The sequence below is a fragment of the Hibiscus syriacus genome, unplaced genomic scaffold (genome assembly GCF_006381635.1).
Source record: "Hibiscus syriacus cultivar Baekdansim isolate YM2019G1 unplaced genomic scaffold, ASM638163v2 tig00110129_pilon, whole genome shotgun sequence".
Lineage (NCBI taxonomy): Eukaryota > Viridiplantae > Streptophyta > Magnoliopsida > Malvales > Malvaceae > Hibiscus > Hibiscus syriacus.
Window position 1 is genome coordinate 721,464 of NW_024062602.1, and position 72,089 is coordinate 793,552.

Sequence of the window (72,089 nt, forward strand, 5' to 3'; positions counted from 1 at the left end):
GATCTGGTATGAAATTTGAACCCTTAGATTTTAATGAAGTTAGCCTCTATAATCATCTCTACAACATGCACCCAAATTGGAACTTAAAACTTTTCCATCGCATTTTAAATATGCCTACCTAGGTAGTGATGTGACTTTACCAGTGATAATTTCTGCTAGTCTAACCTCCTAGCAGGAGAATAGTTTGTTAAATGTTTTGTCACAACGCAAAAAACCTCTCGGGTGGACCATGGCATACTTGAAAGGAATCAGCCCTACCATATGCATGAATAAGATCAACTTAGAAGACAATCATAGCACTTCAGTGGAATAACAAAGAAGGCTAAACCCAATCATTAAAAAGATAGTCATGAAGCAAATCATAAAATGACTGGATGCATGAGTGATTTATCTATCTAATATCCAATAGCTCATGGGTCAGTCCGGTGTAGTGCGTGCCAAAAAAGGGTGGTGTGATCGTGGTCAAAAACGAAAATGATGAGCTTTTAACTACTAGAATAGTCACGGGCTGGCACATATGTATGGACTATAGGAAGCTCAATAAAACCACAAAGAAAGACCACTTTCCCCTTCCTTTTACTGATCAAATGCTTGATAGGCTAGCAGGAAAAGCATTTTACTGTTTCCTTGATGGATATTCAGGATTCAATCAAATAACCATAGTACTATAGGATCAAAAGAATACTACTTTCACATGCCCATACGATACCTATGCATTTAGACGAATGTCGTTTGGGCTATGTAACGCTCCATTTACCTTTTAGAGATATATGATGGCCATTTTTTGGATATGGTGGAAGATTGCATGGAAATATTTATGGATAACTTCTCCATCTTAGGTGACGATTTCAACCGATGCCTTGACAACCTATCTGAAGTACTGAAACGATGTGAAGAAGCCAACCTAGTACTAAATTGGGAGAAATTCCATTTTATGGTAACCGAGGGAATAATGTTAGGTTATAAAATTTCTTGTGAAGGCATTGAAGTTGATAGATCCAAGGTGGAAGTAATTTCAAACCTACCTCCGCCCACCAAAGTGAGAGGCGTACGTAGTTTTCTAGGACATACAGTCTTCTACAGGCAGTTCATAAAATATTTTTCTCAAATCTTAAAACCTTTTTCTTTTTCTTCAACAAAATCAACCATTTATATTTAATGATTTAAAGAAAAAAAATTCAGCAGCACCAATCGTTGTTCCATCTGACCGGAATGAAATTTTCGAGCTCATGTACGATGCTAGTGATTACGCAATTGGGGCAGTGCTAGGGCAAAGAAAAACTAAACTCTTTCATGTTATCTACTATGCTAGCTATACTCTTAATGATGCACAAGTAAACTATACCACCAGTGAAAAAGAATTTCTTGTAATAGTATTTGCATTAGATAAGTTTAGGCCACAACTCATAGGAACTAAAGTCATTGTGCATACGGATCACCCTTCCATTAAATATTTGATCAATAAAAAAGATGCAAAGCCTAATCTAATCAGATGGATATTATTATTAGAAGAGTTCGATTTAGAGGTCAATGCTAGAAAGGGTACGGAAAACTAAGTAGCATATCATTTGTCTAGATTAGATATCAAAATATATTGTCATGACATGAAAGATATTAAGAGGATTTCTCTAATAAGAAAATTTTATTTTTCACGGCTGTGTCGTGGTATACTGACATAGTCAACTTTCTTGTTAGTGGTATTGTGCCTCCAAATTTAACCAGCCAAGGCCGAAAAAAGTTTAGATATGATGTGCGACATTATTACTGGGATGAATCATTCATATTCAAGCAATGTTGAGACCAAATAATCAGAAGATGTGTCCCAGAAGATAAGCACAAAGAAACTCTACTTCAATGTCACTCATCACCGTATGGAGGACATTTTGGTGGGATGAGGATAGCGGCGAAGGATTTTCAATCCAGTTTCTATTGGGCAAACTTGTTCAAAGATGCGCCTGAATTCTACAAGTCATGTGATAGATGGAAACGAACATGGAACATATCAAAGAGACATGAGATTCCATGGAAAAATATTTTGGAGGTTGAACTTTTCAACATATGGGTATAGATTTCATGGGACCCTTTCCCACATGTTTTGGTGATCTATACATTCTCTTGGTAGTAGATTATGTGTCCAAATGGGTGGAAGCCATCGTGACACCTAAAAATGATTCGAAAATCATTCTGAAGTTTTTGCACAATAACATATTCACACATTTTGGAACACCACGAGCTAGCATCAGTGATGAAGGTATACACTTTGACAACAAATTAATTTCCAAGGCACTAAAAAGATATGGAGTGAAACATTGGATAGCTATGGCATATCATCCCCAGACTAATGGACAAGTCGAAGTCTCTAATCGGGAAATCAAACAGGTCCTTGAGAAAGTGGTCAACCCAAGTCGAATAGACTGGTCGCCAAAGCTAGATAAAGCACTGTGGGCCTATCGTACAATATTTAAGACACCGCTAGGAATGTCCCCATTCAAACTCATCTACGGTAAGGAATGTCATTTTCCTGTGGAACTTGAACATAAAACTTATTGCGCCATCAAGAAATTGAACATGGATGCAGAACTTGCTGGAGAAAGAAGACTCTTGGAGCTGAACGAAATAGATTAATTCAGAGCTCACTCTTACGAGAATGCCCATCTACACAAAGAAAAAACAAAAAAAGATGGCATGACAGAAAAATTTTGCCTAAGCAATTTTATTCTGGACAACAAGTGTTGCTCTATAATTCACGACTCAAAGTATTTCCGGGCAAGCTAAAATCAAGATGGTTAAGACTGTTCATCGTACATCAAGTCCATAATAATGGAGTAATATAAATCAAGAACCGAGATGATGGATCCATTTTCAAGGTGAATAGGCAGAGAATAAAGGAATACAAAAGAGCACCAATCATGCACGACAAACTGGCATCAACAGCACACGATGCCCAAGATTTTGCCTTACTTACATGAACAATATTCGTTGCCTAGGCAACGAAAATATGAATTTTGTACATAAATAAATTAAGTTACTTTATGCACTAGTTATTTTTTTACTTTATTTTTGTTCTCTTTATTTTATTGTAGGCATGCAAGGAACACGTGGCAGCATGGGGTGAGAACTTACGCATGAAAGAAAGAGAAACCCTAGAGCAAAGAAGATTTTGGCGGCAATTGTGAAGAGGAAAAGTATTTTTCCCCACTTTATGTCAAATCAAATATTGAGATATTAATTCCATATCTTTTCCCCTCTCATTTTGACCAAATTGCCCCGAAGAAGCCACCAATTAACTTTCCAAAAAATCCAACTTATGCTCCATCTTCTTCATCGTGCACACTATATTCTCTCATTCAAAAAAATTACCTAACAAATTTCTCCCATCACTGCCACTAAAAACACTATACCAAAAAGTATCATAGCCAGATCAAAGAAAAATCCAGCCCCAACAATAAGTTTTGAGCGGTTCCAAACGGATGAAGCTGAGGCATGATTTAAAAACCTCCAATAACAACAAGTATATTTGAAAGATGGGTTAGTTTTTCCATTAGAAAATGAAGAACTATTCGGACCATAAGTGATGGATGTGATTCGAAAACACAAGTGGGAGAAATTTTCTAGATATCCTAAAGTCGTAGCACCAAAAATGGTTCAGGAATTTTACGCCCACCTTGAAGACCCATCCAACCACATCGTTTATTTGAGAGGGACACTCATTTGGTTTTCCCCGTCAGCACTCATTCGATATTTCAAGTTGAGAAAAGTGGATGATCAACATAAGAAGTTTGTGGCTGAGGTGGACTAATAAACTTACAGGGGAGTACTTGAAGACCATTGTTTTGGGTGGGTAAATTTAAAAGGAAACACACCAACAAGGAAACGGGTACACTATCGAGCCTTTAAACCGGTGGTGAAGCTATAAAATCACTTTCTCAAGGGAAAGCTATTGCCAACCTCCCACAATATGACCGTTCTAGTGAAAAGATTGATGTTGTTACATTTGATATTCTATGGGAGAGCGATTAATGTTGGAGAACTTATCTTTGAGAAAATATATGAATGCGCCAAAAGAAATCGAGGTAATCTTTTATTTCCTAACTTGATAATTTCTCTTTGCAGAAAAAAGAAGGTCCCCAAAGAACTATTTGAGGACTTCATGAAGTCCAATGAGGGAATAACTAAGAAGAAAGTGCCAGAGTTAATGAGCTTTGATGACAATGCTCCGTATGAATGTCTGGAGAGTGGAACGAATTATGTTGCCACAGTAAGAATGGCAGCAGTGCTCACTTACACGAGAGAAACTTGTGAGAAGATCAAGCATTTGGAAAACCATATGGAGATCTTCTTTGGCTATGTCAAGGGAAGGGATGCACAACTCAACGTCTTTTTCAAGAAGCTGCTCCCGATCACCAATGAAGACTTGTTGTCCTTCCCCGATGTTATCCTAAAACATACTACTGGCGGCAATGCATTCAATGCCTCGACACAGAATGTTCCCCCAGAGGTACCCACAGAAGTTCCTCTACTAGCCACTCATGTCTCGCCTATACCAGATGAAGGACACAACGACACATATGAATTCCTTAGTTCCTCATTCTTCTATACTTCCGAAATCACTCAGGAGATTCCACCTGAATTATTTACCGATGAAGACTTCACTCCATCCCCAATCAACCCAAGCAAGCACTAGAGAAATCCCCCGTTCGTCAAGCAACTCCAGTTCCTCAAATAACTCAAATCCAGACCCCAGTTCCCACACAACCCACTCCTGCTGAAGACCAACAAACACCAGCATGAGCCCTGAGCACCAAGCGACACATTAAGAGAACAACGGGTCATGTCTTTCAGCCATTTTTCTAATGATTTCTATAGCAGATACGAGATTAAATAGTCCCCTCCTCCAAATCGACGCAGAACGTGTGCGTCCAATCAAGCCAAACCACCACAGTAAGAACGTATTTTAATTTTTTTTCTTTTTATACTAGCATTTGCATATAGACACATGTAGTTTAGTCTTTCATGCATTATGGACAATGCATTCCTCAAGTTTTTGGGAGGTATTGTAGCATACTTTGTTAAAAAGAAATTGATGATATTTGGTTAAAAAGTTTGGTTGTAATGATATAAGCATGTAAAGCCTATTGTTTGGAATGGATTAGGGATGCCCAATGATGAATGCATAATTTAATTGCCTAGGCCAAAATTATCGTTAAGACTGTCGACAGAAGAGAACCAACCGTAGGCCTGATTCTTTGAAAAATTATAAACACGATTGTAGATTGTCTATGCTTATGGTAATCAGCAAAATTTTTAGGAAAGAATTCACTACTTTGCCGAGACATCAAAAATTTTTAAGGTTAAGTTCAAACTCCTTAGTATTTAAAACTTGAAGAATAAAAAGGACAATCCTCTATGAAATGGCATAAACAGAAAACTTCATAAAAAAACTAAGAGTTTCCAAGGTATATGAGTGAATGAAAGTAGTCATAGGATGACTATACCCGAATAGCTTGGGGGTGAAAGGTATGCTCCCTTTCACCTAGAGTGTGGGAGGGTCGGTGTGATGAGCTGACTCCCAAAAAAAATTGACGAATAACTAGGAGTGGAACCTGAGCCAAACAAATAATTTGACACCTTGACAAAACAGAAACACTTACTTGAAGTTTTCTAATTACTTTAATGCATAGAATGATTACAATCACGCGCACACGATATCAAGGAATCCTGACTAGGGAAGGTACTTGACTGTGTATGACAATCGAACATGTTGAGAGATGAAATTTAAAACCACAAGATTTTCTTAATATTGCTTTGCCATAAAAATCTTAACTTTTCTCTAGCTACTTTTCATTGCTTGAGGACAAGCAATAGATTAAGTTTGGGGTGTGATAATTCCATAAAAGTACTATATTTATAGTATTTTTACTTAAGTTATTACTCGTCTAAACAAAGTATGCACATCATATTAGATGCATTTAGTTTCATTTAGGTTATATTTGCTTATGGTGCATAAGTGTTGTTTAGGCAATATTTATTTTGTTTGACTGATGATGCCGAGAAGAAAGAGCTTGTGTGTATTGTGTATATGTAGAAAATTCACTAATGAAGAACATTTTGATCGCGACAAAGTATTTCACAAGGGCCAATGGAATAGAGAAGATAAAGACAGTGAGGAGCAGATTTATCTCTCCAAGGCAAGGTTTATCTTCCAAGTCTGTAGCGGGTATGACGAAACTGCCTATGTCACTTGCCAGCTGTATGACTACCCTCAAGTGCAAGCAAGCCCTCATGATTATGATAACAACCAGCCACCTTTCCTTTTTTTAGCCTGGACAAGACAATAACGGTTATTTAGGGAATCTTCACTTACGTGAAACTCTAGGAGATTTCCCTTTATAAATACCCAACCACAGCCTCCAAAAGGATGAGGCAATAAAGAAGAAAGAGACATTTAATTGAAGAATGGGCAAGCAATTGCAATGCTTCCCCACCGTTTTCCAACCGACCATCCTTGGTGTCCTCCATATTCAGGTTATAGCAGAGCGGGAGTCAGGCATCTAGAGAGGTTGACTGCCAGGGCAGGCGCGGTGTTGATAAGAGATGTCATGACAGAGCCCCCGGTTTTGGGAGTTATTATTCCTTTGTTCTTAATTTTTTTACGTTGTTTGGGGTTGTAATAAACCATGATACTTTGGTGGATTTTTTGATAACATCATGAACTGTCTTACTTGGTGTTAATCTTTATTTTGTCAAAACAATTATTTTCTGCTTTATGAATGATGAATTATGATTTTCCTCATGACTGTTTTGTTCATTGTTTAAATATTTAGCCCTGACACTGTAAGAGCTTTGAGAGATTGACTGGGGTCTTGGTGAAACACGTCTTGACAATGTAAGAGACTCGAGAGATTATCGGTTGTCTAGATATTAATTCTTAAATTCGAGAGAATTAAGATAGATATATGTGAAAAATGGAATGCATCCCATATGGTGATGTTCTAACTTGTTTACCTTGAAGATAAGAAGAGGGTTTTAGTCGACTAAAAGGGATAGACGCTAGAGTATGATAGACAATGATTATAGTTTATGCTGAGAGGTATTGCTACAACAACAGTCTTACAAACCAAGGGTTATAGTTAACGCTGAGTAATATTGTCATAACAACCGTCTAAGAATACTCAGTAATTCTATCAGGTAGTTTAAGCATGTCATAACAATTCATTCTGGACTTAGAATAATTGCTTTTCATAACAAAAGATTAGCATAAGTGATCTGTGAAAAGTTTGAATATGTGAGGTTGTTTTGAATATATTTGAATCAACGTTTGTCTTTACTTTATTTACTTCAATTCGATAGCTTTGCATATTTATTTTGTCTCGACCGAACTTTTCTGCAATTATATTTTACAATATTTTCTTGCTTTATTGCTAATTATTTTATAGTTTGACAAGACTGTAGGAATTAGCTTATGGCAACTAGATCTGGTTGTGGTGAAGCTAAAAAAGAATCGACCAATCCCTGAGGAGATGATAACTCACTTACCCTATATTACTTAATTCGATTGTGTATACTTGCACATACTTGCTTGCCTTAGCATATATATTTACAAGCGATCAGAGACCCACACTAATGACATGGGATTAATTCTTGCATCTAACCAGGGTTGATTGTCTATTTATGAGTATGAGAGTGTGTTTTTATGTTTGAGTCGCTATGTTCCAGAGTTTGTTACAACAGAGGAGCATCGCTGTAAGAGATTCAATGAGGACCTCCATATAAACATCCTTACTCGTCGAATAGTCGATCCACCCAAAATCTTTTATGAGCAAACGCTCCAAGCAATAGAGCCAGATTTTTGAGTGGCACTGTGGGATAGAGTTGTTGAGTTCTAGACATTGTTGGACCATCCCAAACTGGAGCCAACAAGGACAAAGCCTCTCAAGGGTTGTGGAGACCTTCATTCTCTATTTCCTAAAGATAAGGAAAGGACTTCATTTGTAAATATGAAATATAGGGTTATAGAAGACCCTTAATTTCAGCTTCTATGGCAAGCACCAAAGCATCTACTAGGCCCATAAAACCCTTAAATTGTAAGATTTACGGCATGAAACACTCAGAGAAGTTTCATTGAGCCTCTCAAGTATTCTATGAATATGACCTTATCAAAGACTGCCCTAAGGTAGGAAGTGTAGAACCACTGGCTATTCATAGATTGACTAAGACACAACAGAGGGGTCAAGGATCCTTCCAAAGAGGAGGTAGTTCAGATTATGGAAAACATATAAATGTATCGCTAGATCTGTAGCCGATCCTGAGGCTAGGGTAACCTCTCGTTAATACATCGTTTGAGCTCAAGAAGAGTGTGAGGCTACCAATGGTATCTCATGTATCTTTATAGTCTTTTGTATATTTGTTACATCATTAGTAAATCTGGGGTTAAACCAATAATATATTTTTTGTGATATTATCCGAGAGATAGATATCCAAGTAAAGAACATAGAATTCAAGGATCCAGTTTCAAGTCCAGTAAGATTAGTTGTGTTAGTTGATAAGGTCCACCGTAGGTGCCTATTAGAGATCCAAGGACAAACCTTTCCATTCGACTTGATGGAGCTACCATTTTGAGAGTTTGATGTGATTCTTGGGATCGATTGGTTATCCAGACATTATGTGAGTCTGAGGTGCAGAGCTAGACAACTCAAAATTCATAAGTCTAATGGAACCAAAATCATGATGGGAAGAAAGGAGCTCAATTGTACCTCGAGGATTATTTCAGCCTTGTAGGCCCATAAGTCGATAAGTAGGGGTTATTAACTCATATAGTGGACAATCGTGTTCTGAGTCTAGAGCTTAAGAATACTCATGTAGTGAGAGACTTTCTCGATGTGTTTTTAGAGGAGTTACTAGGTTTACCACCCTATAAAGAACTATAGTTTGGCATTGAGTTTATGTTAGGTTTAGTTATGGTGTCCAACACTCCCTACCGCATGGCACTAATAGAGTTGAACGAACCTAAGGCCGAAATTCAAGTATTACTAGAGAAAGGATTCATTCAATCAAGTATCTCACCGTTGAGAGCTCTAGTGTTGTTTGTAAAAACGAACGATGGATCAATGAGGTTGTGCATCGACTATCGTTAATTAAACAAGTTCATCATGAAGAATCGATATATGCTTATGAGGATTGACAACTTGTTTCACCAACTTAATAGAGCTAGATAATTCTCTAAGATCAACCTGAGGTCGGGTTACTACCGATTGATGGTTAAGAATACCGATATAGCAAATAAGGCATTTAGGACTTGGTATGGTCATTATAAGTTCCTAGTAATGCCTTTCGATCTTTTCGATGTCCAAGTCACGTTCATGGAATTGATGAATAAAATCTTCCATTAGTACCTAGAACTATTTATGGTGCTATTCATTGATGACATCTTAGTATACTTGCATTCAGAGAAAGAGCATGACTATCACCTCCGTATTATACTTATACCTTGAGGAATAGTCAATTATTCGTCAAGTTTATAAAGTGTGAGTTTTGGTTGTCAAAAGTATCATTTTTGGGCCATATAGTGTTAGCAGAGGGTATACAGGTTGATACTTTAAAGATTCGAGTTATGGTTAAGTGGGAGCCACCTCAAAATGTATTTGAGGTGCATAGTTTTCTAGGGCTTGTCGGATAGAACAGCCATTTTGTAAAAGGGTTTTCTATGGTTTCCACTTCGATGACTAAGTTACTGCAAAATGGAGTATCATTTGTATGGGATGATAAGCGTCAACAGAGTTTTAAGAGACTAAAGGAGACTTTGACTCAAGCACAGTGCTTACTCAACCAGAGTCGGATAAGGACTATATTGTATTTAGCAATGCTTTATTGACTGAGTTGGGTTGTGTATTGATGCAAGACCTGAAAACTCAAAATGCATGAGCACAAATACCCCACTCATGATTTGGAACTAGCTATTGTGATATTTTCTTTGAATATTTGTAGCAATAGCTCTTCAGAGAGGAGTGTGATATCTTCACCAACCACAACAATTTGAAGCATATTCTCAGAAAAAGGGAGTTTAATCTGAGGTAGTGAGGTTGGTCGGAGATGCTTAAAGATAATGAATGTGTCATCGATTACCATTTAGGTAAGGCGAATGTGGTGGCAGACACCTTAAGTTAAAGGCAGTGTCCAACCTTCGAGCCTTGCTTACATATGGTGGTTTTCTAGTCGAGTTGCAAGTTAAACTCTAGTTGGTTAAAGAGGTGAAGGAACTTCAGAAGATCAAAAATTGCTTGTTATCAAAGGTTGAACAAACTCATTGTGGTGAAGCATCTAGTTTTTAGTTGAAGAATAGCGATGCATTGTATTTTTGGAGACATTTGTGTGTTCTGTCGAGCAAGGGGTTGCGAGACAAGGCCATTGAGGAGGCTCATTGTAGTTTGTTTTTAATCTACCTTGGAGGGAACAAGATTATCAAGACCTTAGTTAGTTTTATTAGTGGTCGAGTATGAAAAGAGAAATATTTGAGTTTGTGTCCAGGTACTTAGCTTGTCAGTAAGTCAAAGCAAAACATCAAGTTCCATCGAGGCTACTTTATCCTATACTGATTTTGTAATAAAAGTGGGACAGAGTGACCATGGCTTTTGTGACTGGGTTACCGATGACGTAAAAGAAGAATGACGTATTGGAAAGCACTACATGATGCTTTGGTACTCGATTGCATTTTAGTATCTTCTTCCATTGTAGACTGGCGACCAATATGAGCATGTGATTTTGATCTTGGAAGATATTCATAAATGTTGCATATTTGACCTCGAGGGTGCTTAGAGGATCATCTTCCATTGGTAAAATTCTTATATAATAATAGCCATCAATCAAGCATTTAGATGGCCCATTATGAAGCCTTGTATGGAAGGAAATGTATGATGCCTATTATTGGACATATCTTAGTGAGAAAAAGTTTATTGGTCTCAAATTGATTAGAGAGACGGAAGAGAAAGTCTGACTAATTCAAAGTCATTTAAAGGAAGCTTTTAATCGGTAAATACCATTCACAAATTTAAACCGTAAAGACAAAGAGTTTCAGGTGGGCGATAAAGTTTTCCTCAAGTTATCACTTTCGAAGAAAGTTATTAGGTTTGGGCGTAAGGGGAAGCTAACTTCGTGCTTCATTAAAACTTATAAGATTCTTGAGAGAGCCAGACCCGTAGCTTATCGACTAGCCTTGCCACCAGAGTTGGAGTACATTCATAATTTATTCCATGTGTCGATGCTCAGGAGTATACAACGCATGAAAAATTGATAGGGATTTTGGATCGAGAGGTCAAGAAATTAAGAAACAAGTGAATTTCGTTAGTGAATGTCATGTGGAGTAACCATGGGACCAATGAAGCAACTTGGGAGATAGAGGAGGATATGCAACTTTAGTATCCACATCTTTTCTACTCACGTAAATTTTGAGAATAAAATTTCATATTAGGATGGGAGAGTTATAAAGCCCCGATTTTTGGGTTAGGGTTTTCAGGCTAACTCAAGAAAGAATTTGATACACACAATAAGCTTTTGAGAAACCCCTATCTAATTGTGAGCTGGATTGGGCTTGATTTGGGCTCAAACTATATTAAAAGGAGTAATTTGGAAATGAGGCTAAAAGAGGGAGGAATGTAAGTGTAATACACCCCAAAAGCTTTTTGAAAGTTGAATTCCATTATAAGGAATAATGCAAACGGATAACACATATTTTTCTTCACCATCTTCCTTCTCTTATTCTTATACTATTTTCTATTGATTTGTCCTTGTGTTAGACTCAAAGGTGATAACTTTCTTCCTCCTAAAACCTAGTTCAAAATGTATAAGGTAGGAAGGTAATCTTCACATCTAGAGCATCAATTCAAACCCACTTGCTCATGTTTTGTTTATGGTGACCAATATAAGGGTTTTAGAAGAGTTTTGTATCCTAGAGCTCTTATGTGTTCTGAATGCATCCCTAAGAGATTAGAATCATGTTTATACTTGTTATAATCCTTTAAATAAGTTATTAATTAATTTAATTACTTTTGGTTAGTGAAAGAAGTGGGTGAAAGCTCAAGGGTGAAAGGTAAAGAAAAAGAGGTGCTTTGGTGAGATTGAGGTTGTTCTTACAAACCCTAGGAGTAAGGTAACACACTTCTAACATTTTCTTACTTCTTGTATACCAACATGTGTAATTTTGATGCTTGTATGTGTATATGAACCATTTGTTTGCTTTTGGGGGGTTCAATGTATGAAAATGAGAAGTTGTTGTTATTCAGGTGTAAAATAGTGACATTTAATGTTCCTTAAGTAGTATATAAGCTTTAAACACTATTTGGGGGTTAGGGGATACTTTAAGAGTGTTTTGGGATCTTTTAGATGAGAAACAAAAAATTATGGGCATATGGTATTGGTACTATAAGAACAATATCGATATTGCTCGTCGTGAATGGGAAAAATTTGAAAGAATTTATGGTGAGAGTATGCATACCCCATCAATAAGTATTGATATTGGTCAGGTGGTATATGTACTAGAAACTATGTATCAATACCCAAAAGGTTGATCAGATTCCAATAGGCCATTTTGGTATCAATACTCATGGAAGTATCAGTACCTACAATAGAGTATCGATACCGAATTATTTTTCAAAAAATTGAAGGTGAATTTGGTATCAATGCTCGAAGAAGTATCGATAACCTAGGATATGAAGTATCAATACCTAAGGTGGAGTATCAGTACCCTTATGAATCTTTGAGCTATAAGGTTAACTTGAATTGGAATGATGTAAAATGAGTCTTGGGTTGAGGAATGACTTATGATAAGCTTACAAATGAAAACATTACTAATTGTGTGATAACATAAGATCTTTATATGTTGAGATTCTATAAGAGTTATGTCTTTCTTGATGCTAAGGAAAACATTGAGGACACTTGAGTTAATTATGTACGACGTTGTTATGGTTGAGTATGGGATTATATGGATATATCCAGTCTAGTGCCTGTGGCACTTTAAATTCTAGTTGGATATTGTGCCGATTCTCAATGACTTGAGCACATCTCAAGTACTCTAGAGGGGTAGAGTAGTCGGGCGAGGTATCGATGCTATATGACCCAGAACTAGTTCAAAGTATATTGAAACACTAATGTTATGTGACCAGATCTTCCCTAAGGTTCTTTAGTAAGCAAATATGAGTGTGAGTTCTATGATGCTTAGTGACTTTGAGCTACACTATGATGCTTACTTTTGTTTTTGTTAGAGCGTGTACAAATGTCCTTAACCATAATTGTAGTATACCTATATATTAGATACATGTAGTATAGCAAGGTTAATTGTGTGGCACTCAGCTTGTGAGCTCAGATTATGGACTGTGTTTCTGTGTGAAGGGTCTTAGGTGCTAGTTAAAGAGCTCATCTCAAGATTTAGGACTTCCAGGCCCAATCCTTTGGCAGAGTATCTCTCGAGTATTGTCAGGGATATGTACTGTCATAAACCCTTTTTATTTATTTAAGTTGTAAAGTCTATTTTACACTTTTTTTATTTTTAGAGACTATTGTTGGGAGCTCCCCCATATTTTAAAAATTTATATTTTGTAATCGTGTTTTTATCAATATTTATATTATGTTCAAGTGTTAAAATTTGTTAAATGTTTTCAAAAAATTATTAGCCACTTAGGTGGTTTTGTGAGATATTCTAATCATCTCGATTTTGGGTCGGATTGGATTAGCGTGTCACAAAAAACTCTCTTAACAATAAGCCTTTCATTTTTTGTGTCAAAGTTTAATTGCTAACAAATAGAAGGAGAATTACTTAAAATTCTCTAAGATGTAAAAAAAATGTATGACTCCAAGAGAACGGGGAATGCAAGGAAGAAGTATACAAACTCTTTTAATCCTACTAACATAAGGACAAGAATGTGTTAGATGAGGTAGAGGAACAAAAAGTTGTAAGACAAAGGAACCAAAAGCAATAAGAATAAAAATGATGGAAACCCTAACCCGTAAGAACCTAATACTAAACAACTTGAGTAAAATTTTTGAGGGGGTTTATGATCTATAACAATTATGAATTTTTTTAGTGTCCATCAATGGATGTATATTCAATATGGAAAATTTAAGTGTAAAATTCTCTATGTAGAGTTCTCTATAAATTTGTCAACGACAAATCCCAAATCTGCCAATGAAACACCATATCAACTTGAGCAACGGGTTTTAGGGGGTTTCTGATCTCAAAAAAATATGAAATATATTTTTTTAAATGTTGCTTCGTGTATTTTGTTTCAATCTATAAACTTTAGCACAAAATTATTCCTAGAAGATTCTATGGAAATTTCTCAACCAAAAGTGTCCAAATATGTAAATCAAACATGAACAATGATTTTGAGGGGTCCATTGAAGTCCGCTTAACCTAAATTTTGGAATAGAGATTGATAATTAGATTATAAATGCATGTGTACAAAATAAGCCTCAAATTCTCTCGTTTACGATTTGTGGATTTTTGTTTGGTTTTTATTTTATTGCTTATTTCTCTTTTCTCTGTTTGATTTTTTATTTTTGTTTTATTTTTTATAAAAATCATTAGAATAACATTAATTAATTGAAACTAAAATAAAATAATTGAAAAAAACCTAAAAATGATAAACTTATGCCAACTAGCTCCATTGAGGTAACTTGGCGGTGTATGCTTGCAAGAACAATCAACAGTGCATGATTCTCTCCAAGAATCATCCTAAATCTAATACCAATTAATAGAGAAGTTCCATCGGATAGATAAATGTTTCTCTTGTTAAAATTTAAACCTATAAAGTTTTAGACTTAATTACAGAACGAGAGGGAGGGAGTGTGATGTAGGCGGTGAAAAAGAGATAGAATATAGGAATTAGGGTTGATGAAAATTGAGACAAATAAAGATCAATACATTGAATATAGAAAGATGATGTAAATATAAAGAAAGATAAATAAAATAAGGAATATGAATATGAAAATAGAATTAAAAAAAGGATAAGCATGTTAAGAGGAAATGGAAATTAAAATTCCCCCAATAGGTATTAGTTGACGCAAACTTGAAGTAATGGAGATGATAGACGGCCGAAGGTTGACGATGATGATGGATATTATGGAAATAGATAAATAATTATACTATGAACCCTCATAGTCCCAATTAACTAGTCAAACTTAGTAATTGGCTCTAACCAGCTCTTCTAATCGTAATGAGGAGACAAATCAGAGTGTGAAGATCTATCACATAAAAGACTTGAAAATAATATAAAGAAAAGATGCATCAAAGGCACAAGTAATCAAAACTTGAAAAGATAAACTATCAATGTATTATATTAAAAAAAAAGAAGTGATATAATCCCATTTATACCCCTACTACTCATCTCCTTGACAATAACTTACCCTTGGTTGAAGTCCAAGGGAGTTTTCTCTTTCCTTATATTTATCTTTTCCATATATTACATTTAACATTATATTGATCTTCTAAGAACTTATGCATCAATTCATATCATATTGTTATTTCGGAATATCATATGATATGCATTTTGCACTTAGGTTATTGTTTATGTATGAGAACCTTCATAACATGCATGTTCATTAAGTATTTTGCGTGGTAGTAGCCCCACATTCCTATACTTAGCTTATACTATTCATTTGTTATGATTTACCTTCATTCCTAGTTTAATTCATGGTTATATTATGAGTTTATATCATTCCTTAGCTCATACAAATTCATACTTAGCTTATGAGTTGATTTTGATAGCTTTTGGATTAATTCCTAGCTCATCCTAACTCATTTACATAAACAGTAGCAAGTTGATGGATTGATTCTAACTCACACATTAATTATTTATTTGTTTTTATTCATTCATCGATGAACACATCAAAGTGGAGACAACCAACTGAACCTAGCTCAAGCATAAGGAGTTTATCTTGAAGATAGTTGAGGAAGCCTAATTGAGCTGGAGAGTAGCTGACATGTACCTGAGTAGCTAGAAGTGTCACTAGCTAGCTAGCTTGAGTTACCTTAGCTAACACTCACCTAGCTACCTAAGTGGACACCTTGGACATCAATAAAGAACCATGGCTAGACCTAACATCACCATTGGGTGAGGATACATCCTAAGCAAGGCATGGAAGAGCACACAGCGTAAAGAATCATGTGCATTCATTAAAAATGCATGTGCCTCCTTTTTGAATTCAAAACAAGGCTCCAATGATGAACAACCTCAAAACCATTGGGCCAAGCTTTCTCAACCATTCATTTAGGTGCCAATGATGAAAAGCCACAAGCCCATTTGGCCAAGGATCCATGCACCACTCATTTGAATGCTTCAAGGGTTGAATCAGCGTCACCATTCGACTAAGGGAAAAATAAGGAAAATCTAACCAACACCATAGCATTTGATCTTACTATAATTGTAATTATTTATCAAAGCATTATGTACATTCAAGAAAGTGTCTAGTTGAACCAATACATGTTTATTATGCCTAATCTCTTCACTTCCTAAAAAAATCTATTGCCTTAGCATTTGCAATGCATCATTTTTTGCATTTCGAATATAAGTGAGAGTTACTCCATTCCTTTAGTCCTTTGGGACTTTATCGACTTATCAAGTATTCCATACTTGTAGCGTCAAACCCCTTCCTTTCCATTGACACTTATCATTCCTAGATCTCATATCTAGTGGGTCCAAGTCCTATTCCATCACCCCCTTGTGAGAGCATATAAAGGTTGGTTGTATACATTCTAGTATAGGTTATTTTTAGTCCTTCTCAAGATATTATCTTACTTTCACTATCCCTTTCTTTCATATCCATACCCCATGACCTTAATCATCAAACCTACCATTCACTTACATCAAATTAAGCCCACCTTCATTACCATAAATGAACCTTCCAAGTCATTCTCTTTGTAAACATTCACTTACTTTGTAGGTTGTTTTCTTCCTTCATAGATCCAAAATCAAACTATGCTTTCACTACATCAAGATGTGATTACAATAGTATGAGGAGCATCCTTCATATAGGTTTAGAGGAGTCCTTGTTGTAACATGACTAAGTAATAAAATAATAATAATAAAAGATAAAATATATCCTAATCTAAATGGGATGAGCGACACAATATGAGCCATTGATGTAGTGTTTGATCCAATGGTAATGATGAAACAAGGAGTTTGAAAGCTTGATTAATTCCTTTAGCTTGTTGGATGAGATTAACGACCAAGATGTTTTAACATTTTGAACTACCCTCCAGATTATCAGCATAGCGATGTTTTATTTTACAGTACCTATACTCATGTTTAGCACTTAAAGTGCATATGATTTATGGGGTAGTTAAACTACATATTGCACTCACTTGTATATGATTCACATACCATGCATTCTCATTTATCATACACATGGGAATGGTTTTATATGAAAAGTGAAAAGTACATGTTTGATTTTATGATTGAAAGTAAATCTTTCATTGAATACTTTGATTGGCATAAAATGTTTTATATATGAGAAATGATGCTTAACATCTTATACGATGAAAGAGTGACTTTAATAAGTCAGTTTTATATGTTCATATATTTTTATATGATAATTATAGTACTTTGATTATTATGAAATTTTTATATATTGAAATGCCTTACTTAGTTTATATATACAACGTTCAGTTTATACTTAGTGTGTGATGATTTTCTCGTGTAGGAAAAAGGAGATCGAGTGGAATAAGGAGCTTAGTCTGGCATCACGTATCGAAAACTATTTATTAGTGTCATAATGGCATCTTACTATTATTTTGATTTTCTAGTTGGCATGTATATGTATAAAAGTGTTAGTTCTATTTTTATATGACTATATTTAATTGGGACTAAAATGCTCTATTATGTATATGAAGTTTAAATGCTTTATAATAGTTTACATGTGTTAATCTAGTAAGTAAAAATGGATATGAACAAGGATTTTAGTCTTATATTTTGATAAAATTATATTTTAATAGCATAAAAATGAATTTTTATTTGAACAATTTTTAGGCAATTCACTTAGAATATGATACAATATTGAACTGTCATGTTGTTGTCTGAAATCAATTTGAGTTAGATGTCAAAATATTATATATTGATTTTACATGATTAAATAAAATTTCAATTATTGATATTAAATTTAGTGATTTTTAAAAGAAATCAAATTTTATCGATTTTCGAACAATATATGTTTTAAATGCTTGATGTGACTCTCTGGCTCAAATTCGACTACGAATACGGAAATGAATGTTACGTTTATTCGTATCAAAGTTGCAAGTTTAGCATATTCTATACCTAAACCAAGTCTGTTTTGAATTAAAAAGTGCATAAATTCCACTAGGATATTATTGTTACTGATATTGTGTTTAATTAATTGATGTCACTCCTTACTAATAAAAGTTGATAAGTATTTGTATTATGTAGCTCCCCTTTCACATATCCGACCTCGTATATGAGTTAGAGATGTTACATCAAATATTTAAAACATGCATTGTTAAAAAATCAATAATATTTTTCTTTTAAATTTTCTATATTTAGCATTTATAACAAAACAAATAAATCGCGTAAAATCATAATATAATATTTAACACTTAAATCAAGTTTGATTTTAGGTAACAACATGACAGTTCAATATCATTTCATAGGAGTGATAATGCCTAAGTAAAATATAACTTTATCAAAATATAAAACCAAAATCCATGTTTTTGACCATATATTACTTACTATATTCTACATATAAAGTATTACAAACCATTTAAACTTCATAAACATATAAGAGCATTTTTCACCCATTTTAAATCTAATTATATTATAATACTACATAAACTTATCACGCGTATACATGGCAACTAGAAAATCAAAACAGTAGTAGTATTTCATTAATTTTACTGGTGTGTAGTCTTGATGCCATACTAAGCTCATTTTTCACTTGATCTTCTTTTCCTACGCATGAAAATCATCACATGCTAAATATACATTTAGTGAGGCATTATCAAATATAAAATTAAACATATCGATATTCAAAATATCACATAATTATTAATATATAAAATATTATATAATAATATATGAACATGTAAAATAGATTCTCAAACCTTTCTTTAAACTAAAATTTGAAAATCAACAGTTTAGAATCCATAGATCATAATGAACAATTTAAAGCCAATAGTTCAGATATAAGGTATTTTATGTCAAAACATAATATTATATGAAAACTTTACTTTCAACGAATCAGATAAACCTTATTTTTGAAATTTATTTAACTGATAGCCCAATGTACAAATGAGAATGTATGGTAAATGAGTCAGAGGAGTTTCTGCAATATGTAGTTGCAACTGCCAGAAATAACTTGCACTCGTACTGCCAAACAGAAGTATAAATACTATAGAACACATCCTCACTATCTTAAAATAAAAAATCAGACATGGTAGCTCACAATGTCAATACATCGTGAAACCTATAATGCACATATAGTGATATATAAATGTAAACTAATGTACCAAATAAAGAATCACTCCACATCATAGCATGCCAATTGTACTAACCAATCTCAATGCACATACAATGGGCTTAATAATAAAAATTTATATCTCATCAAAGTTCAAATATAATAATATCGATAGTCGTTTTAGAATATCATAAATTATTGCATTTAGGTAATTCATACGCAATATTTTTCATTAATCATTTTAGAAAATATTTCATAATGCGGTTCAAATTATTTTTCCTTCAAAATCATCAGAGTTTGACTTCTCGTAAGTCTCCCTCGTATTATATATATACGTAAGTAAGAATGCACTCACCTGAAATGACTCATTATCAACATCTACATTCGATATAAGCCTCAATTTTATACTTTTCCCCCTTGCTTTAAGCTAGTTTATATCTCAATTACGATCACAATCTATGCAAGCATCATTTATCAAACTCATACAATTCAAATCATATGTTAATATCATTCTAACATAAGCCCATATTAGGAATAAAACTCATAAAAACTATTTCGATACTAATTTGATACTAACTTCACTTCATAACGTAAATATTGATCTTTACTCTTTAAAATGACTATTCACACCCATCAATAGTCAACATAACATTTCAAATTTCACATTTCAACCACTAATATGAATTCTTATATAATTCATATCAACTTTTCAAATTTATTCAAAATGGTCCCTTGCCATTTAACTTCAATTCAAGCTTCCAAAAGCACAAATATACATTCCAATATTTAATTTAAGCATAGTATAACAACTTTTGCATAATAATAGCCCTTTAAATTCCCAAATTTCCATCACTTGCGATTTGGTCCCTATAATTGTAAAGCTTTCAAAGTGGTCAAACTTAACATTCTAACATCAAAATCATCATTATAATATTTAATTTTAGCATGGTACATATTAATTTTAAACATTTACACTTCAATCTTTCCATTTTCTAAAATTTGTGAAAAGTCCCTATAACATTACGAGGTTCCAAACTTGTCAAAACAACTTTCCGAAGCATGTAGAATCACTCATACATCATTTCTAACCCTTGTACTTTTTTTTATAATTTTTCCTTAATATTTTCTTTTGGCTGAACATAACAAAGTTCCTTAGACACTTTGATTTAAGCATGAATTCAAGCTCCTAACAACATTTCCATACAATCCCACTCAATTCCATATAAAAAACAATTCAAGTCCAAAATTTCTCCATGAACCCTAGTTATATCCAAATCTTCCATATACATTTCTAGTGGTTTTCAATCAAATTTCATGCTTGGAAATGACAACATTCATCACATCATAATCAACCTTTATGTATTTGAAATTCAATCTCTTGTTTATCCATCCTTTTCCTGAAATCCATATTCCAATCAAGAAAAACATGAACTACTTACACCAAATGATAGATAATTTGATGTAGATTAATTCTCTATTTCACAACTTAATCAAAAAATATAAACAATTTTATGGAAAATGAAAAATAAATAAATATTTTCTTACTATTTTAGGAAGCCTTAATCCAAACAGTTGAAGATGACGAGCTTTAATGAATTTTCATGATAAAATCTACTAACACATGTCTTATAAATAATTAAATGAATTAAAATTATCAATTTTCCATTACTAAATCATGATAATTATCATTGTGCAAGTACAATGAAATCATCCTTCTTACATCATCAAATTCAAACATAAACTAATATTTTATAAGTTTCCATCTTTGCCCTTGCATTTCTCCAAAAATTCCCATCTTACCACTTTAATCCAATGGTCCCAATATAACATGGAAAATAAATATTAAATCCAATGATCCAAGTTAAATTCTATTAAAATAAAATATGGTAATGACATTAATAACCTTATATTATCCTTTAATTTATCCTAAATTTCTAATTTGATCTGATTATCTGAAGTTTTCCCTGAACTTCATCATTGTATAGCTTCTAATTCAAATTCTAGATCAAAAATATGAGACCCACGACAACATCATTCTTGCGGGTAAATTATTCATTTACGATATACAATTTTTTTCTTGCGAAACTTACCACTTTGGTCCCTTAACTTTTCCCAAGTTTACACTTTACCACTAAACTTGCAAAATTTATATTTTAGTGACTAGTCCAAATTTTGGGATATTACATATTAGATGTTTGAAATAGAGGAATTTGATAAGAGAGATTGAATAAGATGATTCATAATGAACCACAAGTAATAGTAATGAGATATTCTATGAGCCTCATTTTTAATATGATATAGGTATTGCACTGGTACAATAGGAGTGTCAGTACAAGAATAAAGAGATGAGAATTTTTTTAGACCCAATCACAAGTGATATAGTAACGATTAACCTTTTAGGTTAGAGCGCGAGGGTGAGTCATACTTATAGGTATGGGTTGGTTACTCCTCATACAATGTTATAATGAACTATCATTTAATACAACTAATTCAGAAAGACTTAAATTGATGTGATCATGCCAAGGACCAAACTTCTTCAACACATGATCACTTCATGGACATTCTACCTTGTTGATTCTAAGGGAGTCTTACCTTATTTTATTATTTATTTACTCATTTATGCATTACATGTCACGTGAATATGTTTATCTTATTCTTAATTTTTGCTTGAATATTATATGCTGTCATTTATATGTATAATATATGATATTCATGCATGACTTATTAATTCACATCTTTATATAACTTATTCAATGCATATGCATTCATAGTTAGCTCATTTGCATTATTAACATAGGTGGAATAATGCATTTATAATTATCATAGCTCAATTCCTATCTAATTATTTGTTTTCATACTTTGTCTAGGTTCATTGGATGCTAAGAAGACTAAAGGCAATTGAAGAGTTGGTTGGACAGTTCACGTCTGTCAGATTGATCTACATTTTTGAACATGTTCCAAGCATCTTTGGGTGATGAAGTCTTCTTAACATTTAATCCCCTATCTCGTAGCTTTCCAATGCATTTTGAATCACATCAATCCGATATCGGGAGCTTGAGATATGTCCAGATTACTGAAGACAGTGCATGCTGGAAATTAATACGGGATTTGCAACCATTCATCTCCTTCAAAGGACTTATGCATGGGAGGAATTAATGAAGACATGCATGGACGAGAAAAGAATATTAAAATGAATCAGAACATTTCTGAGGAAGTTCAATGATTCCTTCAAAGGCTTTTAAATTCATCCATTCATGCATATTCATACAAGAAGCCAAATAGTCATGTTCACACAAGGGGAAGAATTTCAGCCAAGATACATTCATGAACATTCATCCATAGAAGACAAATCAACAAGTTCACACAAGGTGGGATGAATTCGGCCAAAGGATGTATTCCATTAAAAGATGAACATCCATTCATCAAAATTCATTCACCTAAGCCATGCTTTGTATCTACTTAAAGTATGAACACTCATCCATGAATGTTCAATCATTAAATCTTGTATGTGCATCCTAGAAATCTCTTAGGCCTATAAATAGCTTTCCATTTCATTTGTAAGTAACCAATTCTCTTTGTTTAATCAAATATTTGTGAGAGTTTCTCTCTTTAGTTCTTAAGTGAACTTTATCGACTTATCAAGCTTATGCTTGTGGCGTCACCCCTATCTATGTCACCCTGATACTTCTGGTTCCTATCTCTTTATAGATAGTGGGTCAAAGTCCTTGTTTACCATCCCTTAAAGAAGCAATATAAAGTCTGGGTCTTTGTTCTTTAACATTGGTTCTTCTTTGAGTCTTCTTTGAGATACTACTTTTCATATTCATCTCCATCACCTTCATTCTACTTCCATTACCATACTTCATCATTTCCTTTAAACATATCACCAACTTATATATATTTTCCGCTGCCATATTTATCTTTCCATTTCATTACTTCCATTTAACTATTTTTTTTAGCTTTCTTGTTTGTGCAGGATCCTTGTTGCTTTCCTAGATCGAAACAATCAAAGGTGCAACCTTGACTTCACCATCCATCCAAGTGAGGCTAGGTTGAACTGTATCATAAATGGTTATAAGATCATAGTGGTTAGTAAAAAAGTAAATCCATTGTATAATGTGATCTCAATGGTAGGTGCTAAAAAGTTATTACTAATTCAGAATGACTTGAATGGATATTCAAGTTTTAGAAATTAAGTTGGAAGATGTTCTAACGGTTTGAGAGTATTTAAATAAATTACCTTAATTATTTCCATATTGAGAGGTAGAACTAAAGATAAATGTATAACTGTGTATTGCGCCCATATCCACTGTCATATATAGAATTACTCTAATCTAGATAAGGGAAATAAAAGTACAATTGCAATAATTGTTAGATCGAGATTTTATAATATCGAGCGTGTCACCTTGGGGTGCATCTGTATTATTGTTAAAGAAGAAAGATGATTCAATGTGGTTATATATAGATTATTGTCAATTAAATGTAGTGATAGTGAAGAATAAGCATCCCCTTCCAAGGATCGATGAACTCTTTGATCAGTTAAAAGGTGCCTTGGTGTTTTATTATATTAATATTTGATTTTTATAACATTAGTTAAATATCAAGAAGAATATATTCCTAATATTGTTTAAATGAATTGCTATGGACATTTATAAGTTAGTGGTTATGCCATTCAGGTTAACAAACACTCATGCAACACTTATGGATTTGATGAATTGAATGTTTCAGTCAGGCTTGGAATAAATTATGGTGGTGTTTAATAGTGATAATTTAGTATACTCTAAACTAAGGAAGAACATGATGCGCATCATCATGTAACACTTTAGATTCTTTGACATAAAAAGTTATGCTCTAATTTGTCAAAGTGTGAATTTTGATTATCAAAAATTTGTTTTTCTTGGCCATGTCATTTCAAAAAATGAATAAGAATGGATCTTAAGAAAGAACAAGCTATCGCTAAATTAAAAAACTCTAAAGAATGTTTTTTAGGTTCTAAGTTTCTTGGGACATGATGGTTATTATCGAAAGTTCTTAAAGAACTTCTCGATGATCGCCTCCCTACTTATCAAGTTATTAAGAAAAGATGTGACATTTAATTGGTCTAATAAATGTCAATAAAGTTTTGAGACCTTAAAGGATATATTGATAGATGCTTGATATTAGTACAACCATAATTTGGAAAAGACTATGTGGTTTATAGTGACGCTTCTCATAATGATTTAGGTTGTGTATTAATGCAATAAGGAAAAGTCATGGCTTAAGCATTAAGGTAACTTAAGATGCATGAGAATAATTATCCTACTCATGATTTAAAATTGACGGCATTTGTGTTTGCTTTAAAAATATGGTGGCACTACCTATATGGTGAACGATACTATGTTTACACCGATCACAAAAGTCTAAAGTATCTGTTGACTTAAAAGGAGTCGAACTCGATATAAAAAACTATGGTGTCATTACCTATATAACTTGGGTATCGACTATCATCCAGGTAAAGCTAATATGGTAGTTGATACGTTGAGTTGAAAGATATTTTCTGCTTTAAGAGACTTGGATGTGTGAATGTCAATGAAGGAATATAGTACCCTGATCTCATAATTGAAGTTAAAATTGAATAAAGGATATTCAAATAAGGATGAGAAATTCATGTAAAAATTGAAAAAATGGAAAAAAAGTGAAATCAAAGACTTTGAAGTTAAGTTCAATGGAGGTTTATACTATCGAGGTAGATTTTTTATTCAAAATGATAAGGAATTGAAGAAAAAACCTTCTCTCCGAGGTGCGTTGTAGTCCTTTGACTATGAATCCTAGGGGAAACAAGATGTATATGGATCTAAAGAGTCGATACGGGTGGCCAGGCATGAAAAGAGCTATAATAGAGTTTTTTTCAAAATGTTTAACATGTCAACAAGTTAAATAGAGCATCAAGTATTGTCAGGATTATTGCAACTTATTCCCATTTCTCAGTGGAAATGAGAACATGTTATGATGGATTTTAATACAAGGCTACCTTTGAAACCCAACAATGACTCAATCTAGGTGATTACTGAAAAATTGACTAAGTCAATGCACTTCGTCCCAACCTGATCTGATTACTCTATGGATAAGTATGGTGAATGAAATAGTAAGTAAATTATTTAATTACATGAAGTGCTTGCCTTGATAGTGTTTGATAAAGATCTAAAGTTCACTTTGAGAGTTTGGAAATCTTTGTATAAAGCCTTTGGAACTCGACATAATTTTAGAATTTTTCATCCATAGACATACTAATAATTTCAATGAACTCTTCAGATTCTAGAGGATATGTTAAGGGTATGTGTATTTGGATTCAAAGGATCATGAGAACAATATTTGCCTTTAGAAGAGGTTGTCTATAATAATAATTATTAGAAAAATATCAAGATGGCTCCCTACAAAGTTTTATATGGAAGGAAATGATGAATGTCATTGAACTACTAAGAACTTAAAGATTGACATATTGCCAGTCTTGATCTAAATAATGAAATTGAAAACAAATAAAAAATTATTCAAGATAATCTTAAGGTACCTTCTAATTGACAGAAATTTTAATCAGACCTAAAAAGAAAAGAGATTGAATATGAAGTAAGGATAAAGTATTTCTCAAAGTATCATCGTGGAAAAGGTGTTATGATTTAGACAAAAAAGATAATCTAAGTCGAGATTTATTGGTCTATATAAGATTGTGAAAAGAATCAGTAAAGATATTAGAAAATAGGGTTAAAGAACTGAGAAATTTATGATACTACTTGTTAAAGTTCTTTTAACAAAATCATAAGGTCAAGAAAGTTATAAAGGAAATAGAAAGATAAGATAAAAAGTGATATCCTCATCTTTTGGATCAAGTACATATTTAAAATTTGAGGATGAATTTTATTAAGGGGGAGAATTGAAATATCCCAAATTTTTTGTTAGTGGCCAAAATGAAAATTCTAAGAGTCTTGGGGCTAAAGTGTAAATGTTAGAAAAGTTGAAGGACTAAGTTTTAATTTTCAAAAGTTATATATTTTAGTCCATTAAATGAATAGTTTACCCTAAAAATGACATTTTTGTGTTGTTCAGATTTTTCGTATAGAGTTTGTATAAAAAGTTATAAGGTGATAAAGTTCGAGAAAAATTCAGATAATCAGCTCAAATTGGATTTTTGAGATATTTTCAAGGATGATAGAGGAAGGGTAATAATGTCATTTCCATATCTTAATTGGGAATGATTTAACATGGACCATTGGATTTAAGTTCACTTTCACCTTAAATCGGGATCGTTGGATAAAAAATGGTAAGATTGTAACTTTAGAAAAGTAAAAGGGCAAAGTTGGAAGTTATTAATGTATTAGTCTAATATTTTACCATATAATGAGAATTTTTTACATTTGGGTGCATGAGAAACATTAGAATATAAGGGCAAAATGTTCATTTGACATTAAAATGAAAAAAATCATTTTTCCATGCTTGAAACTCAAAGTTCTTGAATTGGGTGGATGAAGGAGATGTTGATTTTTGATGTTTTAAGGTTGGATTATGATGTAGTTAATGTTATTTGATTTATTTTCATGCTTGTATGGTGAATGAAACCACTTGGAAAGGACTATGTAAGATTCAACTATATTAGGGTTTTGATGGAACTTGGTTATTTGAATTGAATTTGATATGGAAATGATTATAGATGCATGGAAATAATTTTTAGAGGTTGAATTAATGCTTGAATAAATTTGGAAATCAGGAATAAGATACCTAGAAGTATTTGTCTATTAAAAGAAAATAGGAAAAATTAAAGGTTCGGGGACCAAATCGTATGTTATGGAAATTGTGAGATTGAAGTGGAAATTGTTTAAAAGTTCATGTACTACACTTGAATGAAATGTTATACTGCTTGATTATGTTATTTGAAGCTTGGATTGAAGTTAAATGGTAAGAGGCCATTTTGAATAAATTGGAAATGTTGAGATGAATTCTAAACGAATTCATGCTAGTGGTGAAATTGTGAATTATAAAATAGTTATGTGATTTATTATTTGGATTAGATATTGGGAGAACTGAAGATATATTTTAAAGTGTTATGGTTGACAATTATGTTATGAAATAGAATTAGTATCGAATAAGTATGAAAATAACTTTTTGAAATTTATTTCCTATTATAGCCTATGTTAGTAAGATACTAACATGTACTTTGAAATGTATTTGTTTTTGTAAATGATGCTCTTATAGATCGTGATCGAAATAAAAAAATAAAAGCAAGCTAAAAGCTAAAGAAAAATGCAAAAGTGAGGCTTACATCGTTAGATAAAGTGCGCAAGCTAAGTACACTAGGTAATTGCATTCTTACATATATGATTATATGATATGAGAAGAATTGCGATGAGTCAACCTTGAATGATTTGAAAATAAATGGTTTTGAATTATATTTTAATAAATTTTTATATTGTTTTACCGAATAGTATTTGAATGATTTGAAAAGAAAAGGAACTGCCCAATGAACTGATTTATAATACATTTTATACCTTAGTATCTATGGATACATTTTGATAAAAGTGCATTGTATTTGTATTGATAGTTTTAATACAATTGGCATGCCAAGAGGTGGAGTGTTTACTGATCGATTATGTTGAGTACATTCGTGTACTCCTGGAATTATATGTGCACTATGGAGTTCATAATGTTTTGACATTTTGAACTACCATCCTGATTATCTATTCATGATGTTGTCTTCTACATCTCTTGTGTCATGTATTTATACATTTGTGTACTCCTAAATTAGTACAATCGTGCACTCCTAGTTGTATATGTGCATTACGGGGTTCATGTTGTTTTGATATTGTGAACTACCACCCCGATTATTAGGATAATGATGTTGTGTTTTATAGTACCTATGCTCCTATTTTACACTTAAAGTGCATATGATTTATGTTGCAATTAAACTGCATATTGTGCACACTCGTATATGACTCAGAGACCATGCATTCTCACTATTATACATTGGGCAATGGTGTATATGAAAAATGAAAAGTACAAGTTTGATTTGTTCGTTGAAAATAAATCTTTCATCGAATACTTTCATTGACATAAAATGTCTTATATATGAGAAATGATGTTTTACATATTATATGATGAAAGAATGACTTTAATAAATCAATTTTATATGTTTATATATTTTTATATGATAATTAAAGTACTTTGATTATTATGAAACTTTTATATATTGAAATGCCTTACTTTAGTTTATATATGCCTCACTAAGTGTATACTTAGTGTGTAATGATTTTCACGCGTAGGGAAAGGAGATCAAGTGGAGTAAGGTGCTTAGCATGGCATCACTTATCGAATAATATTTTATGTAATAGCACTGGCATTATTATCCAGTTTTTTTATATGTTATACAAATTTTATTTGTCCTTACCTTTGGTTTCTTATAAACTGTGAAGGATGCACAAGGACAACCTTAAGGGGGGAGGACACTAAAATGTTGATACAAGGCAGGCGAAAAAATTTCATCGGTGATTTTAGAAACATATAAGTATTTGATACGTTACCTACCTATTTTTTAATATTTATTTTTCATTATATTTAATGATTGTTACTTAAAATAGGTCTATCAATTGTATGATGAAGAAAGTGAATTGATAAAAAAATCAACTACTTAATTTAGCTTGTGGACACGATAAACGAGTTTTTCGTTGTACAAATTATCTTATTAACGGTTGGAGGTTCAAAACAAAAAAATGAGATTTACAATTAAAATAAAAAAATAGTGAAATTCTTGTTCAAGGAGATGAGAATACATGTAACTTAGATTACTTTGGTGTGACAACAAACATCATAAAACTAAATTACCTTGGTGAAAATAATGTAGTTTTGTTTAAGTGTGATTGGTGGGATGTGAATCATAAAGTAAGATTTATGGAAGATAAGTTTGGATTTTTTATGTTAATGTGACACGTAAGTTGAGAACTGATGAGTTATATGTTTTAGCCTTTTCAGCAGAATAAGTTTACTGTATTAATGATATTAAAGATTCAAATTTGAAATTATAGTGAAGACAAAGTCACGTGATTTGTACGATACCTTCAAGATGTCAGAGAAGCCATGCCAAAAAAACAGGGGTTAAGCTTTAGATTTCATGAATCTATATTGACAATGACGATGACGATATGACATCTTTAGGAAGATATCAATTAGGCAATACAATTTTTTACTTAATCTTGATGCAATACGTGTTAATGATGAAGGAGTTGAATCTTATTATATGATTTATTTCTATTGATGGTGAAGAGGATGAGTTAGATTCAATAATTGATGTTGAAACAGATAATTATGATGCTGATTGAATATATTTTAAGTTTATTTTAAGGTTTTAATACTCTTAGATTTTTCTTTCATTTTTTTATAATAAGTTTTATGAAATAAAATGTTTTATTTATTTATTTATTTATATACTTTATTATAATACATTTAAATTTCTTACAATATGGTTTAAAAGTATTAACATTTTAAAGATTTTGAAATAATTAAATTAATAATTATTAAAATGTTGCAAAAAATAATATTTCAATAAAATATTTTATATACCAATTATTACTGTAATAAAATATAATTATTTGATTATAAAACTTAAATTTAATATTACATATTTTTATTGTTACATTTATCATTGATAACAATGACAACTTTACAATCATATCATTTCTTATAAAATATTATTTTAATTTTTATATTTAATTGGTGACAAACTAGAAAATGACAAGTAGGCTTAGTAAAAAATATATACATATAGTGATGGTTTAATTATGATGTAATTTTTTTATAAATTGTCACAATTATATCATTATATGTGGCCAATTTATAGCGAAATAATTGTATTGTCTAAATTATAATTAATTATAGTGACTACTTTTCACTTCGCCACTATTACATCACTTTCTCGAGAGAGAAAAAATGGCCCCAATTTGAGGGTTTTATTAGTGGAAAAATGAAAATGACAAGTAGATTTCATCATAACTATGAAACTGTAATGACAATATAGATTTGACATAATTAAGACTGTCACAAATCACCATTATAAAATGATAAATTTACTTATGACAAAATGTTATATCACAATTATAAATAATAATAATAATGATTACTTAATATGTTGTAACTATTACATCATTTCTCGTGAATAATAATTGGCATCAATTTGAGCATTTCATTAGTGACCAAATAGAAATATGTCAAAATTATTGGTTTTGATAATGATAAAAATAATTTCCGTCCTGAGTAACTGACTAAGCTTATTGACAAAATGTTTTCATCACAATTAATAGGACTGAGCAATGGAACCGAGAAAATTGAAAAGCCGATTCGAATCGGAGTGTTCAATTTTGTTTGATTCAGTGTCGTTTTTTAATTTATGATTCATTTTAGGTTCGGTTTAAGAGAATAAATATGTAATTTGGTTCTGTTTTGGTTTTTCCATATGAAAAGATGTTAGAACCGAACCGAACTCAATTAAAAAATAAAAGAAAACAATTCAAAATAAATTCATTTTGAATTTATTACAAGAAAAAATTAAATAAATAAAATCTTAAAACTAGTAATATTTTTATAATTATAAATTTGCACTCAATTTAAGCTTTAAATTTGCTTTTTTGGAGGTCGAGTTTAAAAAATAGTGAACAATCAAAAACTGTTAACCGAAGGAACCGACCTAAAACGAACTGAAAATTTTGGTTTTTATGCCATTCGGTTTCAGTTTTAATTTTTCAAAAGCCACAATGTACAGTTCGATTCAGATTTTAGTGAAAAATAGAACTGAATATACCCCTAACAATTATGGATAATAATTGTAATGGTTGGATAAAAAAACACAAATTAAAACATTTTTTCTATTTTTATTTGAAGTTTTTTTTTTCGATTTTTTCGATTTTCCTTTTTTCAAAAAAAAAAATTCCCCCTCCCCCTGCCCTTTATTTTTCTTCAAAGTTTTATGGTTTTTTCATTCTTTTTTTCCCGTGTGGAACATGATCGTGCAACCTTAACTCATTCTCTATGTATTCATCATAAAGCGCTTTGTTTAACATCATTGAGCTCGATGACCTGATTTAGATTTTTGGTTCCTCCAAACTGATTTCTTCAATTAAACCAACCGACACGTTCTCATATAATGGTTTAAGACTTTGGCCATTGAGTTTGTCGAGAACTCGAGCTATCTTCGACTTCCAAAGTTCCATGTGGAAAAACATGATTTATCGTCAAAGGTCCAAGCCACTTCGATCTATGTTTACCTGCAAAAATTTTAAACTTTGAATTAAATAGTAGAACCTTTCGTCCGATAAGGAAAAGATTTAAATGAAATTCTCCAATCGTGGAACTCTTTTGTTTTTTTTGTTTAAATATATGCACACTATCATAAACGTTTCTAAGGATTTCCTCGAGCTCTTGGATGTGCAATTTGCATGTCTCGCCAATCATATCTATTTCCATAATACACTGTTTGACTGTCCAATACGACTTGTTCTCTAAGTACACCGATAATTGGAATGGTTTTCTGAAGACAATGCGGTATGGCAACATTTCGATAGGGCCTTTGTATAATACGCACATAAAGCGTAAACTAGCTCCAAAGTCTAATCCTTGTTATTCGGCCTGGCAATATTTTTAAGAATTGCCTTAATCTCTCGGCTCGACACTTCCCTTGTCCATTTGTTTGTGGATGATAGGCAGTGTCAATTCTTTGAGTCACGTTGTATTTCTTCATTAGCTCTTCAATGACTCGATTGATGAAATGGGTTCCTCTATCGATATGATTACTCTCGAGGTGCCAAATCTGGGAAAAAATAATTTTTTTAAGGAAATTAGTTCTCGGTTTAGCATCATTGTTTCTTGTAGACTTAGCCTCTACCACTTTAGAGACGTACTCGACTACACGAATAATATATAAATATCTGAAATAAAAAGTGAAGGACCATTTAATAGATTCCCCAAATGTAAAAATAGAGAATATATGGATAGGATTGAGAGTAGTTTCTTTGGCTTAGATTTCCCACGCATTGACATCGTTCACAAGTTTTGTAAAAAGCATACTTATCACGAAAAATATTAGGCCAAAAAATCCGCACTTAAGAATTGTGTGTGCAATTCGTTTAGCTCCAAAGTGACCTCCAAAAGAATAGAAATGGAAAAAAATAAAGAATTAAGTTTACCTCACTTTCAGTGATGCATCGCCGAATTATTTGATCTGAGTAGTGCTTCCAAAGATACGGGTCATCCCAAATATAAAATCAAAAATCCCGTTTAATTCTCTTAATTTCGAATTTTGGTAAATTAATTGGAAACTTACCTGTGACCAAATAATTCACGATATTAAGGAACCAATGGATTGACTCGTGCACCAGTATTTGTTTACAATGAAATGACATTTTTCATAGTTAATAACGAAATTGAAATTTATGCAACGCTTAAGGAAAAAGTAAGTTAAGAGAGGCATTGGTCAACAGAGTTGTCGTAGACCGTCAAGTCATCCATAAATACTTCAATACCTTTTTCAATATGGTCGGAAAAATGCATAACATTCACATTTGAAATGTCACAGGTGTGTAATAGAGTTCGAAAGGCATTCTGTCTTTATTTTGTGCATACACATGGATTAACTAAGCCCTTTGATGTCGACTATAGTCTATCTGATCGCCACCTTATTTGCGTATAGAAAAATAATTATGTCATAGTCCTTTTATTTGATAATTCATTCGAGATAATGATTAACAAAGTAGCATTTTCACTAAAAATGAGTACTTTAGAAGTGACGATAATTGCTTCAATTCCAACTTAGGTGCCTGTAAAATTGACAAAAGATTTTTTATTTAGAAGGATTTAACTGAAAATTAGAATAAGTAGAAAAAAATTCTTCAAACTACCTGATCTCGTTTTTGAAATCTTCTTATTCTGATTACCTGTAAACATCAATAAACAAGTTAGTTTCTAAGAATTCATTAGGCAATGAATTGATAACATCAATAAAATTTAACTCACCACATTATCTGTGTGTTTCATAGCTTTATATACATCAAATTTGACGATCTCATCGCAAAATTCTATTGTTAAAAAATCACTTCAGACGTTAATATTTGTGTACACTATACTCAAAAAGGGTTGTCCGAGGATAATTTCAAATTCAGTATTGTGTAGACATTCTCTGTACCAATTATATAAAAATCAGAAGGAAAAATCAAATCATTTAACTTTACCAAAAACATTTCCTAATTCATCCTCGGGGTAAAGCAACGAGTTGTGTTGTGACCCTCGTCTCTCTCAATGGATAGGTGTAAATCATGTTATAAATAGAGAATTCCATCACATTGATCGATGTGCCTAAATTGCACATGGCCTATGTTATTCCAACCTTTCCAATCTTACAAGGTATTGCAAACATACCATAGTCATTATATTTCGGTGAAAGCGTTGGAAAATTATTTTCTCTCCTAGATTTACCTTATCATTTCCAGTTAACCTTCTTTTGTTGGTGCAATGGTCCTTAAGACATTTAGTATATTTTGGAATCTTTCATACCACCTCAAGGAGTGGAATATTTATTTATACTTTTCGGAATACATCTAAGATCTCATTATCTTCACCTTTCTTGACTTGCTTCATTAATCTAGAAGAAAAATGAGGCAGAACTTTGTAAGGTGAAATATAAGATGAAGATATGTTATTACATGAGTTAGGCATAGATAGCATCTTAGCTTATTTCTTCTTCTTCGGTGGTGTGTTATCTTCCTCTTGGGAGAGTTATTGGAATAACATTTTCCCTAGGATTGGTATTGGTTTGTGATGGTAATTTACCGTAAGACTCTAGGCACCCTACTATCAGAGACAATTGTCTTATTTTCTTGTGTTTCTCTTGAAAAGGATCTTGGGTTTGATTTTGGAATTTCTCTTGGGACAAGGCTAATTTTTTGACAATCAATTCTAGCGACGATTTTTGTGGCGGTTGAGGAGGAAACGGAGGGGGCCTTGGTTGATAATTCATATTTGTTCTTTGATTGTTCCAATAAATGAGGTTCGAATGGTCCCTCCATCCTGGATTAAAGGTGTTGCCGTATGGGTTGTAGGGTATCTGGGGAAGTCTTGGAAAGTTACCCACAATATTCACTTGTGCGCCAGAGTCCTCTTGTAAGATCGAGCAGTAGTTTATCGGGTGATCTGACATCGTACAAATCCCATATACCATCGTTGCTCCAAATTTTCCTAAACAAGTGAATTAACTATATCAGTTAATTCATCTATTTTTCTTTCTATTAAAACAACACTTTCTTCGTGAACCATCGGTTGGGTTCTCTTGGGGACATGGACTATTATGATTTAATCACCATTTTGGAAATTAAATTCCTTACTGGTTCTTGGTCATGCTGACGAGAGCACCTCTATTGGTGGCATCTACTATCTTTTTTTCTACCAAAAGCATTCCCTCGTATAAATATTAAAGTAGTGTTTGTTCGGATAGGTCATGCTACAGACAACTAGCACATAATTTTTAAAACCCTCCCAATAATCGTATAATGACTTTCCTTCATTCTTATGAATTCCTAGGATATTTCTCCTCAGTTCGCTTTCTTTTTTCGCTGGAAAAAATCTGTAAACAAAAACGCACGTTAAGTTAGCCGAGGTAGTAATGGAGTTTGGTGGTAAATAAAATAACCATTCCTTAGCTGAATCGACTAAGGAAAAAGGAAAAATTGTTTGATATGGTATTCGAATACTCTATGGGGCTTCATACTGGAGTAGGCCATGTGAGATTCTATGAGATGTTTTTGCGGACTTTCACTGGGAAGCCAATGATAGGTAGGAAAGAGATGGATTAGTACCGTCTGGAGTTGAAAAAAGGTCTCGTTATTAGGAAAAGAGATGTGAAGTGGTTGTTAAATGATGAGAGTTGTGGCTAACTCTCTAGTTGTTCAATTTGCCAATAGTTCAACATCTGGCGTGGGATATGTGCTTGGAGTATCTAGAGTGGTTTAGGCACCAATTCTTTATGGGAATGGGTGTTAGATGGTGTTTCGAAATTAGTTTTCAGATCTGATTGTTTCTTGTTTTGTTCTCGTTGTTGTTTCTTTCAATGAATCATTTGGTCGTGAGTTCTACGACCTCTTACTTCAATCTCTAGGTCAAGTTCGTCTAAATCTATCAGATTTTTCTTGGTCATAAAATCAAAAATAAAAGACAAATTTACCGAAGTCTTCAATAACAACGCTGATTTGACAAGCATCATTTTACTCATCAAATAAATTCCTTTTCTTAAAATAAAATAAATATAAATATAAATAGTACAGTTAGAAAAAGGGTCGATCTACAAGGGCTTAGAAATTCTTGATGTAGAAACTTGTTGATTTCAAGCCAGACAATTATAATAAAAGTAAATAAAAAGGGGTTGGCGAATAAGAGATGAAAGTAAATAATTGAAAGTGGTATGTAAAGATATAAAATTGAAGTAAATTAAAGCGGTAAATAAAAATTTAAAATTGATAATGGGAGAATAGCTTTGAGCTAGCTTTTCTTTAATTATGTTTGATCATTATAATGGATTTTACTCCGGGATTCATGGCAGTTACAGTCTACAAGGCCCAACTCATTGTAACTTGCCTTTCTCTTTGGTAATCGATCTTCCCAAATCACTTTTTGAAAGTCGATCCATAAATGGACTAACCACAACTATTTTTGTTAGAACAAATCATATTCAGTTTTGGAAAATCCTGACTCGGATTATGTTGTCTCGATGAGAATCGAATCCAATCTCGATTTTTCTCAATGGGTCGCAACTAAGTGTGTTCATAGGAAGTTGAATATGCCACAAGTTGATCCTTTCTTCTAACTATAAATCAAAAGAACATCCAGACCAACTTCGGCTTTTGGAAATGAAAGTGTTTTGATTTTGAAAGTAAGGTCGGTTGTCAAACTAATTAAACATAAAATCGAGAATGTAACCTGAAGGGTCTTAAGTGCTTTTTAATTATCACATTTGGAACTGAGTCATTGCTAGCTCTCGGCTAATAAGAAAATTAGCTAAGCATTAGAGGAATCATACTTAGCATGTTTTAGTGAAAACGAGTAAAAACTTAATGTATTAAAATGAAATGAAGCTTACTTATAAAATAAAAAAGGAAATACCAAAAATAGAATTTAATATATCTTAAGCCATACCTTGAGGAGAGTATTTATGGGCTTCTAAATCCTAAAAATAACATGGAATTTAATGAAAAATAAATCTAAAGATAATTCAAATGTTTTTAATTTAAACTTAAAAATTAAATTTCCTTAAATATCTCCTCATATCAAGCTGATTAGGCTACTTCCAGAATCTTTCTTGTGCTGACTGTGCCATCTGCCATGTTATACTACATCGTGCCCATGTTCTCATCCGTGATCAAAAAATAAAAATATGCAAAATGCGCCATTTTACAGCCAATTCTGGAAAACATATCAATGCACCGAAATAAGAAAAACACAACCCATATCAAAAGAAATAAATTCATAAGATAGTAGAAATAGCAGGTGAAAAAATGACAATTTAAAATGCTCATCAACAAGGTAAGAATTAATGAAATCCTTATATTAGCGATGTTGTTGGGTTATTAGGGATAGGTATTTAGTGTTAGATAGGAACGAAGAATTAGGCTAAAGGTCTTGTTATGTATATTTAGTGTTAGATTGTCTATCCTTTTTGTTCCTTTAATCTGATAGTTTCTATTTTAGAGAAAGAAATTGAAGGAACATATAATTCAAAGGGAAAAGAGAAAGTTTAAGGTGTTGGAAGAGAAGAGCTTAAATCGATCATCATTTTGTTGGAGGTAATGAATTCTTGTTGTTGTGTTTCATGTGTTATAATTAGGTAAAAGGGGGGAATACAATCCTTTCATAAGATAGAAATGGATAAAGGTGTTATGAGACCCTAAAAATGTTTAAAGCCTTTAAAAAAGTGAAAAATTGGGTTTGAGTACTAATAATGTTAGAACAGTAATGATACCTTGAGATTTCTAGAGAGTGTGAGTGAATTTTTAGGATAATATTGATACTCTAGGTTCAACTATCGATATCGTTGGGTGAGTATTGATACTTAAACCACGAGTATAGAAACTCTATGGAATTTTTTTAAAATGAAGGATTGGAGTAAACCATTTTGGTTTCGGTACTCACCTTAGTATTGATGCTCTTTAAGAGTAGTATCAATACTCTTATGGTACTACCGATACTATTAGTCTGAATGTTGTGAAATATTGAGATTTCATTGATTAAAATAAAGGGAGAGAAAAGTAAAATAGTTGGATGATATATATATATATATATATATATATATATATATATATATGTATATAAATTTCTATGACTAATCATAATTATTTTTTGTGACTCACATGGGAGCTCTGAAGGGTTATAGTGTCTCACACGGGAGAACCTACTCATAATTATTTTGGGAGACTCACACAAGAGGCTCGAAGGGTTAGAGTGTCTTATACGAGAGCATATAATCATAATTATTCTGAGTGACTCGTATGGGAATCTAGAAGGGTTAGAGTGACTTGTATGGGAATCTAGAAGGGTTAGAGTGCCTCGCACGGGATCACCTAATCATAATTATTCTGGGTGATTTGTACAGGAATCTTGAATGGTTAGAGTGTCTTGTATGTAAGCACCTAATCATAATTATTCTAGGTGACTAGCATGGGTGCCCCGAGGATATCATTTGGAAGTAGTATTTATGAAGTTATAATAATAATAATAAGTCATATGCATACTATCTTTTATCTACTTACATAAATTATACCATGTGAACCATATGGAACATTTGTTTATTACTGTGCATTTTTACTCACTCTTTCGAATGTTTCCTTTTCACGTTAGCATTTTTAGATATTAACCTAGGAGTGTCATCACAGTGGAACCTGACTCTTGTTGTTAGAGTACATTTATGGATTTTTTACTGGCTTGAAGTATCCATGTATGTAGTATGTACCTTTCAAACTTTACTCTATTTTTAATTGTATAATGTGTTTAAAATTTGGTGGTTTACTCTTATATTGTTAGTATAATTTGTAATATATGGTGCTCTATCTTTTATGGTGAATTTTTTTAAACTCATTTTTTTATTTCTAAGTAAATATGCTCATTTGAGTAATCCAGTTTGGTTTATGGGAAAGTATGTACTGATTACCGTATAGTGGCACTCGACCCTTGGTGGGTTGAGTGTTACATTTATTAGTATCAGAGCATCAGGTTGAGTCGGTCTTAGGACCAGAGCTAGTGTGATTTACCAATACATGGATACGATCCTTATAGTCAGATGTGTTCTTCTATTTTGGGATTCTGATCGACTTTTCCTTTATTTTATTAATGTAGAAAATTCGATAAATAATGGCAAGTGAACCTGATAGGAGCCAAGAGGCTTGCAATAAAAGTCAAACATCTATCTGTTTCTCATGATTCAAAGGATAAGTGCATCCTGAATTTGAGGGAAACGAGACTTGAGGGAGATGCCAAGGTAGCAGAAGCGATGTACTTCCAAAACTTAAATGCGACTCTACAAAGAATTGTGAGGGTTATTCCCAGGGCCCAACTTGCTCCTGTTGCCCCTCATTCAGTCCTAACAATTGAAGCTCTTGTGGAATAGTTTATGAGATATAAAACCATGAGTTATTCAGGTCTAGTAAGGATGATCCTATAGTAGTAGGTCAGTGGTTGTTTGATACTCAGATGACTCTAAAGAAATTGCAACTAACTCTAAAGGGTAATTTGGAATATACAGTCTTTCTTCTAAAAGGGGATGTTATTTACTGGTGGGAAGCAATCGAAATGATTATACAGTATAATAAACTGAATTGAAAACTCTTCTTGAATGATTTCCTTTTGATATATATTGGAGAGTCTCACAATGATGAACTATGATAGCAATTCTCATAATTGGTTCAGGGTGAACGAACAATGTTAGAAAATGAAAGATATTTCCTTAGGCTGAGTCAGTATGCCCCCAAGTTAGTGCCTATAGAAGTATTGAGGTGTCATGGATTTTTGGAAGGATTACATCTAGATATCCACACTCAACTAGTAGTGGATCCTCCAAAGGTATTTTTCGAACTATCCATGCAAGTAAAGGTTATAGAGCGAGTATTGATTATGAATGCAAGATCGATGGAAGAGCCTGTTGTATGTAGTAAGAAGGTGTCAGATACTCAATTACTCATATTGAATACCTAAATTTACATATTGAATACCCTACCTACTATTTTTATGAGTTATCGGGTTAGGCCTTATTCCCAAAATTTCTCTTAGTCAGATGCTCAATTACTCGATATATGGTTTTTTTTATTTTATTTTATTTAAAATATAATTTATTAGTTTTAACTATTTAATGCCTCACTCACCAGTCACCACGGTCTCCTATCGCACACCAGTTCTTGGTAATTTTATCCAAATATCACCCAAAAAATAAAAAAACGGTATGATTTTATCAACTTTTTCGAATATGTACCAAACCAACACCCTTTTTGAGAAAAATAAGAAGATGTATTTTGTGAAACGAGCCTATTCCATATAGGTGAAAGGTGCATCATACATTGCAAACTTTACCGGGTTTTCGCTGAGGTGTCATGCCAGCTAGAAGGCGTGTCCTCTAAGGCGAGCCTTCACGTGGTGTAATACCCTAAAATTTTGGTTAGGACCAAAATGTAAATTTTGAAAATTTCATGGCCAAAGTAAAAAATTAAGAAAAGTTTAAGGATCTAAGTGGAATTTTTTCCAAAAAAATAATTTTTATTCCATAAATGGATTTGGTTAGTGTCAAAATGTAAATTTTGAAAGTTAAGCAGCCAAAGTATAATCTTTGGAAAAGTTTAGGGACTAATGTCTAGTTTTAAAAAATTTATGTAATATTGCCCTGTAAATGAATAGTTTACCTCCGAGAATGACGTTTTTGTGGGAATCAAATTTTTCGTACGGATTTGGTATTAAAAGCTATAAAGTGATATAGACCAGTACAAATTTGGTAAATCAGATTGAATAGAAATTTTGAAAACAATTTGAAGATGATAAATTAAGCTTAGAAATATTATTTCCAAATTTTAAAATGATGGAAAATAATATTGAGCATTAGATTTGAGGATTTAATTCCATGTTAAATTTTGATCGTTTGATTAAAGTGGGAAGATTGTAATTTTTGGGAAATTGCAAGGGTAAAATGTTAAAGTGACAAATATTTTGTTCATATTTGACTTTTGAAAGATGATAAGGTTGACGTGTCTTGGTTTTGTGGTAAATATGAAGTTTTTTTAAGGGTAAATTGGTCTTTTCTCAATTAATTGAATAAAATATTCATTTAAGTTTAAATTAAAGGTAAATTAGCATGAAATTATTCTAAAATTTAATGTTGATGTGTTCATCTTTCTTCTGCATACGGTGAACCCCTTCGAAGTTAAGAAAAAGTTTTATTTTCAATTTTTGAGCAATTTCCTTTGGATTTCGAGATATGCCACGAAATAGAAAATTGTTATACGCGAGAAACAATATCTTTTGGTACCATTTATGCTTTCTAATCTTTATTGATTTCAAAGATCCCAAATTCTATGGTTTATGTTCATATTAGGGTTCATGAAATTGATGATAAATCTTGAGGTTTTTGAGGTTGTAGATTCATTTTCATGCTTGTTTGATAATTAAAACATGTTCAATCTTCCTATAAATGTTTCTTTGATATTCAACCAAATTATAGGTAGGGAAACTTTATGTTTTGATGAAATTTGATTTGATTATGTATTTGATTGTAAAGAAGATGTAAGGCTGGATAGAAGTTGATTTCCTTCTTGTATCAAAATCGAGCAAAATCATGAAAACCTAGTTTTGGATCTTTGAACCATTCGGACTTGGTCTTAAAGGATGAGGAAAATTCTGTAAAAATTATGTATGGGGTGGAAATGATGTAGGAATTATTCTACAGGCCTTAGAAAATTTTGGGGACCATTCTATAATTTTTTAAAAGTTGGGGGACCTAATCTAAAATTTTAGAAAAGTTACTGATTTTTTTGTAATTGTTCAATATTTTATATACTATGCTGGAAATTAATGTTTGAGTGTTGAAATTGAAGTTAGGATGCGAAATTGGATTATTTTAGGAAAGCTTATAAAAGTTAAGGTTTAAATCACAAATATGGAAAGTTTGGGAGCTTAAGTGAAAATGTTATGTGAATTTGGATTAAATGAAATTTGAATGGTCAATTGGAAGTGTTAAGGTCAACATTTATGTTGTGACATAGAAATTGTATCCAATAAGCATCAGAAAATTTGTTAGGAATTTATTTTCCAAAGTAAGTATATGTTAGTGAAATTCTAACATTTGGTTTGAATTTGTATTTGTTTGATAATGGTGTTCATCTAGAGATTGAGTGCTTGATATCAATATCAAATATTATTAAAGCTAAGGAGAAGCTTAAGGATGAAATGGGAAATTCCAAGGAATGTTACAAACTAAGGACACCAGATGAGTGCAAATTTAATTTGCACTTATGTTATCAAACAAACATTGGCTTGCGATGAACCAGTGACGGAGTTACTATGGTAAGGAGATACTCCTGAAACTTCATGTTACTTGTGATGCATGCATGTATGTGCATTTGGTGAGATAATAGAATTAGTGAACAAGTTGAAAATGCAAATTGGTGAATTCTGCTTAGAATTTATGTTCTGAACAATAAGTTTAGAAAATCACCATAAATTCTAAAAGAATTATTAAAGGATGATTTTTATACCGTTTGACTAGTATACCAGTCTAGTATTTTTTTAGAACAAACAGAAACTGATTTTGAGGTGTATTAAAAATATATGAATTTTTAACCGATGATAGGTCAGAAAATGAGACAGCAGATTCTGTTCAAAACATATTTTGTCGGTCAACTTTGAAAATTTACCATAAATTATACAAATTGAACTAGAAGGGGTGTCTTATATGGATAGATTCATATTAGTCTAGTTTCAAGTAGTATAAACAAAATAAATTTTAAAAGTTTATATTAATACAGAATAATATTTCTTTAAAGGTAATGCAAACTGTAGGATATAAAATTATGATTGTTTTTAACAAAATAGAAGCAAAGGATCAAGTTAAAGCTTAGTGAGGCTTATATTTTGACTTTTATAAAATGTCAAAGTGAGTGCAATGCATACATAACATAATACATGGATGTTTTATTCATCATTGGGTAGGACTTGAGATAAGTATACCTTGTTTATATTGGCATGATATTTATGTCATTTATCATATATTTGACATATTCTAAATATGTTAAGGTTTAATATAAAATACATTGATCACTGATCTTGACATATGATGTTATCATGTACATATATGATATTTATCATGAATGCTATTTTTGGTATGAACTGCCCAATGTTAAATGGTATTGATATACTTTGCCATGGATGGATCAAAAAAAATAAACTATATGCCCAAGTATGTTATTAAGGGTCAGTGGTATTATTGGCAGGCCATAGAGTATAGCAACATCATATTAGGTAGCTCTAGAGTGTCTAGCGAAGACACATAGTGCAGGCCTCAAAGTGTCAGCAAAGACATACGGTACAGAATACTATGGTGTACAAGGTGGGCACGACCCGACCTCAGCACTAAGGTGAATTATTAGGTGAACAAGCCTCGACCTCAGCACTACGGTGCAATATTTGATTCCTATATCAGGGTCCTCATACAGTTGTACATTGAACTATTGTTTATTGGTTAATAACTGATAAACAGGAAAATAAGCTTATGAGCTTATGGGGTAAATGGCAAGTATATTGGTAAGAAACTTGATATCCGGTTATATCATGTTAATATATGGTAACATGGTTGGAATACAGGTAGAGTGATCATAATGCATTGAATATGGTTATTTATTTAAATTTATGTATTGCATTGCCTTGAATGTTTCGATGGTTGCCTCACTATGTACATACTTAGTGTGCGATGATTTTCACGCGTAGGCAAAAGGGAAGAAAAAGAGTAAGGAGCTAAGCCTAACATCAATTACCAAGGAAATATTTACAGGTAACAATGATGACATCTTACTGTATTCTAAATGTCTTAGCTTACATGTATACAAGAATGAAATGTCTGAAATTTCTTAAAATAGTTAGTATTAAATATAATTAAAAGTATGAATAAATATTATGATTATTCTCTGAATAATTATTTTATAATAATTGTTCAAGTTATAAAACTTGAGATGTTAGAATGAAACAAAATTTTACTTAGTTCAATTAAATAAATTTTTTGAATTTATGAATTGACATCTACAACTCGTATTGGTTCACGTATGCAAGTTATGAGTGTTACATTTAGTGGTATCAGAGATACATTTAGCTGATTCTAAGACTAAACCGAGCTTTTTTTTTGTTAAAAAGTGTATACATACCACTAGGATGTCATTGTTATTGATTTGGTGATTATAAGGTTCGATTGAGGCTACTCCTTACTTATAGAGGTGAATAAATATATTGTACGAAAAAATGTGTGTATTCGAGGGTTTGAAGAATGTGATCGAGGAAAAGGTCAAAAAATAAGCTAATAGTGATAATAATGATGTTAGCCGTAATTCTACTATTTAGCATGATAAAAAGATGTATTGGCACAATAGGAAGTGTCAGTGTTGGATTAAGGACAACCCCTCGTTCATGCATAAGTATAGTATGGATTAAAGAATGAAACATTATGAAACAACTGATCTTAAGTGAAATGTGTGCCTAACCCTTTAGGCTTGAAGGTGAGGGTAAGTAATCTCAAAATTTTTTATTCGAATCAATCAAACATTCACATCTACTTATAGGTGAAGTTAGGGGGTGGGAGTTTAGCAAGTTTTGAAATTTAAATTATGCAGTTTGCTCTAAGGGTTTTGAAACCTTTAGATTGGATTTCAAAATTGATTTTTTAGTGTTAAAAATGAATAGTTTTAGTCTGTGACTTTTGAAACCCAAGGGGGGGTTTTGAAATTCAATGTTCAAATTTGGCATATTTTATTAATTTTTGCTTGAAGCCTCCTAATTTTCTTGCATTGCTTCCTAAGCCCAAATTGCATTTAACCAAGCTGTCAAGCCATTTCCAGCCCGTCAAGTATAGCCCACAACTCAGCATGAAGGATCGAACAGCATCCAATGTTTCAGCAAAAATTAAAAATTCAATTACCATTGTCATCCCGTAAAACTTCACTCCCGGAAGTTGCAACGGTTCTCGTATTAACACCATCATCCAAGTTCAATTCGAAGCCTCCTGTGCTGTAGGGAACCACAATTGATCCCGAATTCAGTTCTCCTTAGTAGATTGCTTCTTGGTACCAATCTTGGGCTAGAATTTATTTCAGTATTTTGGTGATTTAATTGTTAAATAGTAAAGTTTAGAATTCAAAGAAGCAAAAGGAAATTATGGAAAATTAAGGATTAGATTGAATTCAAGGTAAAGTTTTAGTATGAAATATAATCTATAAAAATCAATGGCTTTGGGTGTAATTTACCCATTTATTTATCAAAGACAAAAAAGGAAAGGGATTTCCTTGTGAAGAGAATCGAACACTTCACCTAATAAAATACTATCACCATGTCTTACAATTTAGGCTAAAGAGCTATCGAGATAAAAAGTAATAATAATAATAATACATGATTTAAATGTTGGTACTATATGGAGAATGTCCAAGAATTCCATAGATTTCTTTTTCCCCAAAGCTTTTTTTTTATAAAAAAATAACTTTTATCTTCACTCGTCGCCATCACTGTCGGTCGTCTTTCTTGCCAATTATGGCGTGCACCACCACCACCGTCAGTATCGTCATTAAACTGTGACCAAAACACAGGTTCTCTCACAAAGAGAAATGACATCGTTCACCGTAGAAATAATCACAAAGCTTTGTTGAAAAACTATAGTTTCCCCACAGTTTTTCATCAATTCATTGTCGTCTAGTAATTGGGGAGTGATACTACCAACACCATCCTTCTCCTCCTACTGTTCCTCTTCATCTGATATCCACAGTATTGTCGTCATCGTCATCGTGGAGGAGCATGGTGTTTGCAACGCTCGGTCATACGAGTAAGTTAATTAAAATCATTTTTTTCCTCTTTTCGCTATGAAACAGTACTTGCACGAGATTTATGAGCCACCGATCTAGGAATCTCGAAATTCTAGCAACATTCTGATCACCAATGACGCCTCACATGTCGCATACGCCACCCTCTGTGCGCAGGCATTGTCTGCAGCCTAGGGGCTTCTAAAATTTATCTAACCGGTCTAAATCGACTAGACCAGACCGCCTGAATCGAAACCGAGCCAAGTCAGGAACAGAAGGCGAGTCGAGCCTTGAGCTGTGTCATTAAACGATGTTGACCGACCAATGACTTTTTCTAGGACCACCTATCCTGATGCTTTTCAACGTCTAGGGTCATTTTTTGGGGTTTGTTTCATCAAATTTTAACATGGTAAGCTATTTTCAGTATTTTATCTTCCGATTGTATATATTTTGGGATGTTGAATTCTAGTTTGAGAGTGCTTGAATAGAGTTGAAATGATAGACCAATGTGGCTCGAAAATTGAGGTAATATTTTACTACCTTTTTGCATGCTTAATGGAACATGTTGGTATTAGATAATGCATGGATGAATATGATTGATCATTTATGCATATTTGATTATTGATGAACTCGAACTGAATGCGGTAAAAAGTAGTAAAATGATTAAGACTCGATTGAATTGTAGAAGAATATTATAAGACTGATAAGAAATAAATTCAAGGTTAGTGATTAATCGGTAAAAGAATTAGTCTCATGATCCTTAAATGCTTAATATTACCATTAAAAGTTTTAATGTCGAAATGTTTGGATAGGAAAATTGTGAAAATACCCTTAAAATACAAATATGACATGATTTACCTATGATAATGGAAATGACATGGAAATTTATATTGGACCTAATATAAGCCCTAGATCATTTGTTTAAGTTCCTGATCAGTTTGATAAAGGAATCGAATAACTCGTATAAAGGACTAGAAGGCTGATAGAAATAATACAAGTTAGTAGCTGTTTGATAAAGCAATTAACCTTATAATTCGTCTCTAATATTTCTTGTTAAATAGTTTTTAATTATGGAAATACGAGGATAAGAAATTATAAAATTACACTTGCGAGATAAAAATACCACTATATTTACCTATTAAGTGATGGTTCTGTTTAGAAAAATCTTAACTACCAATTTTAGGCTCCAAGTTGGAAGAAGACTTAGAAATTTGATTCTTGAGTAAACACCAAAAGATGGATTTACTAGAAGTAATGCATATGACAAAATTGAACGATTTAACTGAAATATCATTGAAATGAAAAAGAGACGTGGATCTCCCATGACAATGGAAATGGCCTAGGAATTCATTCTTGACTTGATATAAATATAGATTCATCGGTTAAATTCATTATTTTATTTGAAAACCCTTATATCGGTTCCTAACATATATGAAAATTATGATTTCTAAAAATATAATTGAAGATTAATTTTTCGGAAGAACTTTATATGTTTGAATTGATTTAAATGACTAAATTAATATGAAATTCTGAAATCACCCAAATACCCTTATGACCTAGATTAAGGAAATGTTTATGGATAAGTTATGAAATTACCAAAAAAGCTTTAACTGTTGTAATGCCCCTAAGTATTTTTGGAGTACAACCTAAGTATGTTGGTCATCCCTGTTACTACTACAATACTAGGAAGAAATGACATATGAATACATGTTTGTCTCCTCGAGATCCGATCAATGATGATTCTAAAGGTGATTAGTTCAACTAATGCAGTCATTATCAGGAAATGAATAATCAAGAAGCATCTCAGTCTAGATGGTTGAAATATATCGTAGTTTTGAGATTTGTTAGTTCAATATGACTTGAAATTCTAACATTTCAATATAAATCACGGATAATGTAAACCATCGTCTTACCATTATTGGATTAAGTTGCTAAGAATTATTTATTAATTAAAATGTCCAAAATACCATTAATTGCCTGAATAATGAAACCAATCTTGTTACATTTGAATCTTAAATAATTATGATGTAAGGTCTAGGAATACCTTTCTGATGCATCCAAAATATTAAATGGTCTTGAAACATCAAGTTTTGAATGTCTGATTAGATCCTTTAGTAATCTAACCCTTTTAGTAGGAATCTCATTCATTAAATATGATCAACTTGTAAAAGTTCTTGTTTCCCTTCATAATAATCTCTGCGTTCCTCTGGAAAGATATATGAATCCTCCAGTGTGTTCCTTATGCTCATAAATGTTTTTATGATTTTCAAAGTATGACTCTGATATTCGAAATAAAAACATGGTTTTTGATCTCTGGTGTAACACCCGTATTTTGTATATGTACTCGAATAAGAGTTAAAGATGTCACATCAACTACTTGAAACATTTACTATTCGAAAAACAATTAAATATTGTTTCTTTAAAATTTACCAATTTAATTTGTATTGCTAAAATTAGTAAATCATGTAATTTTAAAATAAAGTACTTTAACCTCTAATTTGAGTCTGATTTTAGGTAGCAACTAGGCAGTTCAATACTTCTTCATATAAAGAGTGAGCCAATGACTTACTCCTTTCGCTTTCTTTTACCTACATGTGAAACAATCACATGCTAAGTTTTCACTTATTGAGGCATTTAGAGTAACTAATAAAACATTGTTAAATAATGTATAAAGCATGTATCTTTATATAATGCATGTATCTTGGTATAAAAACATTGTATACAATCATTTATAATATAAGTAATAATTATACAAATCATTTTCAAATATGAGTAACTTGTAATTTAACTTTTCATCTATAAATCATTCAATGTTAAATTAGTTTTTTCAAATAAAGCTTTACTATAAAACATAATAATCAAACATGTACCTTTTATTTTTCCTATATTGTTCTCTTTTTAGCTCATGTTGTAGCCCAATGTTTTTTAATTGAGAATATCAGGTTTGTGAGTCTCTTCGAGTTCTAAACATGAGCATAGGTACTATAGAACACAATATCATTATACTAGGTATCAATGTAGTTCATGACATCAAAACACCATGAACCCCATAATTGCAAACATAGTTCCAAGAGTACACGAATGTACTAAATACAATATTACACACTGGTACTAATATAGAGTGCACAAAGCACTAATGCAAGAGTGCTGAAAGCACTAATACAAGAGTGCTGAAATCACTAATACAAGAGTGCTGAAAGCACTAATACAAGAGTACACAAATGTACTAGAATAAGGAGTGCTTGAATGTACTAATTCTATAGTGCAAAATTACATTAATACAGGAGTGCACAAATGCACGAATACATGAGTGCACAAAGCACTGATAAATAAGTGTGTAGAGCACTGATACATGAGTGCATGAATGTACTAATTAAGATTGATCTATAAACACTCCACCTCATGGCATGCCAATTGTACCCTTAATTATTAATACACATACAATAGGATTTTATGTTAAAATCATAAATCATTATTTCATCAAGAGTATCCACAGATACTAACATATCCAAAAATTACAAAAAAGTGCATTGGACAGTTCATACCCTAAACATTTCATTTCCACATAACATTAGTATATCATGGAAACATTATGTATCACTTTCCTTTTAACATATACACATCATATCCATCACATAGTAAATATCATAACTATCATGCCAATGTAATGAATTTGGATTTTTTCAAATATTTAAAGTAACATAAAACATAAGAGTATCATAAAATGCATGATTTACCACAATTTCATATTTTGGCAGTTCGCACTACCCTCAAAGAAATATTATTCTGTATTAATGTTTGCACTTAAAAATTATTTTATTTGTACCATTACAAACTAGACTCGAATTAGAATATAACCATATAAGAAATTTTATAGTTCAACTTGTACAATTTATGACAAATATTTTAATCCAACTTACAGAATCTATTTTGAGCAGAATTTGCTTCTCTATTTTCTGACCTATCATCGGTTAAAAATTCATATATTGTAGTATACATTTTGAAATCAATATTTGTTTCTTTTACACAAAAATATATTGACATACGAGTCCAAAGGTATATGAATCACCTTCTAATCATTTGTTATGTAATTTAAAGTGAATTTCTAAATCTACTATTCATATCATAATTCCAAGAAGATTTCATTATTTTGCATATTTACCTTATTTACTAATTCTATTAGCTTACCAAATTAACATATAAGCACGAATCACAAAGTCATATAACATTTCAGAGTCGCTTTCTATGACAGTAACTATGTCACAGACTCATCGCAAGCCTATGTTTCCACAATAATATAATACAAATTAAATATATACTCACCTGGTACACTTAGCTTGCAAACCTTTCATAATAATTGATGTTTTATTCTTGAGCTTCTCCTTAGCTTTAATATATCAACATTAATACAATTCTCATTTCAAATCCAAACTTTTCATTATTTGAGGTTTGGTCCCCAAACTTCGTCAAATTCCCAAAATGATCCAATTCAACATTGTAGTATCAAAATCAACATTCTAATGTTTAATTTCAGGCTAGTATATCAACTTTCAAAGAATTACATCTCAATCCATAAATTGTACATAATATAAAAAATTGTCCTTATACTTTTACAAAGTTCCATATTGGTCCAAACAACTTTTTAAAGCTTGTAAAATTATTTTAACATCATTTCTAAGCTCAGGGAAAGTTTTCCATATTTTTCCTTATTTTCTTCCCTTCGGCCGAACCTATATTGTATTCTTGAACATGATTTCCACTTTGATTCAAGCATGTAATCAATCTCCTAACATCAATTCCATGCCATCCCAAAGATTTCCATATTAAATTCAATCCAACTTCAAAATTCTTCATGAAAACCTAAGGTGGTCGAATCTAACGTAGCCATTTAAAATGAATTTTATTCATCATATAGGCTTGGAAACAACTCTATAACATTACTAACATCAAAATCAAAGTTTAAATCATTAAAATCCAACTTGTTCTTCATCCACCCTAACAACCATGTCAATTATTCAAGTAAGGAAATCATGATATATTGACACAAATAATAGAGGATTTGATATAGATTAATTATCTATTTCACACTTTAATCCAAAAACATAAGGAAATGTCTTAAAATGAAATTGAAAATTTCTTACCATGTAGAAATGGAGGTCACGACAAAGTGAAGAAGATGGAGAAAATTTCATGAGTCTTCTACTAAATGAATTTAAAATCCAATTAAATGAATTTTAAGTCTAGTTTACCATTTTACCATTAATAAAACTTGAAAATTTCCACTTTTCCATTACCATGACATCATTCATGACCTCATCATCTAAATATAAAATGATATTATATTAGTTTCCATATTTTACCTTGTATTTTTCCAAAAATACAATCTAATCACTTTAATTCAACGACCTTCATTTAATATGGAAAATGAACTTAAATATAGTGATCCATGTTAAATTCTACTAATTCAATTTATAGAAATGAAATTATTAATATTTTAATATCATCATTCAATATTTTTTAAGTTTTCGATTTGATCTGATCATTCGGATATTTTATTGAATTTTATCTCTTTATAGCCTATGTATTAGCTCCGAATAAAAATATATGAAAACCACAACAATGCCATTTTTGGGGTGTGTTATTCATTTATGGGACCAAAATATATAACTTTTAAAAATTAAACTTTGGTCTTTGAACTTTTCAAAAGTTTCTACTTTGGTCACTAAGCTTCTAAAAGTTACATTTTTGTCACAAGCAAAAATTTTGGGGTATCACATCTAGTTTCTGATACTAGATACATATGCCTCATGATTCTAATATTATTGTTACTATTTAATATGTTTTATAACTGGGTACTATCAGAGATCTGTTATGGAGTTATGCAAGTTCAACTCTGATCAAGATGGTTATTCCTTATAGACTTAAAGTAACCCTTTAGAGGGATTCTAGACCCAATAGGCCTATTGGTAAGACCTTATAGACCCTAAGGCAATCCCTTAGGGTGTCTCATTTACTTTGTACTTAGGATAAGTCCTTATAGACATGGTATAATACCCCAAATATCAGGCCAGGGACTTTATTGAAAAGATTTAAAATATAAGGATTTATTTGATTAAATGATAAAATATGAGAAAGAATTTGGAATAGTGGTTTAGATTAAATTGTAACAATGGGTGATTAAAAGAGCATTTTGGTCATTTGGAATAAAATAAATTTAAAACTCAAATTTTAATAGGGATTTAAGAGGGGAAAGTTAAAAATAAAAAGGTAAAGTTATTTCTCTTCTTTTTCCTCCCATGACTTTGTGCCTCCTCCATAGCCGATGTAAATCTCATCTAATTAGTTTTTCCTTTTGATTATGGTTTGTTATTACAACCTTAAGTGATATGTAAGCTTAAGGAAGGGTTAAATAAGGTTAAAACTAGGATATGGATGAGTTATTAGAGATTAGAAAAAATGGGTTTTTGAAGGATATGCTGGAATATGAGTTTTTACTGATGTTTATTAGCATATTTGACTTGTCAAACAAGTAAATAATAGATTAGAAGCTTTACATATGAGTAAAAACATGTTAGAAAAAAGTGGTGTGATTCTTATATTGAAATGTACTAAGGAGAATTTAGATATTTTAAGAATTTGAATGAAGGAAAGTTAGTAAGGATAAGTAAAGAAGAGTTTAATAGTATTGTTTCATTTAAAAGTAAGAAGTTAGAGGGGAAAATTTAGTAAAAATCGGGCTGAAAATGGTAAATCTAGGTAAGGATATCAGTATTATTCTATCAGTACCGATACTATAGGTTTAAAAGGGGTAGAATGTGACGAACAATATTCGTATCGATGCAAGTGGTATCGATATTGATGGGGTATCGATACTAAAAGGAAAAGTATCGATAACATGGATAATAAAATGCCAAAATGGCATCGATATCGAAATGGAGTATCAGAACCATAGTGTTGTAGTATCAATACTGAGAGAAAGGTATCGGTACTATAATATAGAAGTATCGATACCATGGTAGGGTATCGATACTATCAGGCCTGGAACTATAAGATAATTAAAATTGTTATAGAAATTGAAATAATGGTACTTTTGAATATTATTAAAGTATAAATGTTGGGGAATATACTAACATTTAGTATGATATATGTCTTTAATGGATGCTTGTGTTGATCATACCAAGCTCGTGAATCTAGCAAGAAAAGGGGAAAGTTAAAGTTGTTGATTAGCCAGGCATCTCCATATATTATTAGTAGGGATTATCACGTGAGTACATATATGGTAATTATATTGATTGAGGGAGAATTCACAATAAGTTCATCTCAAATGTTTAAATTAATGCATGTTTTACCTTATATGATATATGTTTATAACGTGTGTGGAATTGACACTATGAATAATCTCTAGGGTATAAATTGTTTAAAATAAAAGATTAATAGCCTAGTTTTGCATTTGACAGAAATGTGTCATTTATGCCAGTTAGATGAAAGGTTAAAAACCTTTGAGTAAAAGATTAATAGTCTTGTTTTGTTTTTGACTGAAATGTGTCAATTATGACAGTTAGATGAAAGGTTAAACACCTTTGAGTAAAATAAATATGGTTTAACATATAAGGGTTTATCTGGTCCTTATGGAGTATGCGATTTAATTCATCCTTAAATAGTCAGAAGATACTTATGTATAAATTGTAATTTCTTTACAATATTATGTCTCACTAACTAAATACTTAACGTGTGTTGATTTCACGTGAAGAGAACAATCATAGATTTGCCAAGTAAGGAGTGCAGAAGTAACAACTTTCATCAAATAAAGGTTGACTTGTCAGTAACATTGGGCTAATCTTATTCATTTTGAAAACTTAGTTGGTACGCAATTGAACTTAAGCAAATATTTTGTAATGTATTTAAAGTGATAGTTTTAGTATTATGCTTCTATGAATGTTATACTTTTGTGGTTGTTAAAATTGAAACAAAGTTTTTTTACGAGTTTTCAAATGACAAAATGCTTTAAAAAGTGATGTGACATCTGTATTTCGTGTACGAAAAGGTGTACGGGAGATGGGTGTTATATTTATTGGTATCATAGCTATAGGTTTAGATTATTCATGGCCGAAACTATGTTCATTTGAAATAAGAAAAAGGTATTACATGTCACTAAGATTGTCAAAGTTACCGATATGGTGTCATTAGAGTGTAATTGATGACACTCCTTATTAATTGTAATGTTATTACTACACATGTTTTAATAGATGTCAGAATCCTCAAACTCTCACGTACAGTGGGAGAACAAGAGATTAGAGAAGGGACTAGTAGCGAAAGTTACGAGGCTAATAGTGAGCAACTGGTCCCATCTGAAAATGCTAGTGCGCCTGCACATCAAGGGATGCTGGTACTAGAGTTTGGAGATTTTATGTAACCTCCCGATGATATATTAACTCGTATTCAACCTCCTCTGCCTCGCCCTACTCCTCCAGTACTGAGAATATTGATCCCAAAAGAGCTGAAGAGCTTGGGAGCTCCAAAATTCCGAGGATAAGAGGTAAATGTCCTATAGAGGCTGACTTGTGGCTAAATGATGTTATAATAATGCTCAAAAGTCTTCACTGTTCGGATATAAAAAAGTTGGGTGGTGTCGTATCTTTACTTAAAGGATCAGGTCGAGTATGGCTGTCAAATACTATGATGTATGCACCACCAGAGCAAGTGACCTGACAATTCTTTCTAGTAGAATTTGAGAACAAGGATGTGAGTGAACAATTTAGACGAGCAATGCTGTTAAAGTTCCTTAATTTGAAACAAGGCGATCGAGCTGTACATGAGTACGAGGATGAGAATAATAAGTTAAGTCGTTTTGCTACTGAGGTAGGTCCCAATGACAAGGCCCAACGAAATTGGTTTATTTAGGGGTTGAGGCCAAAGTTGAAAGAAGTGATATGGGCTTTGAGTTTTCCTAACTTAAAAGTTGTTATTAACCGAGCCAAAGCTATCTAGAGAGCTGAAGCGGAGACATTAACATCGGAACAGAGTTTGCAGATGGGGAAATGGTTTGGAACGCCTTCAACTCCCCATTATGTTAAGAGAGGTAAGGGCTTGAGTTCTAGATATATAGATAGAGAGGGTTCTGCTGGAGTTTCATAGAAAACAAAACGGTCCCAGTTGGTTGCTGCTAGCTTGGGTAGAGCAGTTGGAGAAAGAAATGTATGTCAAACATGTGGTAGAGTGCACCAGGGAGCATGCAGACTTTGCAGTGGAGCTTGCTTCCAATGTGGTAAGACTGGTCATTTTGTCTAAAACTATCTAAAGAAATCTGGGGACCATTTGGCGCAATCTGAAATATCTGTGGAAGCCTCTAATAGAAGTAGAGGAAAGGTAAGATCAAGAGAACAAGTTGAATCTATGCAGCGACAAGAGACTCAAAGAGTCGCCACAATCTATAACATTAAGACCAATGAGGATCGGGATGACCCAAAGATCATAACATGTACTTTCCATCTTTTTGATGAGCCTGTATTTGTATTAGTTGACCTTGGTTCTACAGACTCATACATTAGTAGAAAGTTGGTTAGAGCTAGATTAATTCCTTTAGAACCAATCTTTAGTGAAATGATAGTGGTAAATCCTATGGGTTATAGTAAGAAAGTAGAGAGGGCGTGAGAAAGTGCCCAACAAAATCCATGGGATTTTATTCCAGCAAACTTAATGGAATTACCAATTGATGAGTTAAGATCATATTGGGAATTTATAGATGCCTTTTCAGATAAATTCTTATGTACCAGATCGAGAGGTGGAATTCAATGTTGGTGGTTATTAAGGTATTGAACATGTTTTTATGATTTAGTAACAAATGATTTAAGTGAGTTAAGAGAATTAGGGGCCCAATTATAAGAGTTAATTGATTAAAGTTTTATCAACCCGAGTATTTCATCTTGGGAAGTATTTGTATTATTAGTTAAAAGACACAAAAATCTATGTGGTTATGCAAAGATTTTGACAGTTAAATAAGACTCTTCGAGAGAAGAACTTGAATGCCAATTATCCAAATGTGAAATTTTGGTTAGCAGAAATAGTTTCCTTTGGCCAGATTGTTTTAGCATACGGTGTAAGAATATGTCCTAAGAAAAACTCATGATGTAGTAATTGGAAACTCCCAAAGAATGATCCTGAAGTCAAATTTCTTTGAGGCTTGTTGATTACTATCGATGGTTAGTGAAAAACTTTTCGATGTAAGCCTTGCTGCTAAGCAAGTTTTTAAAGAAATAAATTTCTTTTTTAGAACGGAAAAGGGCCAAGAGAGTTTTAAAATTGTAAAGATGATTATAATAGAGACACCAGTGTTTATACAACTTGAGTTGGGTAAGGATTATATGGTTTTTACTAATGCATATCCCAACGCCTTAGGAAATGTGCTTACGTAAAAAGACTGCCTCGATATAGTGAAAGACTCACAAGAGAAATTACCCTACGCATGATTTAGAGTCGCCAGTACTAGAGATTACCTTAAAAGATTTGATGCCATTATCTGTAAGGTGAGTGGTGCTAATTACAAAAGCCTAAAGTACTAGCGAAATTAAAGTGAGCTGAACCTGATACATAAAATATGGGAAGGACCTTTAAAGGATTATGAAATAATTGTTGACTATCTTCTAGGAAAGACCAGTGTTGTTGCAGAGGTATTGGGTCAGAAACCTTTTAATTTCTTGAGAACTTTAGCGTACGATTAATGTTGGATGAAAATGGTACTGTGGGATGAATTAAAGATGAAACCAATATTTTTATTTGATATGATTAGAAAATTATAAAGGAAATATGACAAAATTCTTGATAAGAATTTTATAAGTAGAAATTGAAGAGATTAAGGACTTTTGAGGTCGGGTTCAATGGAAGTTCGTATTCTCGTGGGAGACTTTGTATTCCCGACGATTAAGAATTTAGAAAGATATTATTTTGAGATATTAAGCTCGTTGATTATGCATTCGGGGTGGAAACAAGAGGTACCAAGATTTAAAGAGTCGGTTGGGTGGACTTGTTTGAAAAGACCCATCACAAAAATTTTAACAAAATGTCTGACGTACTATTAGAGGAGAAATTGAACATCAAGTATCTTCTAAATTGTTTCAAACAATCTTGATTCAGGGATGGAAAATGGATCATTGGGAAAATAAAGATTCGATCATATTTGAATTATGAAAAAAGTACCAATGTAGATTTGGACTCGAGAAATCCAGAAACTGTGTAACAAAATTTCCTCTAATTGAATTGTTGTGGTAAAAGCGTAAAGTCTTTAATTTCGAGGACGAATTTTTTAGGGGAGAATTGTAATAGCCCAAATATCAAGTCATGGACTTTATTGAAAATATTTAAAATATGAGGATTTATTTGATTAAATAATAAAAGATGAGAAATGGTTTGAAATAGTGGTTTAGATTAAATTGTAACAATGGATGATTAAAATGTCATTTTGGTCATTTGGAATAAAATGAATTTAATACTCAAATTTTAATAGCGATTTAAGATGGGGAAAGTTAAAAAGAAAAAAGTGAAGTTATTTCTCTTCTTCTTCCTCCCGTGACTTTGTGCCTCCTCAATAACCAAGGTAAATCTCATCTAATTAGTTTTTCCTTTCAATTATGATTTGTAATTACAACCTTAAGAGATATGTAAACTTAAGGAAGGGTTAAATAAGGTTAAAACTAGAAGATGGATGAGTTGTTATAGATTAGAGAAAATGGTTTTTTGAAGGATATGTTGGAATATGAGTTTTTACTAATGTTTATTAGTATATTTGACTTGTCAAAGAAATAAATAAGAGATTAAAAGCTTTAGACATGAGTAAAAACACGTTAGAAAAATTGGTGTGATTCTTATATTGAAATGTACTTAGGGGATTTTAGATGTTTTAAGAAGCTAAATGAAGGAAAGTTAGTAAGGATAGGTAAAGATGAGTTTAATAGTATTGTTGGAGGTAAAAGTAAGAGATTAGAGGGGAAGATTTAGTAAAAATCAGGCTGGAAAATGGTAAATTCTGGGTAAGGGTATCGGTACTGATAGAACAACACCGATACTATAGGTTTAAAAGGAGTAGAATGTGACGAACAGTATTGGTATCGCTGCAAGGGATCGATACTGATGGGATATCGATACTAAAAGGGAAAGTATCGATACCATGGATAATAGAATACCAAAATGGTATCGATACCGAAATGGAGTATCGGTACCATAGTGTAGTAGTATCGACACTGAGAGAAAGGTATCGGTACCATAGTATAGAAGTATCAATACCATGGTAGGGTTATCGATACTATTGAGCCTGGAACTATAAGATATATTGAAATTGTTATAGAAATTGAAATAATGGTACTTTAGAGTATTATTAAAGTATAAATGTTGAGGAATATACTATAATTTAGTATGATATATGTCTTTAATGGATGCTTGTGTAGATCATAACCAAGGTCATGAATCTAGAAAAAAAAGGGAAAGATAAAGTTACTGATTAGCCAGACATCTCCATATCTTATTATCAGGGATTATCAAGTGAGTACATATATGGTAATTATATTGATTGAGGCAGGATTCACAATAAGTTCATCTCAAATGCTTAAATTAATGTATGTTTTACCTTATATAATATATGTTTATAATGTGTGTTGAATTGACACTATGATTAATCTCTAGGGTATAAATTGTTTCAAATAAAATATTAATAGCCTAGCTGTGCATTTGACAGAAAGTTGTCATTTATGCCAGTTAGATGAAAGGTTAAATACTTTTGAGTAAACTATTAATAGCCTAGCTGTGCATTTGACAGAAAGATGTCAATTATGCCAGTTACATGAAAGGTTAAATACCTTTGAGTAAAATATTAATAGCCTAGTTGTGTATTTGACACAAATGTGTCAATTATGCCAGTTAGATGAAATGTTAAATACCTTTGAGTCAATGATTAATAGCCTAGTTGTTCATTTGACAGAAAGGTGTCAATTATGCCAGTTAAATGAAAGGCTAAATACCTTTGAGTAAAATATTAATAGCCTAGCTGTGCAATTGACAGAAATATGCCAATAATGCGAGTTAGATGAAAGATTACAAACCTTTGAGTAAAAGATTAATAGCCTAGCTATGCATTTGATAGAAAGGTGTCAATCATGTAAGTTATATGAAAGGCCAAATGCCTTTGGGTAAAAGACTAAAGAATTTACAGTGCATTTTGATATAAATGCCGCATTAACGGTATGAAATGATGCCATATATAAAATGTAAAACAATGAATAATTAGTATGAAAGGATGCCATAAATGAAAATGTAAATAGTGCATAAGTGGTATGAAAGGATGCCACAAATGAAATAATAAAATGTTGTATTAAAGGTATGTAAGGTGTCGTTCATGATAATTATAAAAGATAAATGACCAATTGGCACTTTGGTGCAATACATGTATATTACTTTCTCATTTAAAGTACATAGGAAAAATAAAGAATAATTGGGAAAATATACAGAAGGATATGTATGTTGGGCCTACTAAGAATAATTCCAATGATTGTATAAAAGAAATATGATTTAACTAAAAGGGATTTATCTGGTCCTTATGGAGTATGCGATTTAATTCTTCATTAAATAGTTAGAATATATTTATGTATAAATTGTAGTTTCTTTATAATATTATGTCCCACTAAGTAAATACTTAACGTTTGTTGATTTCACACGTAGGGAACAATCAAAGTTTTGTCGAGTATGGAGTGTAGAAGTAACAACTTTCATCAATTAATGGTGACTCATCATTGACATCGGCATAATCTTATTAATTTCGAAAACTTAGCTGGTACGTAATTGAACTTAAGTAAATATTTTGTAATGTATATAAAGTGATAGTTTTAGTATTATGCTTCTATGAATGTTATACTTTTGTGGTTGTTAAAATTGAAACAAAATCTTTTATGGGTTTTCAAATGACAAAATGTTTTAAAAAGTGATGAGACATCTGTATTTCGTGTACGGAAAGGTATACAAGAGATGGGTGTTGCATTTATTGGTATCTGAGCTACATGATTAGCCATTTTTTCACAGAAACTAAGTTCATTTGAAATGAGAAAACGGATTACATGCCATTAAGATTGTCATTGTTACCAATATGGTGTCATTAGAATGTAATTGATGACACTCCTTACTAACTGTAATGTTATTACTATGCATGTTTTCATAGATGTCAGAATCATCGAACTCACGTACAAAAGGGGAACAAAAGATGAGAGAAGGGACTGGTAGCGAAATTTACAAGGCTAATAGTGAGCAGCCGGTCCCATATGAAAATGCTAGTGTGCCAGCACATCAAAGGATGTTTGTACTAGAGTTTAGAGATTTTATGAAAGCTCTCGATGCTATATTGACTCATTTTCAACATCCTCCACCTCCCCCTGCTCCTTTAACACCGAGAATTTTGATCCTAAAATAGCTGAAAAGCTTGGGAGCTCCAGAGTTCCGAGGAGAAGGGGGTGAAGATCCTATGGAGGTCGACTTATGGCTAAATGATGTTATAATAATGCTTGAAAGTATTCACTTTTCGGATCTGAAAATATAGGGTGGATTTGTATCTTTACTTAGATGATCAACTCGAATATGGTGGTCAAATACTACGATGTATGCACCACTGGAGTAAGTGACTTGACAATTCATCCTGGAAGAATTCAAGAACAAGTATGTGGGTAAATAGTTCAGACGTACAATGTTATTAAAGTTCCTTAACTTGAAACAAGGTGATCGGGTAGTACATGGGTACAAGGCTGAGTATAACAAGTTTAGCCATTTTTCTACTAAGGTGGTTCCCAATGACAATGCTTGACGTAATTGGTTTATTGAGGGGTTGAGACCAAAGTTGAAAGAAGTGATGTTGGCTTTGAGTTTGCCTAACTTGCAAGAAGTTATTAACCAAGCCAAAGCTATCAAGAGAGCTCAAGCGAAGACATTAGCAGCGGAACAAAGTTTGCAGATGGGGATAAGGGTTGGAACGCCTTCAACTCCCTATTATGTTAAGAGAGGTAAGGGCTCGATTTCTAGATATACGGACAGAGAGGGTTCTACTACAGATTCACAAAAGCAAAACAGTCCAGTCGGTTGCTACTAGCTCAGGTAGAGCAGTTGAAGAAAAAAATGTATATCAGACAAGTGGCAGAGATCACTGGGGAGTATGCACACTTCTCAGTGGAGCTTACTTCCGATGTGGTGAGACTGGTCACTTTGCCCAAAACTGTCCAAAGAAATATGGGGACTATTTGGCACAATCTAAAAGATTTGTGGCAGCCTCTAATAGAAGAAGATGAAAGGGAAGATCAAGGGGACAAGCTGAATCTATGCAGCGATAAGAGTCTCGGGGAGTCAGCAGAATCTATAACATTAAGACCAATAAGGATCGAGATGACCCGAAGATCATAACATGTACTTTTCATCTTTTTGATGAGCCTGTATTTGTATTAGTTTGCCCTGGTTCTACACACTCATACATTAGTACAAAGTTGGTTAGAGCTAAAGGAATTCCTTTAGAACCAATCTTTAGTGAAATGATAGCGGTAAATTCTATGTGTCATAGAGCGAGAATAGAGAGTGTGTGTAGAAAGTTCCCAATAAAATCCAAGGGATTTTATTCCATGAAACTTAATGGAATTACCAATTGATGAGTTAAGATCATATTGGGAATTTATAGATTTCTTTTCAGATAAATTCTTGGAGGTATCAGATCTAGAGGTGGAAGTCAAGGTTGGTGGTTATTAAGGTGTTGAGCATGTTTCTATGATTTAGTATCAAATGATTTAAGTGAGTCAAGAGAATTATGGGATCAATTATAAGAGATAATTGATCAAGGTTTTATCAGCCCGAGTATTTCATCTTGGGAAGTATTTGTATTATTAGTGAAAAGACAGATAAATCTATATGGTTATGCATAGATTTTGACAGTTAAATAAGACTCTTCGAGAGAAGAACTTTTATTCCAAATTATCCAAAAGTGAAATTCTGGTTAGTAGAAAATTTTTTCCTTTGGTCAGGTTGTTTTAGCACACGGTATAAGAATAGATTCTAAGAAAAACTCATGATGTAGTCATTGGAAACTCCCAAAGAATGATCCTGAAGTCCGATTTCTTTGAGGGCTTATTGGTTACTATCGAAGGTTAGTGAAAAACTTTTCGATGTTAGCTATGCTGCTAACAAAGTTTTTAAAGAAAGATATATCTATTGTAGAACGGAAAAGGGTCAAGAGAGTTTTAAAATGCTAAAGAGGATTATAATAGAGACACCAGTGTTTATACAACTTGAGTGGGTAAGGATTATGTGGTTTTTACTAATGCATATCCCAACGGCATAGAAAGTGTACTTACATAAAAAGATTGCCTAGATATAGTGAAAGACTCACAAGAGGAATTATCCTACGCATGATTTAGAGTCGGCAACAGTTGAGTTTGCCTTAAAAGAATTGACGCCATTAGTTGGAGGGTGAGTGGTGCTATAGTTTTGCTAATTACAAAAGCCTAAAGTACTTGTGGAATTAAATAGAGTTTAACCTGATACAGAAAAGATAAGCATAACCTTTAAAGGATTATAAATGATCGTTGATTATCTTCTAGGAAAGACCAATGTTTTTTAAAGGTATCGGGTTAGAAAACTTTTTCAATCTTGAGAGAAATGGCATGCGATTAATGTTGAATGAAAATGGCACTGTGGGTTGAATTAAAGATGAAACCGATATTTTTATTAGATATGATAAGAAAATTATAAAGAAAATATGAAAATTTCTTGATAAGAATTTTGTAAGTAGAAATTGAAGAGAATAAGGACTTTTGAGGTCAAGTTCAACGGAAGTTCGTATTATCGTGGGAGACTATGTATTCCCGACGATTAAGAATTTAGAAAGATATTCTTTTTGAGACATTAAGCTCGTTGATTATGCATTCGGGTAGAAACAAGTGGTACCAAGATTTAAAGAGTGGTTGGGTGGCCTCGTTTAAAAAGAGCCAACACGAAAATTTTTGCAAAATGTCTGACGTACTATTAGAGGAAAAGTTGAGCATCAAGTATCTTCTAAATTATTTCAATCAATCTCGATTCAGGGATGGAAAATGGATCATTGGGAAAATAGAGATTCGATCATATTTGAATTATGAAAAAGAACCAATACAGATCTGGACTCGAGAAATCTAGAAACCGCATAACAAAACGATTCCTCTAATTGAATTGTTGTGGTCAAAGCGTAAAGTCTTTAAATTCGAGGATGATTTTTTTTTAGGGGAAAATTGTAATAACCCAAATATTAGGTCAATGACTTTATTGAAAAGATTTAAAATGTGAGGATTTATTTGATTAAATGATAAAAGATGAGAAAATGATTTGGAATAGTGGTTTAGATTATCTTGTAAAATGGATTAAAAGGGAATTTTGGTCCTTTGAAATAAAATGAATTTAAAGCTCAAATTTTAATAGGAATTTAAGAGGGGGAAAGTTAAAAAGTAAAAGGTGAAGTTATTTATTTTCTTCTTCCTCTCGTGACTTTGTTCCTCCTCCATAGCCAAGGTAAATCTAATCTAATTAGTTTTTCCTTTCGATTATTGTTTGTTATTAAAACCTTAAGTGATATGTAAGCTTAAGGAAGGGTTAAATAAGGTTAAAACTAGGAGATGGATAAGTTATTAGAGATTAAATAAAATGACTTTTTGAAGGACATTATGGAATGTGAGTTTTTACTGATGTTTATTAGTATATTTGAATTGTCAATGAAGTAAATAAGAGATTAGAAGCTTTAGATATGAGTAAAAACTTGTTAGAAAAAATAGTGTGATTCTTAGATTAAAATGTACTTGGGATATTTTAGATGTTTTAAGAAGCTAAATGAATGAATGATAATAATGATAAGTAAAGAAGAGTTTAATAGTATTGTTGGAGATAAAAGTAAGAGATTAGAGGGGAAATTTAGTAAAAATTGGGCTGAAAAATGGTAAATATGGGTAAGGGTATCCGTACTGATAGAACAATATCGATACTATAGGTTTAAAAGGGGTGAATGTGACTAACAGTATCGGTACCACGGATAACACAATGCCAAAATGGTATTGATACCAAAATGGAATATCATTAACATAGTGTAGTAGAATCGATACTAAGAGAAAGGTGTTGGTACAATAGTATAGAAGTATCGATACCATTGCAGGGGAGAAATCGAAATCTCTCAGGTGCATGGCGTTCTCTTGTGGATCTGCGCAGTGGTTGTGTTTCTAAATCTGTTGATTGTTCCTCAACAACTTATGAAATATGGTCAACTTCAAGTTCATTGATATATTGTTCTGAACTTCTCCAAGTTCAACATTTCTGCCCTTCCCTTTCTTTGAGAGAAATTCTCTTTCGAGAAAAACTCCTGTTCGAGCAACAAACACTTTGTTCTTATTAGGGTTGAAAAAATAGTATCACTTAGTTTATTCTGGATATCCAACAAATATACACTTATGAGATTTGGGTTTGAGCTTTGTAGGCTTTTGATGTTTTACATAAGCTTTACAACCCCAAATCTTCATAAAAGACATACTAGGAAGCTTCCCAATCCATATCTCGTATGGTGTCTTTTGAACTGATTTAGATGGAACAAAATTTAGTGTGAAAGTAGTTGTTTCAAGTGCATGCCCCCAAAAAGAAGTCGAAAGATCACTATGACTCATCATCGATCGAACAATGTCTAACATTGTTCGATTCATTCTTTAAAAAACTCCATTCCCTTGTGGTGTAGCAGGTGGTGTAAACTGTGAGACAATCCCACATTTTTTAAGGAGTTCATCAAACTCTATGCTTAAGTATTCTCCACCTCGATACGATCGAAGTTCCTTAATACTCTTGCCTAATTGATTTTGTACTTCATTTTTAAATTCCTTAAACTTTTCAAGGGCTTTAGATTTATGGCACATAAGATAAATATACCCATACCGACTAAAGTCATCGGTGAAAGTAATGAAGTAATGGAATCCACCTCTGGCTTGTGTATTCATTGGTCCACATACATCACTATGTATTAACCCCAATAAATCACTTGCCCGCTCACATTTACTATTAAAATGAGATTTAGTCATTTTTCCAACAAGGAAGATTCACATACATCATATTTTTTGAAATCAAATGAATCTAAGAATCTATCTTTATTGAGTTTTGATATGAGTTTCTCACTTATATAACCTAAACGACAATGCCAAAGATAAGTTTGATTCGATTCATTTTTTTTATCTTTTATTATGTATGTTATAAATGGTGTTTTATCGATCCAAAATATAGATACCATTAACCAATTGTACGGAACCATAAAAAATTACCCAGATAAAAAGAACAACAATTATTATTAATAATAATCTAAATACCAATATTGTCCAAACAAGAGATAGAAATAATATTCTTAGTCAAACTAGGCACAAAATAACAATCCTCTAAATTTAAATCAAGTACACTAGGCAAAGATAAAACATATGTCCCTATAGCTAATGCATGAACTCTTGCTCCATTTCCCACTCATAGGTCTACGTCTCCTTTAGCCAGATTCCTTCTCTTTTACAGTCCCTATACATAAGTACAAATATGAGAACCATAAATGATATCTAATACCCAGGAAGTAGATGTTGACAAATTAACATCAATAACATAAACACCTGAAACAAAAGTTCCGTTTGCTTTTGCCTTCTTGATTTCTTCAAGGTAAACAGGGTAGTTTCTCTTCCAATGTCCGGTCTTATCACAATGGAAACATTTTTCTTCCTTTCTAACTTCCCCTTTTGGGTTTCAATGCATTTTTTCCTTTTGGGTTGGCCTTACCATTTCCCTTAGACTTTGTCGCTACCTTTTTCTTTCCCTTTCCTTTGTCCTTGTGGACCATCAAAATAGGCTTAGGTCCAACCTTTTTCATGTTACTTTCAGCAGTTCGTAACATGTCAAGTAATTGTGGCAATGTCTTGTTAATTTCATTCATGTTGAAATTAAGGACAATTTGGCTAAATCTATTTGGCAATGATTACAGGATAACATCGGTAGCCAATTCATCTTTGAGAGGAAATCCCAACTTTTCCAACGTTTGGATGTAACCCATCATCTTGATGACATGAGCTCCTACTAGAGATCCCTCTAACATTTTGCATTGAAATAGAGCTTTAGAGGTCTCATACCTCTCTCGATGTGCTTGCCCTTCATATATTTCCTTGAGATTTTGAATCATCTCATATACAACCATGTGCTCATGTTACTTCTGAAGCTTGAGAGTCATGGTGGCAAGCATTAGACATCCTACGTCTAACGTATCATCCATATGTTTCATAAATTAGTCTTTGTCAGCTCTAGAAGCATTAGTTGTCAGCTCATCAGGAACATGTTATTCAATGACATATTCCTTCTTTTCCTGTTTGAGAACAATTCTCAAATTACGAAACCAGTCAAGGAAGTTTATGTCATTAAGCTTATCCTTCTCAATGAGTGATTGCAGTGATAAAGTGTTGTTTACCATTAAATCTACAATAGTGGAAATATTAAAGTAAGTAAATTTACAGAAAAAATTATAAACAGGTTTTTATTTACAAATTACTCCCACTATTTTATTCAAAATTAAAAACCCTCTCGTTTTAATTTCGAAAGAATTAAACGAATATTTTTCTAGTGAGTGAGGATCCATTAATTCATCAATTTACTAAATCTGCTTTGGCTTTTCTTTTAGGATATTGATAATTTAGTTAAGTAAAACTTTACTAGTTACATCTCATGTAACTCCTCCTTTTGGTGAACAACTCTTGTTCAAGTCATCTCATGACTTATCCAAGTACTTAACCTCTAGGTTTCTAATCCTATTAGAATAACCTAGCTAAGTTATTACCAATATCTCAACAGGTGAATATCACTTTCTTATTCATTGCGTTTAACCAAGATAGATTTATGTTTTGTGCTCAATTCCAAACTTTAAGGACTTTGAAATAATTTTTAAAACTTCGAATAAAATCAATTCAATTCCAAAAACATTTTACCTTAAATTGTTATATCAAAATATAGTTCAACAATCTCTCATTTTTTTTATATAACAAAACATTTAAAAAAATAGTTTTTGGTAGAACTCCCCTTTAATAAAATGTTTAATGAAAAAGATACCAATTGATGGAAAATATGTGAAAATGTTCAGCTCCCCCTTTTTCATTAAGAAATTGAATTTTTCAAACCATACTTCTCCTCCTTTTTATTAGATAAAAAAGAATTCAACTTTAAATTTCAAAAATAACTTTGGAGAGTAAGTGTTAATTTTTACATTAAAAACCATTTGAAAAATTAAAGTTCCCCCTCAAAAAGTGCATTTCAAACAAAAATTGACTTTAAAAACTTTTGGCACTTAAACAAAATTGAATTTCAACAAAGAGTAACAGCAATGTCAGTAACAAATGAAATACAATATATCCAATTCTAAGATACTTTATGTAATACCCATAATTGAAATTAAGTACACGTGCACTAAGCTTTCAAAAATGTTATGCATTTGATGAATTTGATATCAATTGTTAGAGAGATATCTTTAACATTTAAAACACATGCATAGATATTTCAATTTAGGTCAAAAATTTAAAATTTGTAAAAACAAAGCATTTGAAAAGTTGATATCAATTATTAGAGTGATATCATTACGAAAAATATTGACCAAAATTCATTATGATAAACTAAAAATTATGAAAAATCATTAAAAATTTAAGATGTTCATTATAAAATAACATACTTGAGATTAAAAACAATGCATAATCATTTAAATTCAAAACTCATGCATGCATAAATCAAATGAACAACCAATTATGCAAAAATAGAAGACTTTTAAGCTTATAGGTTACCTATTCCTTTTAGAGTGTAGCTAAAGCATCTTGATTTCATCATTTTTCATCACCATTGCTCCCACACACCTACAAGATACATTTATTTGGATTTGGGTATCCAAATTGCTTTGGATCCTTGGATGTTAGCTTCAATGCCCTTTTTTCCCTTTGGAACCTATACTTGTCTAATTTTAAAATATTTTCTTTTCTTTATGGGACAAGTATGTTACAAATGACCATAAAAATGAAAATGAGAGCATTTTTCCATTTTTATACATTATGAGTTGTTTTGAGAAATTAATTCTTTTTCTTTTGTTAAGCTCTCAAGCTTAACTTTCAAATCAAAATTTTATTTCTCTAAATCATTGATTTTGACTTTTGAAAGCTCTAATCATTTTTCAAAATTTCATTTTGATTTTCAAAATCAAATTTAGTTTTCAAAACCAAATCATTTTCAACTTTGATTTTTAAATTAATTTCTTATATTTTGAATTCATGGTCTTAAATTCCAAATACAACTCATTATAAGCATCTTGTAACTCATCAAAAGAATGTGAATTTAAATCATTTGAGTTAGAAGATACCATTGAATATCCTTCGATGGCTATGAGGCATAGGTTGGCTACTTCATCTTCATCATTGGAGTCATCTTCATCACTCCAAGCCGCCATAAATACATTTTTCTTGCTTTATCCCTTCTTCTTTAGGAGAGGGCATTCATACTTGACATACCCCTTTATTTGACAATTGAAGCACACCGGATGACCCTTCTTCTTGGTTGATTCATGCTTCACTTCCTTGGAATAAATGAATCTCTTGAACTTTTTGAAGAGCTTGGTAATCTCTTCTTCTTCATCACTATCTTCATCCACTTTTTCACTTGAATCTTCATAGCTCTCATTGGTGGACTTGAAGGCAATGCCTACCTCATTCTTCTTCTTGTTTCGCTTCTCTTCATCTTCTTCCTCTTCCTTCACCATCAACTCATGAGTGAGAAGCGAGCCAATTAGCTCATCAAGAGTAAGAGACTTTAGGTCTCTAGCTTCGATAATCGTCATCTTCTTCGATTGCCAAGATATTGGAAGAGAGTATATCATCTTCCTCACAAGATTCTCATTGGAGATTACTTCTCCAAATCCCTTAAGACCGTTGACAATCACAAAAAAATTATTCGTTATAGCTTTAAAGTTTTCATCGAGTTTCATCTTGAAATTCTTGTAGCTATGATTGAGAAGACTTATCTTGGTTTCCCTCACTTCATCGGTTTCTTCATGAGTGACTTGGAGCTTATCCCATATCTCCTTGGCATTGGAACAAGAGGAGACTCTTTCATATTTATCCAAGCCTAATGCACAAAAGAGAATGTGCATAGACTTAGCATTGAGTTGAAACTTGATCTTCTCTCCATCATTCGAATCGTCCATCTCACCTGTTGGAATGGTGTAACCTTTCATGATATGATTCCAAGCTCCTAGATCGTTGGCTTGAATGAAGAGCATCATCATATTCTTTCAATAGGCATAATTTGCTCTATTGAAGTAGGGTGACTTGTTGACTGGGTGTGAATCTTCAATAGAGTGGCATCGGAGGTTGAACTCATTTCTTTGTCGGTTGTGTTGGGAATCGGTAGAGCTTCTTCGAGGATCGTCTTAAGGTGGTTAAACCTTCTAATGAGTTAATCTCATATACCAATTGTTGGGATTTGAAGATGCTCAAATTGACAATCGAAAAAGTGCAAATGGGGTTAATTGATAGATATTTGTTTAGGGAGTAAGGAGAGAAAATATAAGACAATGAACCACTATAAATCATTGTTCATTGTCTTATATTTTTCTCTCCTTACTCCCTAAACAAATTTCTATCAATTAACCCCTTTGCACTTTTTCAGTTGTCAATTTAAGCCTGTTCAAATCCCAACATTACGCCTTTGTTAAAATATTAATATGGACCTAAAATCTATACTGCTGATAAAGGGTCAAGGGACGAAGCCCCTAGCGCGCACCTGTCGTACCGCGACGACCAGTGGGATTTGTTTGAAAAACAATACTTCCGTTTCTATAGAAAAACCTCACGATTTAATAACACTTATCAACAGAATCGTGTTTTTGGGATTTTCAATCCGAAGATTTTATGCATCGGAACAACCATTGTTCTACTGCCAAACGCGATATGATATCGCACACCCATGGATCATCATGTCAACAATTGACATATGGTTTTCATTAAATCCTTTTAGCAGCACACATGTTGTAAAAAAAATTAATAAAATAATATATTAATCGTTGTGGTTATCGAATCGAACAATAAAATCATACATATTCATCGAAAATGATAAAACTAGAATATGCATCTCATACATATCACATCAACCAAGAATTTAACTTGAATTCGGATCGTACTAGTGGCTCTGTTACCACTTTTGGGATCGTTGGCTCAACCCATGGTGCTGCGAAACAAAAATTTGACGGTCTCACCAGTGATCCAAGTACGATAAATTGAAATCGGGAGGAATGGATGCGAATACTTATAACGGGTTCCTTTTAAAACAACATGGACATCAACGACTAATGGTGGTGTCGATCGATTAGAATAGTAAGCCGACACGAAACCATATTTCAACCTCTAGTCAGTTCACCCGATTGAGAGCAATATTTGCTTTTCCCATAACTGTTTTGAGAAAAACGGATGAAGATAATATGTTAAAAAAATAACTGACAGACCTTACTCCTCCTTTTATATCCAAGTTACCCTAAAATATTAAGGATTTTATTATTTCAAATTAATTAAATATTTATTTAATAAATTAAATTAAATATTTGGGATTATTAAAACATATGTATATCAAACATACATTAACTCTAGATATATTTTTGTAACGTACAACAAATTGTACATCTTTGCTCATTTCAATCCTAGGGGGTGACCATGAAGGTTCTTGTAACGTTAGCAGTAATTATTAGAACAATTCTAATACTACATACAATGAGTGACATCTAGCAATATATCCTTGTCACCTAAGTTACAATAAAATATGATTCGGCATCCCCATATTAATAAGTTGTGATTTCACGGGTTTAGCACTAGGAGTGGGATTTACACGATTGTCAATTTGTTTAGTTAGCATATCCTTCCTCTTCGCCTAATTGGTAGTGGTGATTACCTATGAACGAGAATTTCAATTAGTATTTGTGGTAACAGAATTGGGAACTTTAATTACATGATGTCCTCCTTCGGAACTACCCTTTCCAGTTGTTAGTTTTCTTTTATTGTTCGTATTTGTTTCTAAAGCACTAAACTGGGATCCCGACTCCTTTTGGGCCTTAATTTGCTTTGCTTTTTTGGAAGTATTGATTGGTTGCCGACATCGTTGACACTCCACGACCATCTAGGGCCAAACTAATCATTATATGCAGTGAAAATTTCTGACCTATCCTTGTCTTCAGCATTACTCTGATGGGAAGCATCTATCGTTTCAATGGAGTTACTTATCTCGTCAGTGTAACAAGTTCTAGGGGCGGGATTATTCTCCTCTATAACATGTTGGTTATAGCTACATGAATCTTTCAAATTATTGAATCTTCCACAGAAGAAACAAATCAGCAAAAGATTTTGATATTCCACAATTTGGATTTTGTCCTCAACCACAATTTTGGAAACTAAGGGCTTCTTCAGTTAAACGTAAACAACCACTCTAGCAAATCTCCTTCAGTTACTAGTATCCTTGTGGAAGTCAAGCTTCACCACTTTGCCGATGAGATTCCTAATGGATCGTAAGATCTTTTCGTTATATATATATATATATATATTGTGGCAACACTAGGAGGTGGATCCAAACGATAGCAAGGGTAGGGTAGGGTAGGGTTGGGATGTACGGAATTCCATAGTCCACAATTGTACCGTTAGGTACTGGCTGTAGACCATCGAAGGTCCTTCAATGATTACCTTAATATAATCATCCTCGGATTGGAAATGAGCCAAAAATACCTATTCTCCAAATCTATAAGAGTGAATGGTTGAGATGGGTGCCATAAAGCACAAGTGTTATTGGTGAGAGTGCTGAGACTAATGTTATATCCTAAGAGATTAAAGATCACCGTCCTTACCATACTTGCTTCCATAATTTTGTAGGCTTCCTCAAATAACTAGACTGTTGGCAAACCAAATCGGATTCCCATGATGATATCTTTGTCGGCCGGATCAATCTCTCCCTCCTCCTAGGGTCAGCCACCGCTCTGATCTAATTCTTTACCATTCAAGATTGAGGCATATGAGTGCTACGGCCTAACATCTTCCTCTGTCTCCATCTCCACATCTTGTGGGATTGGATCTGTAGGCAGTTTGAAGAGAACCTTCTTAGTTGCATCTTCAATCGTCGGGGCACCATGGATGGGGATGGGATGCCAGTGTTTCCGAGAGCAATTTTGATGCAGGGGGATCCGAGACAGATGATGCTAAGCTGTCATATTGCACCTTGATGGCGCTCAGATACCATGAATTGGCAGATCAGCGCAAAGGCGGTAATTGATTGTGACATGTTCCTCATTGGGGTCGTTTTGAGTATGTTTCAGTCTTTTGGCCATAACTTTGGCTACAGGTGTCAGAATCGCGCATAAGATCCCAATCCGGAAAGCTCTTTTCGACGTGCACGCTCTCCACATGAGCTAAGCTCCATGTGGCCTTTTTTTCAACCTCAAATTCTGTCGTTTTCCGCTCCGAATCA